The sequence below is a fragment of the Peromyscus eremicus genome, chromosome 2, assembly GCF_949786415.1.
Source record: "Peromyscus eremicus chromosome 2, PerEre_H2_v1, whole genome shotgun sequence".
Classification (NCBI taxonomy): domain Eukaryota; kingdom Metazoa; phylum Chordata; class Mammalia; order Rodentia; family Cricetidae; genus Peromyscus; species Peromyscus eremicus.
The window spans coordinates 155,225,170-155,288,002 of record NC_081417.1 but is presented as its reverse complement, the minus strand read 5'-3'; the positions used below and the strand labels follow the sequence as shown (position 1 = coordinate 155,288,002).

The 62,833-nt window shown below is 42.7% G+C and overlaps 2 protein-coding genes across 2 annotated transcripts; one reads left to right on the top strand and one right to left on the bottom strand.

Annotated features, from left to right (window-relative positions):
- Window positions 1-345: 345 nt before the first annotated feature.
- Window positions 346-11,983, top strand: LOC131905297 (arylacetamide deacetylase-like 4 family member 1). Its single transcript, XM_059256267.1, has 4 exons — window positions 346-510; window positions 5,536-5,752; window positions 7,744-7,807; window positions 11,209-11,983. Exons 1-4 carry the CDS (start codon window positions 346-348, stop codon window positions 11,981-11,983), a joined length of 1,221 nt encoding a protein of 406 aa, XP_059112250.1.
- Window positions 11,984-36,870: 24,887 nt separating this feature from the next.
- On the bottom strand, window positions 36,871-47,805 carry LOC131904928 (arylacetamide deacetylase-like 4 family member 1). Its single transcript, XM_059255919.1, has 4 exons — window positions 47,638-47,805; window positions 45,067-45,283; window positions 40,522-40,585; window positions 36,871-37,642 (listed from the first exon to the last, which is right to left on the bottom strand). Exons 1-4 carry the CDS (start codon window positions 47,803-47,805, stop codon window positions 36,871-36,873), a joined length of 1,221 nt encoding a protein of 406 aa, XP_059111902.1.
- Window positions 47,806-62,833: the final 15,028 nt, after the last annotated feature.

Genomic DNA, 62,833 nt, shown 5'->3' with positions numbered 1-62,833 from the left:
GCCATGCTTTGATGTCATACTCCAGTGATTTCTTCCTCACAGGTGTCACTCCTCTAATCAACTGGTGACTCTCCGGGTGGTATGATAAAAGCCAGGCTGCCCTGGGACAAGGTACCAGGGTTCTGCTTCTGCTGGGCAGGAACTTCTTCAGGTGGGGAGCTGATGTAATCCCTTGAGCATCACAGAAGGATGTTCCTAGAGTGCCATAGCTGCCTGTAGTGGGAGGAGGCAGGCCCTGGAGTCACCGTGTGTTATAAGGCACCTGGATCTGTGGAGGAGAGAGTTCCACAAGCTCTTTCCAGGTGACAAGTCTTCCTCAGCTTGTTCTGAAGGGACAAGACCACCATGATCTTGGGGATAATCCTCTTCACTGCTGCATGCCTCCTGGTCCTGGGGGTCAGTGTGTGGGTTCTCTTAGAGGAGATATTCATTGTCCGTGTTCCTCCTGCCATCACCCACCGAGTGAGATTTCACATTCTACACTACTTCTTTCAGCTGGTAATAACTTTGGTAAGTTTTGTTTTCACCAACCTTGTCCTGCCCGGGGTAGACAAAATCCCAGCCCTGGGAAAGAATTTGGCAAAGATCCGTGTAATTTAAGAGCACCTGGTAATATACACTGCTCAGTGGTAATGACAGACATTGTGATAAGGACTTCTTAAATACTGTGGCCCCCGTACAGTGTCCGTTAAATGAGCTCTGAGTGTCCTCTCAGCTCATGCACTAGCACGGGGACAGTTAGGGGGGGAAATTCATGGAGGTTTCTGATGAGGGAGGACTCTGGAGTCTGTGTAATGAAAATTGGGGAAGGAATTGTGTGCGGCGACTTTACCTTGGTAGGGTAGCATAAAACTATCAGCTCATAACCAGTTGGGAAGAAAATACAGTCTATTGTCCTCTTGGTAGAAACACAGAGCCTTCGGTTAGGTGTGGAAAGGTCTGACATGCTGTGATGTCCAGGTCCCCATGGCTCTCGATGATATAGTTTGAGTGTTTAGAACCAGCAGTCTCAAACCACAGCACAAGATTTTAGTACCTTCTTGGTTAGGGTTTCTCCCATTCAATGTTTAAAATATTTTCATTTCTTTGATAATTTCATACCATGTATTTAGATCACACTCACCCTTCTTCCCACTCTTGCTATTTCTGCCCTCTTCACTCTTACCTCCCTACCCACCCAGCTTCGATTTTTTTGTCTTTCTTTCTTTCTTTCTTTCTTTCTTTCTTTCTTTCTTTCTTTCTTTCTTTCTTCCTTCCTTCCTTCCTTCCTTCCTTTCTTTCTTTCTTTCTTTCTTTCTTTCTTTCTTTCTTTCTTTCTGTCTTTCTTTCTTTTTTTTTTAAATCAAATTAAGTTTCTGTATTCTTTGGAGTTGGGCCTGCCCTGGAGTGTTGTCCACCCACCAGGGCTACATCATTTAAGAAACTGACTTTTTCTCACACAGATGCTATCAATAGCCCCTCAGCTAATACTGGGGTTTTGTGCCCACCTTCCTCCCCTCCATGCTGAAATTTTGGTCTGGCTTGTGCTTGAGGAGGTCTCGCACATGCTGTCACATCGCCTTGAGTTTGTACATGCTACTGTCTTGGTATGTCCAGAGACATTGTTTCCTTGAAGTTTCTCCTTTCTCCAGCTTCTGTAATCTTTCTGTAGTCTCTTCTGTGAAGACCTCCGAGCCATAGGAGAGGAGTGTGATACAGATGTCCCATTTAGGACTGAGCACTCTGTAGTGTCTCTTAGTTCTCTGCATGTTGACCAGTTGAGGGTCTCTGTGTTGATTGTCATCTACTTCAAGGGGAAGCTTCTCTGATGAGGGCTGAGAGATGCCCTTACCTGTGAGTATAGCAACAGGCAGTTAGCAGTTAGGAGTCATTTTAACACTGTGTCCATAAAGCAAAATAACAGTCTTAGGATCTCTTCTGGGACCTATGACTTATCTAATCACTGGCTCTTGGCTCCATTAACAGTGCCATGTGTGGGTCCATCTCACGGAGTAGGTTTTAGATCCAATCAGAAAGTGGTTGATTACTACCACAAAATTCATGTCACTATTTCAAAGTTTTGGGAAGAGCAAAGAGTATTGTATTTTCCTTCCTAGGATCTGTTCTGGGGCTTTTGAAATTAAAAGAGATTAACTGGAGGTAGATGGTACATGATATTAGTCACTTTTAATATCTAATGTACACAAACTGAAAAGTGGTTAGACCTGAGGGCTTATATTCTATTTTGACAAAGAATCATAAGATCTTAGAGAAATGAGAAAGTAAATGTGTTCAAACTTTTACAGACCATACACTGTAAAAAAGTAAGTTTGTGGGGAAAAATTATGAACAATGGGAGTTGGGTTTTTTTTTAATTAGTGTTGGGAATTTAGATTTATTTTCTCTGTCCTTCTTGGTTTGAGACACATTTCTCAAAGGAGACTTACTTTTTTGCTTCAAGGCAAATAACAGGAAGGCAAAAAACCTTTTAATTTGATGGTTTTTGTTTATTGTCAACTCAAAGTATTCCTTATTCCGAAGAGGCATATTTGGGGTGGGGTATGATCCATTCTGCTAAGACATTAGACTTTTACAGGTGACATCTTTTCCTCTACTCAATCTGAAGGAACAAGAGCACCACAGATCTCTCAGTAGAGAGTTTTGCATGTTTTGTCCCCTTGAGTTTCCCCAAATTTGATACAATCTTATTGTCCACTACTGGCCAGTTTATTGACTTCTCTGGAGTCACTTGTATGGTAGAAACAGGCAGCCTGATCACAGAACATGAACTGTGTTCTTTAGGCTGAACTGTCCCTTTATGTCAAATTAGAAGCAAGAATATATCTATGTTTTAGGGTGATTCCACAAGTGAATTGCCACGGGGTCACAACTTATGCAGGAGGGTCAGAGGTACCAAGGTGCAGACCAATGATTACCAACAAAAGTCATTTGTGCCCCTTCCCCAGAGGATGTTTTGGCAATGTCTGAAGAGATACTGTGGTTGCCCCTACTGGGGGAAATTCTAGGAGGTTACAGATATCCACCACCACATTCTGCTTTTTTGAGGGTTTTTGATTCTGTGACAAAGGTAAGAGCCAGCTGATTGCTCTCAGCAGGAACAGGTTGTTTATAGTTGATTTTCTTAGCTGTTTGAAGCTCCTCTTTGGGTTCCTGGCTGTTTCATTTTGGGAGCCTAGGTTGACCACCTCAGTGTTTAGTCACTCTATTGGTCTTTTGTTCAGTAATCAAGGATTGGGCATTTGTGCAGTGCCAAGCTTGGTGAAAAGTATAAGCTGGGGAAGGACCTGGAGATGAATGTCAGGAGATAGACTCAGTCCTTGTCAGCCCACTCTGGGAAAATGTTCTTAGAACCCTCTATCCTCAGTGCATTTCAGAAAAGAAGAAGGAAAACTCCTCCTTCCTTATTTCCTATCAAACACGTGAGACTCATGCATGGAGCTAGTTCTGTGCTGTGTTTATCCTTCATGACACTCTCAGTCTGCATGTGTGTGCCCAATGGAACTCTGCACCCTGGCACACTGGGCTTTGAATACACCCTCTGGGCAGGTGCCAATCAAGATTTCCAGAACAGAGGTGAATGTAGAAGACAAACATCACTCATAGCTTCTCTTCTAGTAGCAAATGATGCACACTCATGAACATACTCAACATGCTCTCAAAACAGTGCCCTGAATGGTAGCTGACTATGGGGAAGAAAAGGCAGGAGGAGACCATAAATTCTGCTAGGGAAAGGAAAGGGAGACCTGCCTTGCTGAGAGGTGACACCTGAGCTAGCAGCTAAAAAGGGGATGAGGGAAGAGGCACGTGGATATCTTGTTGGCTGAGACATCCAGGGGCCTGGACTTTAGAGGGTCAGCATGGAGTTCAGTGTAGTGGAACAGGAGGGGAGAGGAAGGGAAGAGGATGTTATTAGGGGGTGTAGTTGTAGACTGTAAACTGCTAAAGATGTTCTGAGGTCATTGGTGTTTTTCCCAATGACACGAAAGGCCACATGGCATGTAAGCCCACAAATATCTCAACTTCCAGGTGGAGTCCACCATTAGGACATGTCTTGATGTCCATCAATCTGTTAAGGAGTAAAATGTTGATCTCACTAATCCAGACCCTATGTCAGCTGGTACAGAAGTTATAGTCCAAGGCTGACCTGTTGTGAGACATTTGTGGCTACCAGGTTCTAGTCCCATCTTTTGCCTTCTCAAAAACCTAAAGTACCTGTGGTGGTGTGGAAGAAAATGATTCCCAAAGTGAGTGACACTATTAGGAGGTGAGGTCTTGTTTGAGGAAGTATGTCACTGATGGGACAGGCTTTGAGGTCTCCTATGCTCAAGACACTGCCTAGTGTCTGAGTCTACTTCCTGTTGCCTGCACAGCAAGATGTAGCAGCTCTTTCTCCAGTACCATGTCTACCTACACACTGCCATGAGCCCCATCATCCTGATAATGGACTAAACCTCTAAAACTGTAAACTGCCACCTCAATTAAATGTTTTCCTTGATAAGGGTTGCCGTGGTCATGGTGTCTCTTCACAGCAACAGAAAGTCTAACTTGACTTTCAGGCTTACCAGTGGATTTTATCCCTGTCATTCACACTTAAAGAACACCACAGAGTTTCTGACAAGTACATCGTTGATGCACAGACTATCATGGAAAAGATAGTCACCATTGGCAAACTTCATTGTTTGGTAATTTTCATAACCCACCCACTTCATTCCACCCAGAAAGCCCTGGAGTGCATGGAAATTAATCCTGCTTTGTGGATTAGGGATTTATGAGAGAAGTTATCACTGAGTCACCTAGTTTGGAGCACATAGTTTGGAGCAGAAATTGAACTAAGCATGATCCTCATAGCTGCAAAGGCTGTATTGGAAACTCTGTGTCTGTGGTAGGCTTTGGGACAGCACTTTACTGTATACTGTGTGTGACAGAGGGCATCATGTGAGTCCTAAATGACTGTGGGACTAGAAATAGTCATTTCCCTCATATTTTTTGTTTGTGTTTTGTGATTGTTTTTGTTTTTGTTTATTCAAGAAAGGGTTTCACTATGTAGCTCTGGCTATCCTGGAATTCACTATGTAGACCAGGCTGGCCTCAAATTCACAGAGATCTGCCTGCCTCAGCCTCTCAAGTGCTGGGATTAAAGGCATGTACACTCAATCTCATGATGTATTTTTAAGGAATGGTTAAAGCAATGTGAAGAGGCACCTGTGTAACTAGAAAATGAGGTACCAGATGAGTGAAATAAACTGAGAGCTATCATAGAACTAAAACTGTGGGGCCACTGGTGCTTGTTGCAAAGGCTACTGGGAAATCCTCACAGCAAGCAAGAATAGCCTTTCTCTCCTAGTTTGTGTCCCTTGTTTCCTAGAGCTTCACAACTAGGCACTGCCTTGCTGACAGGAAACAATCCCATCCAATTAGGAGCCTTGGCAAAGTCCTGAGTTGAGCCATATAGTACATTAGGCAATAACAGTATAGAGGAAGGAATGGACAACTGTGGAAGGCAGCCAACTGGTTTTTCCTTCTATCTTTCTACAGGGGAATTTACTGGAGAAGATGAAAATTTGCTCCATGCCCCGCTTTTTTCGCTTTTTCCAAGACCTATTGGTGCCAAAGAATAACTATGGTGTGCTGGTAAAGAACCTGCACTTCGGAACAATCCCTGTGAGGCTGTTCCAACCCAAGGCAGCCTCCTCTGGGCCCCGGCGAGGCATCATCTTCTACCATGGAGGAGGTTGCGTGTTTGGCAGCCTGGGTAAGAAATGTCTCTGAAGCACAGGAAAGGAAGAAGGGGGTCTCATGACTGTAATAACTACATCTACGTTCCATCAGGAATTCTTGGGAGGGAGACAGAGAAAGTAACAGTCAGAAATCCTTCTGAAGAGGCCACATAGAGGCTGAGGGTTATGTCAGTCAATAAGGTTGCAGTTTCCATGGAAATATTGTCTATAATAAGTCTTAGTCCAGGAGGGGACACTGCCACAAGCAGCCAAGTACTTGGTGTGGTCCCTCCTCTCTATTGCTTCTCAAAGCCACTGGCTCATCTGAGATCCCCAAATCACACATGTCCCTCAGCTCTGTTGGATCACTTCAGTGCAACAAGTTTGTACCATCACACACCATCAGTTAGGCATCCTGATGTCAGCCTTCTTCTCCAGTTCTTAATTTGTAGGTTGTTCCTCGTTATGAACCATGGGGAGGGGTCTTAAAACACACCTCATAGAGCATTTCTGCAGTCTAGCCTCTTCTTTTCCCCCTGTGATACCCTCTCCCACGCGGACACTTTTTGTCCCCTCCTGCTCTTGCTGTGTTGCGGCACAGACTCTGTTATGTGCTGCAGACATGTTGAGCTCATCACTCTTGGTCTTCTGTGCATTGTGTTTTGTTCTCAAAATATGTTCCCCATGACTGGCTTGGAATGGGTGAATACCCCTTTGATCTTGGATACTTTCACAAATGGCCTTTCTAGAGGCCAACATCTATCTACAGAATTTTTCTGCCATTGTGAGGCTGAACACCTACCTTCCAGTTCCACCCATGACATCTTCCTTGTTGAATGTCTTTATGGCATTTGTCACCACCGGAGCTTGCTTTGGTTCCCCAACCCCCGTGTTCCTTTTTTTTTTCTTGCTGTCTTTCTACCCCTGGTAAAAATGGGAATGCTAAGAGGGAGAGAGACCTGTATTGTCTGTGTTGTTGGATCCCCACTGCTTGGTCTTATTGTTTGTATTTTTTGACTGACTTATAAACACATGGATATAATTATCTATTGATGGTTGAGGGAAAAGATAAATTTGCAAAGGAACAAATGGTTGAATGAGCGAGAAGCACAGATGTAGACAAAGACAGATGCATGTCCCTCTCCATTGGTAGAACAGGATGAGATGGGGGTAACTTGCTGCCACCTTGTGGTAGAAACATCCTTGGCTATTCTATACCTGAAGATGTTAAAAAACGATGCTCACAAATTAACTATGATTAGAACCCAGGTATGGGTCCCACCTCTGTCCAGGAGCATTTTTCAGTCTCAGAAACCCTTGGAAGCCTCCCCCTAGATTGTCAAGCTCTTCAGTGGTGAAAACATCCATAGAAATGCTACTTGTATGAGTTGCTGAAGTCCTGGTGTTCCTTTGGTTCAGTGTCCATAGAGATGTGTCACCCATCTCAACCCTGTCCTGTTCACTCCAAGCAGAGAGAGTGACAGGTACAAAACTCTGTATGCCAGCAGCCATGGCTGGACAAGGCTGAGTTTAAGATGCATTTCTCAGGTTCTGTGCCTGTCACTGGACCTGGATGTGCAACCCAGTAATCTTAGAGGCTTCATCTTCTGGAACTTCAGATGTACTACCCTCCTAACTGAAATATTCCATCCAGCCTTTGGGTATTTCCTATTCAATATGAAATATATAAAATTATTAATATTCCCAGTCTTTCATTCTAAACTCCACAATCTTGGCTTTGCCCATTTCAGAATCCCCAGGCCTTACAGTCCTCAGTTTCCTCACTATAAAGTTCAATGATACAGAAGATGAGCCACAAAGTCCCCTTGAGCCCTGACATTGAGATTGAAAGTGATGACTGGCTTTCCCTGGCAGATCTGGCCAGAGTCACTTCAGATGTGTCAAGAATCAGAACACAGGGAGGATGTTACCTCCTTACTCATGGCAGAAACTTCTGTCTTAGAGCTGTGGTAGAAAGTTCTAGATCCTCCTCATGGGCTGCATTGGACCTGTTCTTGTCTTACAGATTGTTTCCACAACATATGCAGCTACCTGGCCTGGGAGACAGATTCAGTACTGCTGTCAGTGGGGTGAGTAGCTTTCAATAGACATTGGCTTCATCAGGTACCTGGATAATCCATGATAGAGTGAACACAAGACTAGATGGCTCTGCTTTGCTCTGGACCCATGCATAGCCATTCAGTAAATGAAACAGAAAGGCACATCATGATGTGAAGGAATCTAGGTAGTGAAAAATTAAATAAAATTTTTCAACAACTTACATCAAACTCAATACTTTCTTTATCATAGTTTAAAATAACTAAAATCAATGGGATATGTTTTATGAATACCTAGAAACACAATAAATTGATGTTAAAAGAAAATGAGTGATAGATTCAGGAACCAGAGTGTTTTAGTTACTTTTCTGTTGCTGTGATAAAACACCACAACTGAGGCTGGGGAGATGGCTCAGGGGTGAAGAGCGTGTCCTGCTTTTGCAGAGGGCCTGAGTTCGGTTCCTAGCACCCACATCAATAGTTCAATGACCATTGGTAGCTCAAGTTCCAGGGCATCCAATGCCCTCTTCTGGTTACTGTGGGCATTGCACCATGTGCACAAACCCACACACAGACTCATACATATACACATAACTACAAACTAAAATAAAAATACTAAAAAAAAATCACCACAACCAAAGCAACTTAAGGAACAGAAACTCTATTTCAGTTCATGATTCTAGGAAGATAATAGTCCATCATGGCTAGGAGGCATGGCAGCATGCAGCAGCCAGGGCAGTAGGAGTAACAAGCTGAGAGCTCACATCCTCAACCACGAGCACAAAGCAGAGAATGAACAGGAGGTAGGACAAGGCTATAAACACCCAAAGCCCACTAGCTGTGACACACTTCCTCTGTCAAGACTCCGCCTCCCAAAGGTTCCACAATCTTGCTAAACAGTGCCACCAACTGGAAACCAAGTGTTCAAATATCTGAGCCTATTGGGGACAGTTCTCATTCAAACCACCACACAGAGTAACCTTCCTTCAACAGTCTGGCATTGGCCCGGGGAGGGTAATGGAGTAGTAAAAGATGGCTTAGATCAAGGACAAGATTTTTGTTGGAGTGATGATTCTGAAGGTTCTCTCTCAGTGTGCTGTCAAAAATCCATCTACTCAATGGCAGACACACAGGTACCAAGGGGGAGAGTGACTTAAAACCCAGCTCTAGTCTTCTGTAAACAAAAGGGGTTTTTGAGTGGATGGAAGGCAGAGGCAGACGCTCTAGTCAAATCTCCCTTGTTAGACTGTTTCTACAGTGGCTCTCTCACACCTTGGTGTCCCTCAGGCTGGGTAGACAATGCAGACATTGTGACTGGAGAAAGTTAGCAAGTGTATTAGTCAGGGTTCTCTAGAGCAAGAGAATGGATAGAATGGATATTTATTAAAAGGGGATTTATTAGAGTGGCTTATAGGCTATGGTCTAGCTGTCTCCCAATGGAAAGACCAAGAATCCAATAATTGTTCTGTCTACAAGACTGGATGTCTCAATCCCAATCTGGTGCTGAGGTCCTAAAGGATTCCTAGAAAGCTGCTGGTCTTTAGTCTATGTTGGGAACTTCAAAGAAGGAGGTTCTAATTCCAGTTAAGGAATGCCTAAGCAACTGGATAAATGAGCTTGCCATCAAAACTGAGGGAAAGCAGGCAAAATGCAAAAGTTCCTTCTTCACTACCCTTTTATGTGGGCTGCCACTGGAAGATATGGCCCAGATTTATGATGGGTCTTCTCAACTCAAACAATCCCATCAAAAAAAAAAAAAAAGAAAAGAAAAGAAAAAGAAGAAAGAAAGAAAGAAAGAAAGAAAGAAAGAAAGAAAGAAAGAAAGAAAGAAAGAAAGAAAGAAAAAACAACAACCCTCAGACATATTCTTAGATTTTTGTAGGGTCCAGATGTGGTCAAATTGATAACCAAGATTATCAGTCACATTAAACATCTATGATTCTCTCTGATGACAAGATAAGGGTAGCATCTTTGGAGCCTCCAGGGGCCTACCTGACTTTTATGGTAACTGAACTTCAATTATTGGAACCCAACTCTCAGAAGGCCTGTAGGCACTGAAGATCTCTTGTATTCAGAGCACAGAAATAGAAACACCTTTGCTGGCCTCTGCACGACATTGTGCTACATTTCCTCTTTGCTCCTTAGGTACATGCAACAAGCTTCCCAACTACCTGTAGTGATATTTTGTGGGGAATTGCAAAGTTTGGCCTGTAGGTCTGAGTGTTGTGAGGCAGTGGCTGAAGAGCTGCAGTGAGTCGGGCCTGGGAGGAGATGCCTGAGCGATGCTGGAACACAAGGAGACCACGGCTCTTCTCTTCTCGCTTGTCACTGCCCCCCCCACACACACACACACTTCCCATCCTCTCTCCTCTTCCCTGCTATGTCCAGCTGAACCACTTTCATCTTGACTTTAGCCTTAGCCTCCTCATCTTTTCTGACAGGAAGTAAGACACGTCATTGCCCTGTCCCTGTCATTGCTTGTCTTCCCACTTTCAGTGGGAACTACCTTTCAAGTTGCATAATTCTCCATGGGATCTGTTAATCTCTATGTGTTTGAATGGAGAATCCTTGCCACTCTGACTCCAGGCAGGTTCTTCAAAGTCAAATAGAAAAATAAACAAACAACAACAACAAAAAAACCCTGAGGATAGCCCTTCAGCCTAGTTTTCTTCCTGTTGCTGTGATAAAAACCCTGACCAAAATCAGGAGAAGAAATGTTTGTTTTAGCTTACAATTCTGGGTCATAGGGCATCATTAAGGAATGTCAAGGCAGGAACTTGAAGGCAGGCCTGCTTATTAATCTACAAAGCACTATATCTGACCAAGGAACTCACTTCACAGCCAAGTACAACAGGAACCATGATGAATGTTTCCTGCTTGCTGGCTTGTAGGCTCATACTTAATAGCCCAGGGTCACCTGCCCAGGAATGGTGCTGCCCATGATGATATTGCCCCTCCCGAACCAATTAACAGTCAAGACAATCATCCCATACAGACACGCCATGGGCCGATTTTTGGTTTGCTTGTTTGTTTGGGTTTTGGTTTTTCGAGACAGTTTCTCTGTGTAACAGCCCTGACTGTCCTGGAACTTGCTTTGTAGACCAGGCTGACCTTGAACTCACAGAGATATGCCTGCTTCTGCCTCCCAAGTACTGGGATTAAAAGCATGTGCCACCATGCCTGGCTCATCCCACACACCAATTTGATCTAGGAAATTCCTCAACTGAGGCTCTCTTCTCAGATATTTATAGACTCTGTTAGATTGACAATTAAAGATAACTAGGACATCATCTTTATTTTTGGAGGTCATTCTTAAGGTTTAATCAGGCTCTGTCTCCTCTGGGCATAGATATCACTAGTTGATAGCCTCCACTAAACCCTGTATGTGTTAGTGTGCTATGTTTTTTGGTGTTTGTTTTTTTTTTCCTCCTTAGGTACCGCCAGCTTCCTGACCACCATCACCCGTCTGCTTTCCAGGATTGCCTGAATGCCACCATCCACTTCTTGAAAGACCTGAAAACCTATGGGGTAGACCCTGCCCGGGTGGTGGTTAGTGGAGAAAGCATTGGAGCTGGGGCTGTAGCTATTATTACCCAGGTGTTATTGGGCAGACAAGATCTTCCCCAGTTTCGGGCTCAGGTGCTGATTTATCCAATCACCCAGGCAGTCAATTTTCAGTTACCATCTTACCAGCAGAATCATAATGCCCCATTCCTATCTAGGAAATTTTTGATGACCTGTGTGTGTAAGTATTTGGCCATTGACCTGTCCTGGATGGATTCCATGTTGAAAGGTACTTTTATACCCCCAGACTACTGGAAGAAGTATGAGAAATGGGTCAGCTCTGATAATATCCCCCAAAGATTCAAGATCAAAGGCCCACAATCCGAGTTTCCCGGACTTTTTAATGAGACTGCCTATTTGGAAACCAAGAGTGTTTTTAATTTAGAAGCTTCACCTCTACTGGCAGATGATAAGATTATTGCTCAGCTTCCTGAAGCATTCCTGGTGAGCTGTGAATATGATGTTCTCCGTGATGACACCTTGCTCTACAAGAAACGCTTGGAGGACCAGGGAGTCCCTGTAACCTGGTGCCATTTGGAAGATGGCTTTCATGGATGCATACTTTTATTTGATAAGAACATTTTCTCTTTTCCTTGTTCACATAAGGTTATGAATTCTACAGTCAGTTATATAAAGGGCATATGAGATCTTCAGGGTGAAGCCAGTAGTTAAATAATTGCTTAGTTTACACAATTAAAACTCTAGCACTGCAAACAAACAACACTAAAGAAACAAGTAAACAAGCAGACTGAAAACAAGCAGAATGAAAAACAAAAACAAAACCTATAAAGGAAAAGAAAGGGGGGAAAAGTACATGATATACGCATAAGTAGGATAAGTGAAGGATAGCTTCTGACATCAGCAAAGGACTTTGCTGAATGCCTCAGGTCATAGGGAAGAGACAGAGCTGAGGACATGTTGGGTGCACAAATTCTCACCCTGTCTGTTTTCTTCCTTCAAGGGCAATGTTCAGTGTTGCATCAAGCAGAACTCTACCACTATCCCTTAGAGAATGAATATCATGGGATTTTCTAGAAGCATTACTCTACAGATCTGTGCAGAATAGATACCACCAACCTGTCACATGGCCATTGATGGATGAATCTGTGTCCATGATGATAAAGTATTGCAGGAGCCATACACCGGATGGATGAAATCAAGGTTACTGCTTACAGTCCAATTCATATTTTTCTTTTTCTGGCCTGAAAATATTTGCAGAGAAACTCTTTATAGCCCCATCTACCCTTAGGCTGAATTACAGGAAAATTTTGTGGGAAAGAAATTTCATTTGTAGGAAAGAGAGGCACTGAATGAGTAAGAAGAGAGGAATGGAAGGAAAGAGTGAGCTCTGAGGAGTGTTGAGCCTTGTCTGGACTCAAATCTTTAATTGGAATTTCTAGAGCAGACTCTCATCTACCAGGAGACAGGGTCTCAAGTCAAGGCTCTTTTATGAGTATCTGAGACTAGCTGGAACATAGAAGGGACTAAGGTACTGAGTTGCATCTGTTGTTTTTCATTAGAGAAAAGTACCTTACTCTTTTCCAGAAAAATACCATTGTTTCAGCTCAGATGGAAAGGAAAAGGATTGCCTACTGGTGACGGTCCATGGCATAGGCCTTTGTAGGAATAAGAACTTGCTGATGATTAGCTGCTGTTCAGATCCACTTGAGTTGATTCATCTTATTGTCTCTTCCAATTGGTTTAAAAGTGTTTAGATTAGTAATTCAGAGACAATTAGATTGCAAGGGCTCTGACTTTATTGAGTGGTTTAGTCTCTGATCGATACAAAATTTGAGGGTGGAAAGAGAAAGGTTGCTGAAGAGGAGAAGTGGGCCACTTCTTCAGGATTATACCTGCCTTTGGCTCCGTGCTTTGACTCCGTCTTTTGACAATGGATATTAGTCACTTTTGTTGCCATGGCCAAATATCTGACAAGAAGCAACTTAAGGAAGGAAAAGTTTTCTTTGTTCATGCTTTTAAAGAGGAGCCCACCATGGAAGCCATGGCAACAGGAGCATGAGGTGGCTGCTCACATTGCATTAGTGGCTAGAAAGCAGAGAGCAGATAGGAAGGGGGCTGGGCAGCAAGACGTCAAGGCTCAAATCTAATGGCCTACTCCCCCCAGTAAGACTCCACCCCTGGGCTGGAGAGATTGCTCAGTGGTTAAGAGCACTGACTGCTCTTCCAGAGGTCCTGAGTTCAATTCCCAGCAACCACATGGTGGCTCACAACCACCTGCAATTAGATCTAGTGCCCTCTTCTGGCCTGTAAGGACACATGCAGGCAGAGCACTGTATACATAATAAATTAAAAAAAAAAAAGACTCCACCCCCTAAAAGTTCCACAACTATCTAAGACAGCACCACCAGCTAGGGACTGAAGATTCAAAAGATTCAAATACATTTCGTATTCATGACTTCTGTATGCACTTGGGACACCTTAAAATATAAAACTCATTGATTTCAACTTTGAAGGTTCCTATTAACCTTTTGTTCAAAAGCCAAAAGTCTCTTGATATCAAGGCAATTACTTAATTTTGAAGCTCTGTATAGAAAAGGAAAAAGAGAAACAAACAAACAAAACAACCTATGCTTCCACTGTCCAATAGAACAAGCATTTCTGTTCTGAAACTGTGAACAGGAGAATAGCAAGTAAAGTAAAGACCAAAATTCAACAGTGAAAACATCAAATCCTATATCTCTATGCCTGGCATTTGGGGCTTGTGTAGCTTTACCTTCCTATGCTGTTTAGCTTTAATTTTCAAAGTGACATAATCTAGACTCACCCGGGAAGAGTCTCAATGAGGGATTGTCTACATTGGGTTGGACTGTGGCTGTGTCTAGGGAGGGGAGTGTCTTAAGTCGATGGATGTAGGAAAACCTAGCCCACCATAGGAGCTACCATTCCCTAGAGAGAGGGTTCCCAACTGTATGAAAGTGGAGAACTCAGTCAGAGCACAAGCAAGCGAGCACGTGCACATTCATTTCTCCTCTTTACTGTGAGTGTGATGGGACTGTTTGAAGTTCCAGCCTTGGCTTTCTAAGAATGATGAACTGTAACCTGGAGTTGTAAACTGTCATAAGACCCTTCTCCCCTCAATTGCTTTTTGTCAGGATATTTTGATATAGCATCAGAAAAGAAACTAGGGCAGAAACTGGTACTTCCAAGTGGAGTCATTGCTGTAATAAACCTGACCATGTGGCTTTTAATGTGAAAATGTTTGAGATGTTGCTAGAAATGCCATTGACTAATAAAAGTAGAGTTTAGCCAGGAAGATTTGGGGTGCACACCTTTAATTCCAGCACTCGGGAAGCAGAGGCAGGTGGATCTCTGTGAATTCGAGGCCAGCCTGGTCTACAGAGTGAGTTCCAGGACAGCCAAAATGGCCACACAGAGAAACCCTGTCTTGAAAAAACAACAACAACAACAAAAACAACCAATCAACCAAACAAACAAACAAAAAACAAAACAAAAAAAAATGAAGTAGAGCTTAATGGGCCTTTCTAGTGGGAGCTTAGAAGAAAACTCCAGGAGTAAGAAAAATAGTAAAGACCCAGAGCATGTTTCCCAGGGGAATGAGGACTTCATTGGAATGAAGATAAGGGCTATTATTGTGACATTTTGAGTAAGAATATGGGAATCTGGCTTCCTTCTTATGAGAACCTGAGAACCTGACACAAGCTGAATTTGACAGAAGAAATTTCAGAGCAGGAGAGCATTCAGGGTGGTGCTGAGAAAGGAGCTCTCTTTGATACAGAGGTAAACACCCTCAAAGTACTGCATTGGGACAATAAAAAGGACATCCTAAGGTCAAGATCTCACCCATTGGAGGCACCATCTTGTGGGGATCCTAATTCATTTAAAGGAGGAAAGACTAAACTTAGCAGATTCCCTGTTTTTGAAAGCAAATGCCCAGGAAAATGTTTTCTTGAGGTTCACACACACAAGCTGACGCAGCTGTGAAACAAGGGGACTTGGCTACATCTCAAGCTGCCAAACATGTCATCCCTATACTGGATTTGAAGGCATGAAAGATGAAATATTGGAGGAGTTGTGGAGAGCAGCTCCAGCTTATACACTGTGGCAGGATCAGAGTCCCTGTAAGAGAGGCTATGAGAGGCCACTGAATGAAGCTGTGAAGATGAAGCCTCAATTGCAATAGAGACCCCATGGTGTTGGAGATGCCAGGACTGTGAGATGTCCACCAAGCATAGCTGCAGCTGTGGAGTGGAGCTGGACTAAGCCCGAGAGAGAGCTGTATGTGGTACAGGCAGCAGAGCTGGAGAAGTGGAGCTACTGAAGCCCTTAGGAATCAAGACTCCATCATGAGACCCAAATGCTGGACGTTGGAGCTGTGTGATTTGGTATTATTCCTGCTAGAGTTTAGTTTTGCTTCCTGGGTGACCAGCCTCTAGCAGCTCAGGGTTCAAAGAGAATCCATGGAGTCAGCATATTATGACTTTTTTATCTGAGGGAGTAAGGGAAGAGACACTCACACCCTCTCTTGATGGTTTCCTTCTTTATTCTTCTTCTGTATTCTTCTGATTCTTTATTTTTCCTCTAAAGCTTATATATCCCAACAAAATCTTTCAGACTATATAGAAATTACAATGTAGTTACACCTATTTTTCAAGTGAATGATTATAATGAATACAGAAACATGTTTTTCATCTCCCTTACATGATTAAAACGAAGTTGTCCCAAGAACCCACATACATTTACATCTAAGTAATTTGTTATAGATTAACAAAGTATGAGCAAGCAAGATATTCTTCTCAGCTATTTCTTTTACTGGCATGCTGCATATTGTGGTTACAAAGAAAGAATCAATCACTTTATTACCTACCTTAAAAGGTAATCTTAAAGGAATTACAAACCTAAACTTTTATACATGAAAAACATCAGTTAGCTCTACTTTAAATCTTTAGGATGCATACCCACTCATAAATAGTATTTTTTATCAGGATATTGAGGGTAGAAATGGGTACAAGGAATTAATCATCTTCTTTGAACACCAACCAATCCTAGCAAGGAAAGTTCATCAGCTAATAATAATTGGGCTGTTTTGTATTTTTTACCCTAACCTAATTATTGAGAGCCACTGGTAGCAAAAGACCATGGAGTATATACAGCAGTGACAACTAGAGTTCAGAAGATCAACCTATCAGAACTAAGGGTTCTCTTAGAGGAAACCATCATGCAAGGCATTATGGAATTACTGCCTTTTGAATGAACTGGCTGTCTCTTGTTGTAAACTTCTTGTGCAATAACAGCTATGATTCTCCCCTTTTACCGTGAATTTCCATGTTACGTGTACATGTAATCTCACAATTGCATCTCAATCTTGGGCACAACTTTCCCTATACATTTGGGATAATTGGACAACTGTCCCCAGCTGTGTTTATTTTTTATTAACATATATCTGGCCAGGGCCATTCTCCGGATAAAAGTATTTCAGCAAAGATACCTTTTTCCAAGGACAAATGCAGAGAAATAAACATTAGCTCATCTCACCCACAGTTAGAGAAAAGAACCACTAACTATTAAATCCTCAACCCCTTACCTTCACCCTGGGCTATTTACACAAGACCCTAATTTAAGAGATTTACTGCTCACATTCCTGGGATGATGTTTTAGCCATTTGCTAATTACTGAGTTAAGGCAGTTGCTTCCCACTGACCCAAGGAGATTGCCTATAAGGCCAGACAAGTGATAGGTGCCAAGCTTCTTTCTCATGCAAATTAAGTTTTTATTCCTCCCCAGCCAGGTGCTATTCCTAGATTTTTCTCCTCAGCAATTACTCTGAGTGAAAGTGCTTTTACTAACCAAATACTACATGCTCTGACAGAGGTTGCTTAGCCACCTAGCATGTGTCCCCCTCCCTATCAGAAAGCAGCTGCAGCCGGGATGAGCGGGAAAAGCAGCGCCAAAGACAGTTTACATTTTTTGTGATTTATTGACCCCTAACATTCTACCTAGCCCTTTCTAGATTATAGTTTGAGCACATAAATTCCCTAATTGATCGTAGCCTTTAGTTGACCCTACCAGAGTACTCCCCTTTAGTCGCTTCCCTTTTGGGTTGTAATTGGAAGCTGACAATTAATTGCTTTATATGTGGGTCCTTATCACCTTTCTCTGCGACCCTAAAAACTTCAAGCCTCACATTGCTTTACCAAAGAATTCCTGTATGGATATACATACTGGTTCTCTGAGAGCACTGGGAGAATTGATGGAGAAGAACAAAGATGAGGACGGAGATGGAAAGAACTAGGTAGAATGATAAGAGAACAGCAGAAGGGACTGAGAGCAGGAGGGACCGAGAGGAACTAAGTAAGAGAGCAGAAAAGAAACTGTGAAGATAGATCGCCATAGAAGAATAAAGTGAATGGACTAAAGAACTCAGTGTGATTAGATTCACTGAATAACCCTCAGACTAGAATCCTCAACTGGTTGTTAGACTCTTCCGCGGACCCTGGGAGCAAACAATACAGGCTGGACCTATTATTGTTTGTGTTACCTAATGAATCTATAAGTCAGCTATGTGTCTAACCTGAAATTTTTTAAGGCTTTGTTTCAGCTATGATGCACACCGAAACCTATGAATACATCCTTTAACATTAAGATTAAAAGAATTCAAGCCAGAGCAGCTCCTGGGGGACTCAATTGTTTTCCTTAATCATTATCCTGAACTGCAATCTGTGCAACTCTTTAGGTGAAACTCATAGGCCCTAGATGTGTGACATTTCCTTGTATATATTTTTAATCATTAAAACCTTATTTAAACTAACATTATTATTATCAATTAGATAGTACAGTTTAAGAAGAAATCATCTTCATAATCAATCACAGGCAAAAAAAACCCAAAAAACAAACAAACAAACAAACAAAAAACCCCCGCTCAGTAGAACAGGATGTTTCCATGAGATAAACACAATACATTACAGGCAGTAGGGATCTCCCATTTAGACCAGGCCATATACTAGAGAAATATGGCAGTGGCAAACATGTAAAGGCAGAGCAGAAGCAATAGACATTCTGAAATCTGTGGTCTCGTGGGCCTTGCCTATCTGAGATTCACCCATCAGGGATTCACCTCCTGGTGGGCTGACACCTCAAACTTCAATTGCCACCTGCTGCTCCTCTGACATGGCCACTGGTTGTAGCATGAGTCTTAAAAGTTCTTATTAATAAAATCAAACCTGAGGCCAGTTATTGGGGTCAATGCTGGTAGATCAGAGAGACGGAACAAGCCACAGCTATCTCACCTTGCCAGTTCCTCAGCTGGTCCTGTTTCCTCAGACTGGAAGCTTCTGTGTCCTCATCCCAGTGACTCTCAGCTGAACTGCTGCTAGAAGCCTGAATGCTTAACCAGCCAAATGTTTAACCAGGCAAATGCTCAACCAGCCTAATGCTCCTAGTTTCTGGTCCTCAATGCCTTATAAACCTTTCTGCTTTCTACCACCACTCCCTGGGATTAAAGGCTGCTTTCTGGGATTAAAGGCATGAGTCACCATGCCTGGCTGTTTCCAATGTGGCCTTGAGCTCACAGAGATCCAGAGGAATTTCTGTCTCTGGAATGCTAGGATTAAAGGCATGTGCTACCACTGCCTAACCTCTATGTTTCATATTGTGGCTTTTCTGTTCTCTGACCCCAGATAAGTTTATTAAGGTACACAATATTTTGGGGAACACAATACCACCACAACTGGTATCTTCTCCCCTTCTGTTTATTATATAAAGAGTGTGAATCTCTCTTTGAGCAGAGTGTACTGTGGATCTTAAATGTCTGAAGATGACACTTCTGTAGAGGACACTGCTGAACCAAAGCTGTAGCTGAAGCTGACATAGATCTCAAAATTGTAATCAAAGTAATTAATTTTGGCTATAAGAAGGCAGTAGCAAACTGTATCAATGTATACATAGTAAGATCCTCATATCAGATTAACTGGCCAAAGTACTGGGAAGAATTTGTACAATTAATAATAGAACATTTTTTTAAGGGTAGTCCAGCCCCTGGGCTGGAGAGTTCAGAGTAGAGGATGGGTTATGTGAAGCCATACCCTGTAGCAGGTAGGGACTGACTGAGGGAAGTTGGGGTAACCTAGCAGCCAGGTCCAGCTTTGATGTGATGAATAGGTACCTCAGTTATATGTTCTGGGTATGGAACTTAATATCCCAGACTATTTGTTGATAATAAATGAATGACAAGGTGTGCTGAAATTGTCCATGACTACTTCCTTCTGACATTAGGGCACTGTTGGGGACCCAAAAGGCTGGAATGTTGACCATGCTTGGGAAGAGCAGGCTGTTTTATTTGTTGTCCCGGCTCTGTAGGACCATCTGGAGCTAGGAACTTGCAGGCAGTAGATGGAACAGTCTGTAACCTTTAATTGATTAGAAATCTGCTGGAACAAATGTACATTAATGGGCAGAAAATGAAGTTAAGAAATCTTAGGGTGGAATTTTTTCTCTTAGGTGTACATTTGAAATTTCCAGGTCCATGGTCCTGGCAGATGGGAGAGGGGTGTCCCAAACCAGGAAAAGGAAAAGAGAAAGTGGTCTCACCCCCTGAGGAATAGGCAGGTGGGGAAACAGGCTGTTGATTGGTAGTACTTATCTGGAGTCTATTTGACCTGTGGGAGGTGATAGATCCACGTTGATTTTCTGAAGCTTATAAGAACCTTTTTTTTTTTTTTTTTTTTTTTTTCCTTTTTTCTTCTTCTTTACATTCTGGACTAGGAAACTAGGTCTATCAGATTTTTTTTTCATTTATCTTTATTAAGAAATTTTCTACTCACTCTACATACCACCCACAGATCCCATCTCCTCCCTTCTCCCACCCCCCAGCCCTCCCTCCCAAGCCACTCTACATCCCCATATCCCCCAAATCAAGGTCTCCCATGGGGAGTCAGCAGAGCCCGGCACATTGAGCCTAGGCAGGTCCAAGCCCCTCCCCACTGCACCAAGGCTGCACAAGGCATCACACCACCAACACTGGGATCCCAAAAGCTTGCCCAGGCACCAGGGATGGATCCCGATCCTCTTGTCTGGGTACCCCCCAAACAGTTCTAGCCAAACAACCATCTTCCATATCCAGAGGACCTAGACCAGTCCCATGGGGGCTCCACAGCCACTAGTCTACAGTTCATGGGCTTCCACCAGTGTGGCCTGTCATCTCTGCACGTCTTCCCATCATGATTTCGACGCCCCCCGCCTGCAGAATCCCTCCTCTCTCTCATCAATTGGATTCCTGGAGCTCAGCCTGGCACCTGGCTGTGGATCTCTGCATCTGCCTCCATCAGTCACTGGACAAAGGCTCTATGATGGTGGTTAGGGTATTCACTAGACCGGTCACCAGAATAGACCAGTCCAGGCACCCTATAAGAACTTTTTTTTAAGAGGCAAAAGTTCCAGATTTGTTAGTATTATTATTATTTATAGTCTGTATTGGAATCCATATTGTAGAAGAGGCAGTAAACTCATGCCTTTGAGTCATAGTAAAATTTTAGAAGCCTAAAAATGATTTTAGTTAAAAACATTAACATTCTTTCCTTTATCTGGAAGATTGAGTGTATATAGATTAGGCAGATGTTTTTAGTACAATAGGAAACATTTTTAATTCTATACTTAGAAAACAACTAAAGGGAATTTAAAATCTTGAGCTTTTTACTATGAGAATAATAGCTGGTGTTTACCAGACTATATTAATATTTTGAAAAAAGAGCCTTGAGAACAGTGAGTAGAAGCTAGAAGTTAAAAGTGTGTTTGTGTGTCACGTTGTCAAGGAGTGGAGTACAGTAGTTAGCTGTAGTTATCAACTTGGCATAATCTAGAATCATCTGGCAAGAAATCTCAGTGAAACTGCTTAAATTGGGTTGACCTGTGAGCATGTCTGTGGGAGATTATCCTAAGTTAATTGATGTGAGAAGACTCAGCCTACTGTGGGCAACATCATTCCCTAGGTAAGGAGTCTTGAAATCGAGCTGAACACAAGTAAACAAGCAAATATGTATTTATTCGTTTCTTTCTGCTCTTGACTACAGATGCGATGTGGCTAACTGTTTGAAGTTCATGATTTCCCACAATGATAAACACTAACCCAGAATTCTAGCTGAAATAAATGTAATTTTACCTTAAGGGTTTTTTTTGTTTGTTTGGTTGGTTGGTTTTTGTTGTTGTTGTTGTTTGGTCAGGATATCACAGCAACAAAAATGACAGCAGAGCATCTCATCTCTGTTGCCAACAACACATGTGGCTTCTCTCTTGAGTTGGCATCACTCCACGTCTGCAACTTTTCTGGGCAGATATCTCATGTATTGGCATCACTGACATCCTGAAATTTTCTTCAGTAGATGAACAGTCAATGGAGTATAATTGTCATCACAGCTCACTTCATTTTGAGATGGTTGCCTAAACCTCAAATTCCATTATTCCTTTCTCCTTTAAGTTTTGAACCATCCAGTCAGCCCATTAGAAACTTGACCATGAACCTGTAGAACCTCATTCTGACCATTATCAAAATGCTATATATAAAATGGAAAATTCAGTGTCCCACTGAATTTCTGACCACTGACAATTATTCATGGTCAGGTCTGGGTTGTAAGGATCTACCCATGAGGCTGCAGGGGTGAACTGGGAGAGGGGTCAATACCCTACACTGTCATCCTTCCCTCTTCTTGAACAGCCAGTTCGTGATGGGAAACTCGGGCTCTGCTAAATTCTGGGGTTGATATTAAAGTTCAGACTATTAGCCATAGAGCCTACATGTGCTCTCATCAGATACTGCTGTCTTAATTTTCAGCTTGCTAGGTTCCAAAACATATAGAAAGATATACATAAATGCACTTTCTTTATAACTTACTATGACTATTTTAGTCTATATGGCAAGACAGAAAAAAAAGAAAAATAAATAAAGAAAAATGAGAAAACCCTCATACATGCTGAGGCATTCAGTCTCTGCCAAAACCCAGTAGCTACCTCAAAGCTGTTTTTCAAAAGGAGAGTATTCACTCTGTGGAGACAGCCAGGTCACTGACAGTTAAACCCTGGAGGTCTGTACTGTAACTCTTTGTATGCATCACTGCACCTGCTAGATCATAAGTGGGCAGGAGCTCTCACTGCAGTTCAGGCTACCCTTAGAGCTTTCTCTGCTTGGCCCACACTTTAAAATGGTAACTTTCTACATGACCCTATAGATGGGTTCAAATGCCTTGAGTGTAAGGATTCATTCTCAAAATCTGTTAGATCCACAATTGAAAATTCTCCTACTCATAAAAGTTTAATTGAAATCTCAAAATTAATAATTGTGAGGCCAGGGAAGTGGCTCAGACACAAGCCTAGTGACCTGAGTTGGATCTGTATAAAAAGCCAGATGTGGTGCACATCTGTAATCCCTGAACACTTAAAGCAATGTGAGAGGCAGAGACAGGAGAACCAGTTGTAGACCTTTGAGTAAGCTAGTCTGGAACATTTAGCACAGTGAGAAAGGTGGCAAGAGAGATCCACTTCTAAAACAATGTGGGAAAAGAAAAGTAAATCCTAAAAAATATGTCCTCTTAACCACCTACACACACGTGCACATGCACACACATGCGCACATGCATTAACAGTTGTGGTATTTCAGAGATAGGTCCAGATATGAATACACTAAGCAGAATATATTTGGGTCTCAGAATTCTAATGTCCCAGTTGAGGGTAAATGAAGCCATTGCTGCTTTGCCTCTTTGTATCAGCATCAATGGTGTGAAGGACTGATCTGTGGTCTACTTAATGCAACAGCTGTTTCAATTGTGTGTGTGTGTGTGTGTGTGTGTGTGTGTGTGTGTGTGTGTGCGTGTTCGCATGTGTGTGTTTGTCTTAGTTAGGATTTCTATTGCTGTGAAGAGACACCATGACCACGGCAATTCTTACAAAGGAAAACATTTGATTGGGGCTGGTTTACAGTTCAGAGGTGTAGTCCATTATCATCATGCAAGAAACATGGCAGTGTGCAGACAGACAGGGTGCTGGGGAAGAGCTGAGAGTTCTACATTTGGATCAGCAGCCAGCAGGAGGAGAACTGGCTTGAGCTTCTGAGACTGCAAAGCCTGCCTGCACAGTGACACACTTCCTCCAACAAGGCCACACCTCTGAAGAGTGCCACTCTCTATGGGCCAAACATTCAAACACATGAGTCTGTGGGGCCATTTCTATTCAAAGCACCACAGCGCTTAATAGATAATTTGGCTTTTGAGGATGAGTATTTTTTATTTACTATTACTGAGGTGGGGTCTTGTTATGTTCTCCTAGCAGGCCTAGAATTGACTACATAGATCAAGCACACCTTTAATTCAGTGATCCTCCAGCCTCTGCCTCCTCTGAGCTGGAATTGCTGGCATGCACCACCTTAAGCGAAGTACTGAAGTGTGCTCTGATATTACTAAGTTTGAGAAGGTTGTGATGTGGTTATAGAGCAGTGGTTCCCAACCTTCTTAATGGTGCAAGCCTTTAGTAGAGTTTCTCATATTGTGGTGACCCCGAGCCATAAAATTATTTTCATTGTTACTTCATAACTGTAATTTTGCTACTGTTGTGAATCATAATGTAAATATGTTTTCTGATGATCTTAGGCAACCCAAAGGGAAACTTTATAAGAAAACTTTCACTGTAGATGTGTTCCTATAGGAACATTTTGTTTATTCATGCATTATAGTGCTATATGAGTTAGTATAATAAGCCCACAATATAAAGTCAATTAATAAATAGAAGCTGAAGAAGATGAGACTAAAAGACATGCTAATATGGAAGGAAGAAATCTCATGATGCCCCAACCCTATACAAGGAACTACAGGTGACCAAGGAATGCTGAGAGCGGGAGAAAGAAGCTTCCCCAGGAGAGAGTGTTAACGTCCTGATCCACCCCTTGAAATCCCACCCCTTGGTGCTGCCCTGCATCTTGACCTAAAAGCCTCATTCTAAGGAAAAACTCCTCCTCTTTTTCTCTCTCTTTCTCTTCCACTTTTCCTCCCACAAAGTGTACACCTCTCTCTCTCTCTCTCTCTCTCTCACTCTCTCTCCTATCTGTGTCTTCATCTCTCTATTATAATCAAATTCTCCATGCGGATGCAGCTTCTGGGTTGTGAATTACTGGCTGTTGCCTCTGCCATACCCGAATGGTGTGCATCTGCCCAGCCCACCTCTGCATCTGCCCAGCATGTTTCCCTGAACTTGCGGGATATCCTCGGAGGTCTCCCCACCCCATGCAATAATTCATAACAAAGAGCACACCAACTGGTTATTCAATGCCAAATGGTCAGTTTCAAAACCATATACATATAGGTAACATATGCACTGAGGAGGTTGTATTTATATATTTAGGTATATATATATGTATAATTTTATATATATACATAATTAAGGAAAAAGAGAACATGAATTTGAATGAGAGAAAAGAGGGGATATATGGGAAGGGTTGAAGGAAGGAAAAGGAAGGGGAAAATGATGTAATTATATTATAATCTCGGAAAAATTTAAACTCTGAAACTCAAAAAAAAGGATAAATAGAAGCATATGCAAAACTAAATTATGGGGCCTGTAGAGATGGCTAAGTGGTTAAGAGTACCAGGTGCTCTTATGGAGGACTAGATTTCAGTACCCAGCACCCAAAAGGTATCTTACAACCATTTGTAATTCCACTTCCAAGGGATCTGACATCTTCTGCTGGCCTCCCTGTGAAGGACTCTCTGCAGGTGTCAGGCAGGGAAATGAACCATGATGAAGTGAAATTGAAAACTCAGTTCAGATTGACTTTGTCAACCTGGATTAAAAAAAAAACTTTTAGAGTCTGACACCAGGTGATTTACTGCAGGCATATTTAAACGCAATAGAATTTGTAAAAGGGTTTCCAGGTAACAATCATTCCAATTCCAGGTGCTCAATAAGCTTAACGTATGACTACTTAGAAACTCATTTACAAAGTACATATGACTGACCATGAGGGTGGGTTCTATAGTTAAAAGGCCTAGAATCTAATGTGGTCTCTGATTGAGATAGCATAGGGGTCAACATTTCATGTGACATCTTCCCTAAAGATAGATTTTATCAACTGAGAGCTAAAGATATTGGACTAGAGAGGGAAGAGTCTTGGATAAACATTCTGGGTGAGGTCTGCCTCTATAGCAAAAGGTGGGTGAAGTCTGTCTCCATAGACAGCAAAAGGTCACCAGGTTATTAACAACATCCACTCCCAGCCTTCTGGGTGGAAAACAGGTTTTATTCTTCTTTGAAGAAACACCCCTGTATGATTAACATTCCTGGTTTCCCTAGTTATCTGTGGGCAAAAAGACCATTGTGCCCCCGACATCCCTGGACTCCAGGTATTCACATAGTGCACAGACATGCATTCAGCTAAAACATCCACACACATTAAATTAAATTAAATTAGAATTACATATTGGCTGCTTGATAGACATGAATGGCATAAACTTAAGGGAAGCAGTGGTTTAAGATTCACTACTTCAGGGTTGCTGGGATCTCATGGAACATAAGTAATTCTGAGTAATAAGAACAGACTATGTATTATATTGAATATAAAGGAGGGCTAGTGAGATATCTCAGTGGGTAAAGATACTAGCTGTCGGGCTCTGTTGACTCCCCATGGGAGACCTCGATTTAGGGGATTTGGGGATGCGGGGTGGCTTGGGAAAGAGGGCTGGGAGGGTGGGAGGAGGGAGGAGGGGGGATCTGTGGGTAGTATGTGGAGTGAGTAGAAAATTTCTTAATAAAGAAAAATGAAAGAAAAAAGAAATAAACAAATCCATGATTAGATATATAAATAAATTATATAAAGATATAAAATGTAAACACTGCACTATGCCAGGCATTGAATAATAACTACCATCCTGAGAACAAGTTGTCATATGCGTCTGGATTCATACAAAAAATGGCTTACGGTTTTAATGAGTAAAAATGATTGTAAAGGATAACTCTGTTCTGTCACAGTTTATCAATGATGACTAAAAGATATGCAATGGGAAGTGAAAGAAATGTCCCCAAATAAAAAATTATATGATCTATGTTTTAGAACAACAACAACAAAAAAAAAGATGCTAGCTATAAGTCCAAGGACCCGAGTTCAATCCCTTAGACCTACATGGTGGAAGAATAAAACTGATTGCCACAAAGTTATCCTCTGACCTTCACACATACGCAATGGTATGCATACACCCCTCTCTGAAACTAAAAATTAATTAATTAGTTGATAAATAAACAACATAAAGAATGCTCATCAAATTCTGTGTTCAATGGTGTGAGGTTCAGCAAATTCTCTTTAACTGGGGCCAGTGAGATGGCTCAGAGGGTAAAGGTACTTGCTGCCAAGACTGAAGTTCTGAGTTCAATCCCTGAGACCCATACGGTGGAAGGAGAGAACCAACTAGCACAAGTTGTCCTCTGATCTCTACATACATGCCATAGCACATACATCCATGCCCCTCTGACTACAGAAAGAAAATGGATGTTTTGTGGAAGCTATCTCTCTATTTCTAGTTTGCATATATCTTTTGAGGCATACATATTAGTTGTTCACATATAGACTATTCTGCAAATCTACTCTTTGTCATCCACCTTGTATATGGAAAGAGAGTTGGTCCTTTTACTTCTCCATAGCAAGGTATCTTTGTAACAAGGTTTGCCAGTAGGGGTTGCTGGAGAGACACGACAAGTTGAAGGTCTTACCTTGATTCCATTGTTCTCTGATTAAGATAATAGTGTCTGTTTCCAGTAACTAGTAACTTAGGCTGATTTCAACAGGGCCTCATTTGAACACTTATCTCCCTAGGGAGGACTTCCTTAGCACCCATTGTACAGTTAGCACAGGCTACTGTCCTTGCAAATAGAGTCTGACTCAAACCCAGAAGACACAGGAGAGCTCCCAGGAGGATGGTCTCTTGAGGGTGCTCACCCCTCACAGTTTTACATTATTGTCTTTTGGCAAATTTTCTCTTGAGTATGCCTCTCATAGCCATGGTAGACTGGGGAAAACCTTCAGCTGGTCATCTGTAACATTTACTCAAAGATTCTGTCTACAAAACTGCAAGCAGCAAGTGATGAGCCATGGGTGACCTGATCAAGTATTGTAAACTATCATTAAAAAGCATTTATTATAATTATTAATGCATGTTGATTGTACAAATAAAAGGATTTTACTGTTGACATAGCCATACTTACATGCATTGTCCTTAAATCATTTTTACCTTCTCTGCATCTCCCTCACAGTCCCTTCTTATATCCCGCATAGTCTCTCTGATTTCCCTTTATTTTACATCCACATATGACAGAAAACATGCACCCCTTCTCTGTGTCAGACTTACTTCTTTACCGTGATTCTGTCTATTTTCATTCACTTTTCTTCATTATTGACTAACTCTCCACTGCCTTTGTCTTAATTGAATTTTCTATTGCTGTGACCAAAACATCGTGACCCCCCCCCCAAATATATATGTGTGTGTGTGTGTGTGTGTGTGTGTGTGTGTGTGTGTGTGTGTGTGTGTGTGTGTAGGAAATGACTTATTTCAGCTTACAACACTCAGGTCATACTCAGTCACTGGCAGGAACTCAAGGTAGGAACATGGAGGCAAGAACTGAACCAGAGGTCATGGAGAAATGCTGTTTACTGGCTTGCTACCTATGGCTTGTTCAGCCCGCTGTCTTTCACCACCGTGATCACTGGCCTAGGGATGGCATTATCCATAGTAAGGGGTGCTCTCCCACAACAATTGTCATCAAGAGAATGTACCACAGACTCGCCCACAGTCCAATCTGATGGAAGAATTTTCTCAGTTGAGAGTCCCTCTTTCTGAATGACTCTAGCTAGTGCCAAGTGACATAGAACTGACCTTTGTTATTTCTTCTGGTATGTTTTGCATTGGTGACTCTTGATACGTCAGTGAATGTTATAGCTGTTCTCTGTCCCTTGGAACTCACATGCACTCAGAAAAGCTTTCCTTCTCAGAGAAACTTTATTTGTAGTCAAATAAAAGACAACTTTGAAACTCTTGAAGGTTAGTTAGTATAAGGTTGCCCCCTACCCTTGTCATTGGTCTCTGACAAATATCTTGTTAAAAAACTTCTCCCCCTTGAAATATTTTATTCCCCATTCTTGGGGAAATTTGTGGCTATAAATGATTGTTCTAAAACTATTTTAAGGTAGAATAGGGTCTCCCATTAGAGGAATGAAATTTTCTCTCCTTGGGTGATGTGGGTTATGCAATCATAGCAGTGTGTGGTACCATCTTTGGAGTTCCTTTGGTGATTATTTTGTTGCAAAGCTTTAGGCCATATCTATTATAACTTAAACAATGAATACAATCAGTAAAATTGACATCACTGATTCTAGGAGTCCAGAAAAATGAATATAGACTTAATGTTCTGGGGAAACCAGAACATTCCTTAAAACAAGTCATTTAACCCCAGGGCTACGGGGAGTAATTGCTGAGGCCAGGCTGCCTATCCTTGAGTCTTTTCAAGGTAGATTTTTTATCTTCATATAAATGCAAACAGTACAAAAGGCATTTGTAGTAACTCAAACTTCTCCCTTTTCAATCAGAATACAGTCTATGGCAACTTAATTATCAAGAGCAATTCAGCAAGAGAAGATAAAGAGAAAGAATAAAAACTTAAAAGAACCATTTTAGCTAAGGAAACCATCCCTCTCTTGAGCAGAAATGGTCCAGGGAGATTCATCAACTATGTATGACAGCCCATGATTAGCAAGTTTCCAGTCATGTGTTTGTGAGTTCATGTTGCCTGCCATGGCAGACATATCCTGACAGAGGCAGAATAGCCTCCACCTTCTAGAGACTCTCTTCTCTAACTCTTCAGAATTATTTTAATGAAATGGCCTGTTGGTTAGCTTTTAGGAGTCAATAGGTAGAAAAGAATTATAACCAAGTGCTACAAAAGACAAATTTCCTCAATTTGCCAGCTTTCTAGACATGCAAAAAGCCTAGGGTGTCTCTTTCAGAGTTCTTCCCTTAGAAAACAAAGATACCTCCACAATAGACTACTGGCAATGGTGGAGAGAAAGCCAGAGCTGACCTACTCTGGTGATCTGATGGCCAAACACCCTGACTGTCATGCTAGAACTCTCATTCAGTGACTGATGGAAGTGAATGCAGAGATCCACAGCCAAGCCCCAGGTGGAGCTCCAGGAGTCCAATCGGTGAGAGAGAGAGGAGGAATTGTATGAACAAGAGATATTGAGACGATGATTGGAAAAAGCACAGAGACAAATAGCCAAACTAGTGGAAACATGAACTATGAACCATAGCTGAGGAGCCCCCATGGAACTGGATCAGGCCCTCTGGATAAGTGAGACAGTTGATTAGCTTGAACTATTTAGGAGGCCCCCAGGCAGTGGGACCGGGACCTGTCCCTAGTACATGAACTGGCTTTCTGGAACTTAGGACCTATGGTGAGACATTTTGCTCAGCTTTGGTGCAGGTAGGAGGGGACTGGACCTGCCTCAACTGAATCTACCAGGCTGAGCTGAATCCCCAGGGGAGATCTTGCCTTGGAGGAGGTGAGAATGGGGCAAAAATTGGGGGGAAATGCTAGGGGGTGGGAGGAGGGAGGACAGGGGAATCCGTGGCTGATATGTAAAATTAAATTAATTATTAAAAAAAACAAAACATAGAGGTATCCTGTGGAGTACATAAGACATTCTAAGACCTCCCCCACTAAAATTATGAAGCTCGAAGTCTGAACCTGGGGCAAAGCTTCCCAGATGGACCAGCACTCAATAACCAGTGGGGTCTGTATTTTTGGTCTGTGTCTAAAGGATCGAGAATTACTTTACAGAGTTTTAGAGATTCACATTGAAGGAGCATGAGCCGTGAATCCTAAGTATTGAGGTTTTCATAAGCCAAATGCAAATGGAGATTGAAGTTACTCCCCTGACAAACTTGATTCATATATTACCAGGAGACAGGAATCTTGTAATGTTGCTCAATACAGAACCCAGCTGAGTTGTTGCTTGTGGGCAGTGGTGGCCCAAACAGTCTGCCGACTCTAGTAACACCAAGAGGCTCTGGGGATACTATTCAGCTATAAAACATCAAATTTGCAGAAAAATGGAAGGACTAAAAATGTATATTAATCATGGTCACACAATCCCATGTTCTTTCTCATATGTGGACTCTAGCTTATCATGTGTGTGTGTGATATATACACACACACATATATATATGTATATATATACAGACAAATGTACATGTAAGTACAATATAGTATGTAGAAAGTAGAGCAAGAAAGGGTAAATATTGAGGGAGAACTGAGTGCAGTCCTCAAGGGCATGTGAGTTATAAAAAAGGATATAAAGTTAATTGCTTTTCAAGTTTCAACTCTGTCATGGATTTTTGATTGGTTTTTTTTTTTTTGGTAATAGGTAAATACATAAAGTATTTTATAGTGAAAGTATGAAGTCCATTGTGAAGCACCACAGCTTCCAAATGGCTGTTCTAGCTCTATAGAAGTTGATGGAGATGTACAGACTTCTGGTCCGGTTAATTTTGTTGTGTGATTTTGCAAATTCTAGTAGTTTTACTTTTACAAAAGAGGCTCTGGACAGTTTGTAACCTTAGAAGACACAGGGATAAAACAAGGGCAAAGGTGCAGGATCCCAGGCGATAGCTTATTCGGTAAATTACCCCAGAGATAAGAGACAGATAGTCGCTTATCATACCTGACAGTAAAGTTAAGCCATGGAAATGTTAGTCAGTTGCAAAACTAAGAGGTAAATGGGTCAGGGGTTGAAAGGAACCATTTCTATAATCCGTGATGTTTCCTGCCCCAGCCAGGGTTTGGAAAATTCTGACTGTGAGATTCTCTTTCCATGCCAAACTAAGGGTGGATGTCTTAGTTACTTTTCTATTGCTGTTATAAGACAACATGACCAAGGCAACTTATAGAACAAGGACTTTATTTGGGACTTAGAGTTTCAGAGGGTGAGTCCATGAGTATCATGGCAGGGAGCATGGCAGTAGGCAGGCAGGCAGGCATGGTGCCAGAGCAGTATCTGAGAGCTACATCTTGAGATATCATGCATTATTACAGGAATTTGGGGGAGTCCTTTTGTGGTCATCAGATAATGCAAGAGAAGTTAGGTTCCCTTCTTGGGGTTCCTAGTCTCATTAATAAAAATTTAAAACTGGGTGTAGTGGGGGAAGCAGAGGCAGGTGGAACTCTGTGAGTTTCAGGCCAGCCTAGTGTACATAATGTGTTCCAGAACAGTCAGAACTACATAGTGAGATCCTGTCTTGGAAATAACTAATATAAACTTAGTAATGGACCTACACAAAGGCTCAAAGACAATTTTTTCTTTTTTTCCAGCATAATATTTTTATTGATAATTTGGGAATTTTGCATCATGCACTGCATCACACTCACTTCCCAATCCTTCCAGGTCTGCCCCCACCTTTGCGGCATCCCTGCCCCCCCCCCCCAAAGAAAAGAAGGAGAGGAAATAAAACCTCACAAGTCCCATTTGTGTTGCCCATACACTCACTGGAGCATGGTCAGACTCTCAGTAGACAGCCCCTTAAAGAAAACTGAGTCCTTCCCCACCCCACCCCCACCAGAAACCCTCCGTTGTGGAGAGCTACACTTCAGCATTCTTGTTACAATTTTTTCCCAAGACAGAGTTTCTGTTGTGTAACCCTAGCTGTCCTGGAACTTGCTTTGTAGATCCTGCTGGCCTCGGACTCTCAGAGATCTGCTTGGCTCTACCTCCTGAGTGTGGACTAATGGTGTGTGCCGCCACACTCGGCTACATCTTTCTTTGTTGTGCAATGAGATGTTTAATCTCTTGATTCCCCACAACCACCACCGTTCTTGTTCTTATATTTCTTTGTCCTTTCTTCATTTCGCTTCTTCATACTTTTTCCTCTATCCTCTTTCCCCCACCCCTTTCCTTTGTTTCATCCATTCACTCATTTATTACTTTTATCACAGTTAATTGTTTTGTCCCACAGTTGACATTATCCATTTGTATTTCTGTAGCCATTGGTGTTGTAGTAGTTGGCCTTAGTCAGTTTTAAGTCTATTTCTACATCTAATTTGGTAGTGTTGTTATTACAGTGGGTTCTTTTCTGTACTCTGACTAGTTGATTGGAGACTGAGACTTCGAGAGAATGCTGCTGACCAGATCAAACCAGAAGATGCAGCCACTCCAAGAGGCTGAAAAAGTTGCAGCAAAGAAAAAAGAAACGGGAAAAAGTGGCAGCACGGCTGCTAAAAGCGTGGCAGCTCTCCAAGGAGCAGCTCCACGTAAGGGGTTGGAGCGCCAGAGAACCAATCAAAAGCCAACTGTACGAGAGATGAAGGGCAGGGCGGTGGTGGCGCACCCCTTTAAACCCAGCACTCGGGAGGCAGAGCCAGGTGGATCTCTGTGAGTTTGAAGACAGCCTGGGCTACCAAGGGAGTTCCAGGACAGCCAGTGTTATACAGAGAAACCCTGTCTCAAAAAAAAAAAGGAAGGAAGGAAGGAAGAAAGAAAGGAAGAAAGGAAGGAAGAAAGGAAGGAAGGAACAAAGGAAGAAAGAAAGAAAGAAAGAAAGAAAGAAAGAAAGAAAGAAAGAAAGAAAGAAAGAAAGAAAGAAAGATTAATGACATCAATGATGACATAAACAAGCAGATAGAATGAGGAAGTGAATTCAAGGTCTAGATAAGGAAGTCACCAATATCTCTGAGTTTCAGCCCTGTATCTGAGAACTTCAGCAAGGAAGTTGAAATTTGGGGGGAAAATGTATATTGGGAGTGAAAAACTCAGTAAATCCAACTACAGTGCTGAGCATTCTTAAGAAACCAGATCCAACAGAGGGAAGAATAGCAAGCATGAGAGGTAAGGCCAAGGAAACAGAACCTCTGTCTAGAAATTAAAAAAATAAATAAACATCCACAAAGGTCAAAAACCCTGGCATGTGATCAAGAGATCAAACCTAGCGATTTATGGGTAGAAGGAGCTGAGATCAAACTAAAGGCATGCAAGAGGTGGTGGCACATAGCAGGGCAGTGGTGGAGCACCCCTTTAAACCCCGCACTTGGGAGGCAGAGGCAGGCAGATCTCTAAGTTTGAGGCCAGCCTGGTCTACAGAATGTGTTCCAGGACAGCTAGGACTACCCTGGGCTACACACACCCTGTTTCAGATAAAAATAAAAAACACAAAGCAACAAAAAAATTAAAGGCATAAAAATCTATCTAATCAAAATATAACAGAAGTACTCCAAATCTAGGAAAAGTAGTAGTTATCCCAGTACAGGAGGCATGTAAAATCCCAAGGGGACACAATCAGAAGAGAACTTCTCTAGACTTAAAATAGTCACTGCAGAAACAGTATTGAAGCTGAGAGAAAAACTGCCACCTCAGTTCCTAAAGGAAAACCATCAGAACAATAGAAAGCTTCTCAACAGAAGCCCTAAAAGCCAGCAAATCCTGGCATGATGCATTTCAAGCTCTAATGAAAAAAAAAAAATCAACTGTCAACCACAAGCACTGTCTCCAGAAAGGTTCCGTTAGTACTAGCTGAAACAGTAAGGAAGACAAACACATGTCCAGAACACATCACTACTAAGCCAGTGTTATGAAAAACAAAAAACAAAAACAAAACAAAACAAAACAAAAAAAAACACCTAAAGGAATATCACACACACAGGAAGGAAAAGTGTGGCCTTCATCACAAGAGCACAAGAGAAAATACTGTTCGTAAAAGAAAGAAAGGTTCTTAGAAAAGTAAGAATGAGCCAAACCCCAAAACAACTAGATGGAAAGAAAGAATAAAAATAATAATAAAATTCTGGTAGATGATAATGAAGTGGAGATAAAGAACAAGTCAGAGAATGAACAAAAGAAACAGCTGGATTTGTTTTTCAAAACAAGATCAACAAAAACCTAGTCAAACTAATAAAAATGTAATAATTCAATAAAACCAGAGATGGAAAAAGAGGCATTAAATGGATGACAATGAAATCCAGATGATTATTAGAAAGATCTTTGAAATCCTGGAAAATCTAGAAGCAATGGGCAAATTCCTAAGACACATATAAACTAGCAAAATTAAATCAAGATGATATGGCCAATTTATACAGATCTATAAATGAACAATGCTACTGAAGTGTTATATAGCGAACAACTGATGTGGTAATCTCCCAGTTAATATAAGAAGTGCTTTAGAGAAGACCTAAGACCAATGCTCCTCAAACTGCACCATAAAACAGAAAAGGAAGGAACCATGTCAAATCATGTCAAATTATTATCCTCATGTCCAAAGCAGATAAACACGCAACAAAAACAGAGTATTATAGAAAAGTTTCCCCAGTAAACATGTTTGTGAAACTTCTCGAAATATTTGCAGACTGAGTTAACAAATCAAAAAGGTCCTATGATGATCAAGTTGGTTTCAACCCAGGAGTGCAAAGATGGTTAAACATACACCAATCAATAAAAGCAACACAGCACATAAATAGACTCAGAGATCCTAGCACATTAAGAATAAATATTTCAGGAATACATTAAAAAATAAAGTCAGGGCAGAAATCACATAATCACCTCAATATATTCAGAGAAGACCTTTGACAAAGTCTACCATCCATTCATGATGAATCCCTCAAGAAATTATAAATACAAAGAATATGCTTCAATATAATAAAGTCTACATATGACAAAACTACAGCCAGAATTACACTACATGGGGCAAAGATTGAATGCATTTCTTTTTAAATCAGGAATGATAGAAGTGTGCCCACCTTCTCCATTCTGTTCAATGTGCTGCTTGAAGTCTTATCGAGAGCACCAAGGCAAGAGGAACAACAAAAAAAGAAAGATAAACTGGAAAGAAGTTAAATCATCCCTACTTGAAAAACCAAGCTGAGTGTAGAGGTGCAGGCCTGTAATCTCAGTACTGGGGAGCTGAGGCAGGAGAGCTGCTGTGAGTTTGAGGTCAATCTTGACTACACTGTAAGTTACAGGCCAGCGAGGGCTACATAGTAAGCCCTTGTCTGAACAAACCAAGTAAACAAACAAACAAAAACCACAAACCCCAAATCAACCCACCTGATTTTTCCACTAAGGTGCAAAGGCACATAGCCACTTCATGGAAGTGGGGAAATTGGATAGTCACATGTATGAGAAGGAAATTGGATCCCCACGACTCCTAAACAATTATCACTTCAGTACAGGTCCAAGACTTTAAGATCTCCAGCATCAAAACTACTTGAGCAAACAGAGATAACACAAGATACAGACACAGCCAAGGCATTTGAGAGGGACTCCAGTACCCTAAGGGGAACAACAGCAGCTGGTCAAATGGGATTACACAATGCTGAAAAGCTTCACACAGCACAAGAAGAAATCAACAGCGTCATTAGGCAGTGTACATGATTAGAGGCAATCTTTGTCCACTATGTATTCAATAGGGGATTAAAATAAATACCTAAGAAACTCAAAAGATAAATGGCCAAAATCCAAATCATCAAATCAATAAAGGGGAAGATGAATTAAACAATCTTTTTTTCAAAGAGCATAAGTGTCCAATAAGTATTTGAAAACAAATCAACATTTTGGTCATCAGCAAGCCACGAATCAAAATTACATGAGACTGTATCCCACCCTAGTCAGAACCATTAGGAAATAAATGATATGTTGGGCATCATGGTGCACACCTAAAGGCAGAGGCAGGGATAGGCAAAACTCTGTAAGTTTGAGGTCAGCCTAGTCTACACAGAAAATTCCAAGTCAGTCGGTGCTACATAGTAAGAAACACACACACACACACACATACACACACACACACACACACACACACACACACACACACACACAAATGGATACATACATGCATGTAAAATGACAAATGCTGATGCAGATGGGGAGATGTAGAAAAAAAACTCATGTATTGTTGGTGGTAAGGTTAAATTAGTGCAGCCACTATAGAAATCAATATGGAGATTTCACAAGAAGCTAAGAAATAGGTCTTCCATGTAATGCAAATATACCACCCCAGGTTATAAACCCAAGGGAGTCTAAGTCAGCATACTATAGACACAACAGCTCATGCATGTTAACTGTAGCAGTATGTACAAGAGCTATGATTCTTATCAACAAACAAATGCATAGAGAAAAAAGTCACATACACACACACATGACATACCTATATGGCTTGAAAATAGGAGGGAATAGGGGGATTAATTTGGGGATTTGGAGTGGGGAACAAGACATGGTATGTATATCAAAGAAAAGCAAAGTTTAGAATATGTGTGTATGAAATGTAACAAAATTCACTATCTTATACATTAAAAGAATAAAGGAAAGGATTAAAAAAAAGACTCAGCCCTAGCCTCAGCTGTGGCAAAATTCTCCTTGGCCCTTCTCATTCAAGGCACCAGGGATGATGTGATATCTCCTATCTTCTGTTCCTTGATTTTTTTCACCTTTCTTCCCTGCTGTGGATTAGAGTGGGGTCTTGTGCATGCCAGACAATTGTTCTCCCATCATGCTGCAGTCATAAGCCCTTTATATAACTGACCACAGCATTTACGACATCCAAGGAACAGGGGAAAGAGAAAAACTTTTTATCAAAAAGAGCAGCACAGCCATGGAAGCCATCTACATGGTACCAGGTCACAGGGACCCCTTGGTCTTCTAAGCGCTTCTTGTAAAGCAAAGCATCATCACGGATAAAGTCCCACTGAAGGGTCACTATGAATGCCTCAGGAACCTGAGCAATGATTTTGTCGTCTGCTATGAGGGGAGAAATATCTGTATTCAGAGTATGCTTGGTTTCTAGGTAGGCAGCCTCATTAAAAGGTGCCGGTGACTTGGGTCGCTGGTATTCGCTTCTGAACATTTTAGGGATGTTGTCAGGGCTTAGCCATTTCTCATACTTCTGCCAAACACTTGGGGGCATACAGGCCCCTGCCAACATGGCATCTTTCCAGGAGGGGTCAATGGCCAGATATCTACAAATACAGTTCATCATGAAATCTTTGGTGAGGAATGGAATATTTGCATTCTGCAGCTTTGATGGGGACTGGAAATACAATGCCTGGAGGACTGGATACATCAGGATCTGAGCCCGGATCTTGGGAAGATCTGCTCTGCCCACCAAGTTCTGGGTGATAATAACTGCAGCCCCACCTCCAATGCTTTCTCCACAGAGCACAACCTGGGAGGGATCCACCCCATAGTCTTTCGTAGACTTCAGGAAGTGAATGGAGGCATTCAGGCAATCCAATAGAGAGAAAGGATGATGGTAGTGAGGAAGCTTTCGGTACCTACAGAATGAAGACAGAGGACAGCATATCAGTATTGTGTAACATGAATCTTAAAAGGTCCTACAAATAGAAAAAAAAAACTGGAGCCAGATATTGGGGTAAATTCTGAAAGATCAGAGAGGCAGAAAAAGCCACACAGCCAACCTCACCTTGCCAACTCCTCAGCTGATCTTTTTCCTCAGACTGAAAGTCTCTGAATCCTCACTGGAGTGGATCTCAGCTGAACTGCTCAAAAGTCTCTGGTTCCTGGTCCTCATGCCTTGTGTACCTTTCTGCTTCCTGCCATCACTTCCTGGGATTGAAGGTGTGTGTCCTTCCCAAGCAAAGACGTGAGATCTCAAATGCTGGGATTAAAGGTGTGTGTGTCACCATACCTGGCTCTGTTTCCAGTGTGGCCTTGAACTCACAGAGATCCAGAGGGATCTCTGCCTCCCAAGTGATAGGATTAAGGGTGTGTGCCACCACTGCCTGGCCCCTAGTCTAATCTAGTGGCTGGCTCTGTCCTCTGATCCCCAGATAAGTTTTATTTGTTAGAGCACAAATAAAATATTACCACAGCACTGCAGGAATTTCTGTGAATTGCATCCTCTACTCACCCAAGAGTCTACTTGATTAAATCTTCCACATGACCCTACAACTGAAGACACTCATTCCTATTTTCCCCCGTGTGAGTTTGAAGAAGCTGCCAAAATTCAGTTACTGAATTTTATCCTGTTAAGATTCCCTTATCTTGGCATACCCTTGTGGTTCTAAATGGTTATGTAATATTGCCTAATATCACATGGTTCAGATGATCACTTAAAAGACTTCTTTGTTCAAATCTTAGTGCCCAAGTGGTTGATTCAGTTGTCATTGAGAGATTATCATACCATGAAGTTTCAAACATTATTAATGGTTCAGTTACTGGTGGATTCATAATTTAATTCATTTTCCAGTAGTTATCAGAAGTGGTACTTCTTTGGAAGTAAGCACTTTTACACTCTGGGATATCTTGCCAGCACACTTAGCCAGTGAGAACTATAGGTGAAAAATAGAACAGAAAGAAAACGTATAGTTTGGCAGAAAAGCTGTAGACTTGGAGAACATTGTAAAAAGGGTTTAGCACATTGAAAAACAAATCAATGGGCTATGGAGACAGCTTAGTGGGTAAGAGTGAATGCTGCTCCATCATAATGACCAGAGTTCGGATCCCAGCACCAACAGTGGGTGTCCTGCAAATGCCTATAGCCCCAAGGGATCTGATGGCCTCTCCTGGCCTCTTTGCACAACCACAACCACATGTGTGCATGCACACACAGACATACACACACATTAAAATCTAAATAAGTTTAAAAAATCAATCAAATGCTTTTTACTGGAGTCCTCCAGGGCTTCTTAGATATTAGATCTACCTCACCCATGACAGACTCCAGGATAAAAATTGTAAACTCATTTGAAAGACTTTTGCTTGAAAATATAGTACTGCCAGGGTACCCAGCTTGTACTAGTCCACCTAGAAAATTGTCTTCCTGGGACTCATTTCCTATTGTTCGTTGCCCAGACACTCAAAGTCCAACGTGGCCATGTTCTAAGGGAGCCCAGGTAGTGTTGCAGCTGATGGCAACCAAGGCATCATCCACACAATACTGGGCATGCAAGCATGTGAAATGTAGTCACTGGGTTGTGGAGGCTTCCACCCAGGTTCAAAGCTAAGCCTGGGAGGCCAAGAAAAGCATGAGATAGTTGGTGTCCCTGCACCATGCCAATGAGAAGGAATATGTAAACCTGCGAGGTAATGACTAAGCTCCAGTGGAGACCTGAGGAAATAGGAGATGCCATGTCTTTGAGCAATATGCGGAAGAACGCCATAGACAAAGGGCAGATGGAGGCTAAGACGGAGGCCAAGTAGACTTCAGCCAGCAGGACTATAGAACTATGACTGCCCAAGTCATTTGGAAATGAAACTGAAATTATAAGACTTAATGTTTGCCCTGCTGTGTTTTCGTCTTTCTTGGTCCCAGCTTTTCCCTCTATGACACTAATTATTCCTTTTGTGAATGAGGATGTTTGCTCTATGCTGTTGTATGTTGGAAGAATGCAATTTGCTGTTTTAATTTGTGACAATTCACAGCTGAGAATTGGGCCAACGTTCAGAAGACTATAGACCTGAACCTTTTAACAGGGCTGAAACTATTAAACTTTGGGGACTCTTGCACTAGATAAATTTTATATGATGGGTTGACCATGACCTTTGGATGTGCAGGGGTGGGATACTATTATGTAGATATATAAAGTACCCCTCAAAAAGTTTATGCTGGCAACTTATTCCCTGGATATGGATCAAATCATTGAGATGTAACTAGACTGTGGAACACAGACATCATTGATAGGATAATTCATTTAAGGGTTTATAATTTGATGGCATTATTGGAATGTGGGCCTAATTGTAATATATAGATCTCTGGGGGTGGGCTGTCTTTGAATGGTACCTTGTCTCTGGCCCTTTCTCTCTTTGCTTCCTGGCTACCACAAGGTGAGCATATTTTATGTATTATGCTCTCTTGCTTTGAGAATATTCTGTCTTACAGAATAGCAGTGAAGCAAGTTGGTCATAGACTGAATGAAGTTTCTAGAATTTGTTGTAAAAATAAATTCTTCCCCTTTTAAGTTATTTCTTTGGTATTTGCAATAGCATGAAAAAAGTGAATAAGAGTAATTAATTGTCACCATGGCTACCTCACTCAATCCTCAATGATGAGTGGTTTTCCAGACTTTTTCTCATTTGTATGATGCTACGGTCACACGTGAGAGCTTCTCTAGGGGCAAAGACATCTAGGACTGCCACTCCTTGTATTTTCCCCTGCTCTGTGGGTAAGCCACCCACCGTAAAGACCACTCACCCCACCGACAGCAGCACTGAGTCTGTCTCTCGAGCCAGGAACGTACACAGGTTATGGTAACAGTCTGCAAGAGAATACCAGGTATAGTGCACTGTATGAAGAGTGCCCAGAATATCCCACCACAGTCCCAGGGAGCAGCTGATATGAAGATCACGGAAATGGTACTTCTGTTCCTAGACGTGCCCCCTCTGAAGTGACTCAGGCCACCAGGACAAGGCAAAGCCAGACATCTGACTTAATTTCCTGAATGTTGGGGGAATAAGTGGACTTAGAGGCTCATAGTTTAATTTTACAGTGGGAAAACTGAAGACCAGGAAGTTTTGAGGTTCTAAATCAACAAAAACAAGGATAAAGCACTTTTGGAGGATTAGCCTGGGAATAATAAGAATTTCATATATTGAGCTGAGTATGGCAGCACATGCTTGTGATCCCAGCTCTTGGAATATATAGAGTCAAGATGATCAGGAGTTCAAGTCATTCTCAACTACATAGCAAATTGGATGACAGCCTGGGCTACAAGAGACCCTGCCTCAAAAGAGATTCATGTATATATTTGATTAGGAAACAAATGATGGGTAGATGGGCAATTTGGATTAGTATGGTGCTACATTTGAAGTTCTAGGAGGTAGGTCCCCTGGCATTAGTATGTAGCGTATCTTTACACAGGTCCCCAAACAGAACTCCCTTTGATTTAGCCCATTCCCTTGGTATACATGACCCTTATCAGTCTGTGTTCATCTTCTGTCCAGGCTGCCACAACTCATTGGACAACAATCTCTGAGCTGTGCCAGGTAGGCATCATGAATCTCTAAATGACACCAGACAATTCTAACATTTATGGGTGCTTACTAGGTGAGTACACACCAGCTACACTGTTGGGCAGAGGATCAAAGTAGACTTGGAGGCTAACACTCCTGAGGGGAGAGGGTCTGATCTGAGCTATCTAGTCAGCTTCTCTGTCAGTGACTCTACTCCACAAGGTCTGAAGACTGCACATCAGCTTTATCTGAGGACTTTTAAAGTAGGGACGGCTGGATCCACCTAGGAGAGGAGCTGTGTCAGGCTAGGGAGAGGGTCTGTGATGTGAGTGCCCTTAAAGGCCTCAAGAGGAGTTTACACAGACAATATGGAGACTCTGCTAACTCTGTCCCGACCCCCAGGACCTGCCTAGACATCTTTCTCTTCAAGTCCTTCAAGTAATTCCTGTTTCAGAGCTTTGCATATGTTGCTTGCTTTTTTTAGACTTATTAGGACAAGAGTGAGAGAGACGAGACATCACAGTGGGTGACGCTAAATCGTGGGGCCAGGTAAACAACATTGGATGAGGCATTTTACAAAGTCAAAATTAGTGCCAAAATATGTCACGATGAGCAAACTTTCAGAATTTTGTTTTGTTGCACCAGGTGTCTCTGGTGAGGTCAGTGGAAATAGCTTACATCTTCTCCTCCTCCACTTGCCCACACTTCATTTACAACTCATAGAGAAAAATGCAGGGAAACTCTTTAAAATATCCACACAGACAAGACATTTGGAGCAAGGCCCAGGTGCTCAGGAAATAATGTCAAAAATTGACAAATGGAATTTCATAAAATTAAAATTTAAAAAGTTTCTGCACAGTGAACAAGATGAATGTAGAGACAGCTTACAGAATAGGAGATCTTTCCTTTTTTTTTTTTTTTTTTTGGTTTTTCGAGACAGGGTTTCTCTGTGTAGCTTTGCGCCTTTTTCTGGAACTCACTTGGTAGCCCAGGCTGGCCTCGAACTCACAGAGATCCGCCTGGCTCTGCCTCCCGAGTGCTGGGATTAAAGGCGTGCGCCACCACCGCCCGGCTAGGAGATCTTTCCTAACTGTGCATCTACTGGAGAATTACTACTTAAAATATACAAAGAAATTTTTAAAAACTGAATGAGAAATCAGCCAATCCAGCCAATCCATGGGGCTAATGAGACAGACAGTTCAGAAGGTGAAATACAAATGGCCAATAAACTTGAAAAAGTGTCCAACTTCACCAGACGTCGGAGAAAAGCAAATTCAGACTTCACTTGAAGTACCTCCTCACCTCAGTCGGAATGTCCATCATTAAGACAATAAACATAGAACTAGGTGTGGTGGTGCATGCCTTGAAACCCAGCACTCAGCCAAGGCAGAGGCAGAGGATCTCTGTGACTTCAAAGGCAGCCTGAGCCACATAGTGAGATCCAGGATAGCCAGGGCTACACAGTAAGATCCTGTCTCAAAAAAGAGAGGAAGAAAGGAGGGTAGCAATGAAGGAAGGGGGAAATGACAACAAATACTAGAGAGGGTGCATGCAGACAAGGGACCCTCGAACATCGTTGGTGGGAATGTGAACTAATCTGCCTAGTATGGAAATTACTCAAAACATTAAAAGTAGATCTTCTATACGGTCCACTTGTACCACTCCTGGGTATTTAGCAGAGATGCTTGCACACCACTGTTTACTGCAGCATTATGTATGATACCTAAACTAGGAAGCCAATCTGGGTGTCTGACAGCAGAGGAATGAATAAGGAAAATGAGCTACATATACACAGTGGGATTTGAAGTTATGCTGATTTCAGGAAAATGAGTACAACTGGAGATAATTATATTAAGTGAATTAAGTCAGTCTCAGAAAGGCAGATGTCACCCATTGTCTTTCATTTGTGAGTACAAAGTTTTATATGGATTTATAATATATATCTATAAAATTGAAAATTAAGTTAAATTTAATTAAAGTAGCCTAGGGAGCAAATGAGACTAATGAGAGGGGCCAGAGGACAGAAGATAGTGGTATATGGAGGGGGTTCGTTCAAAGGATATTATATAGTTGTATAAAAATGGCCTTATGCAATCCAGTATAATTAAATAAAAACTAAAAATATTTAGAATAAGCTCCTACTTTGTGTTTGTCCAAGGCACTCGGCTATGTTAGTTTCTGTTTTCATCTGAACTCTTGGCTCTTTGTAGAATTTCCCCCCCTAGTCTTTTCAAATGAGTTTGTTGTTTTAATTATGTGGATTGTGTGGAGGGCGTATCTGAACATGGGGAGTGCAGTGGTCAGAAGAAGGAGTCAGGTCCCGTGGAGCTGGCGTTGCAGGTACTTGTGAGCAGCCTGATGTACTCACTGGGAGCCGAACCAGACTCCACTGTAAGAGCAGTGAGTACTCCAAACCTCTGAATCATCTTTCTCTTAATAGTGTTTTGAAATGTAATATTGTTGGTCCTAGTGACTGACTTTCTGGAGTCCTTTGTTTTGCAGTCTAGGGCCCAGGCCTTCCTCACCTCACTCAGATCTCCAGTTATGTAGCACTGGCTCCTTCCATCCCTTGGTCTTGGCCTCAAGTCTCACTTTATTGGAGAAACTGTTTGATTAGAAATAATGAGGTGCTGTGACTCAGTCAGTTCCTGTTCTGGGCCTATGTTGTCCAATCTGAAACCACCACCCTCCCATTGGTGTTCTGCAAGGTCCAGCCTCCTACTTTGGCAAGCCAATGAGGGGAGGGACTAAGTCTTGTTCTCTAGACTCCGAAAATCCACTGATAGCTACAACACAGGTTTCCCTTACACTCTTGATGTTTCCACTCTGGGTGGGAGAAGACAGAGAGCAAGCAAGGAAACATTTTGGGGACCAAAATCAACATGGACAATGTAAGCTTTGTGACAAGATAGGAGGAATGGATCCATTGGTCCAGGGTCTGACTTCAGAGTGCCAGGGAGAATCTCTAGATAAAATGTTCCCTTTCCTCTTCCCAACACCCGCCCCCATCTACCCCTTCTTGCTCTTTAAAATATGTGGCCTCTTTTTCCATGAATTGTTGTTACATACATGTATGTATATGCATATATATTCCTAAATATTAATACAGCCTGCTCAGTCTGTATAATGCTACTTGTACATATGTTTTCAGGGCTGTCCATTTGGTATTGGATGACGAGAGACATGCTAACCTAGATTGAGGAAGGCCCACAAGGCCTCAACCCTACACAAAACACTACAGGCAGTTAAGGAATGCTGAGATCAAGAGAAACAGTCCTCTCCAGGGAAGAGAACATCAATTGGTTGTCCAACGCCAAATGGCCAGCCCTGAATTATATTTGTAAAGATCTGTTTGGTGTGGAAAGATGACCAGCCAGACTGCTGACAATGGAGCAGTGGGACCACTCTTAGATGCAGGGCTGGAGGGGGTGAGCAAGTGAAGATGGGTTTGGACCAAGATGATCCAGAAGATCTGAGAACAATAATGGATTTGGGACTGTTGTGGGACAAAGGGGATGGGAGGTTGGCATCATACCTAATTCCCTGGAAGTCCCACTAGGCAATCACTGCCCCTACCTCGACAGAGATATCAAATTGTAGAAAACATTGTCATGGAGGCAACAGTCCCTTTGACTGACATGACCTTCAGTTTTAATCTGCCTCCCACAAAAGGAGCTCCAATGGCTGCTTCCTTTGACTCCCTCCAAAAAGATACTCATGGAAAAGTGAACGGGGTTGTGGAGGTTGTGAGGCCCCTCTCTTTCTGTACTACAGGGGTGTTTCTCACCTAGGCCGCCCAACACTGCACCCCCTCCATGGAAGAAGACGATGCCTCTCCGGGGCTTGGAGGAGGCTGCTTTGGGCTGAAAGAGCCTCACAGGGATTGTGCCGAAACGCAGGTCCTTCACAAACACACCAAGGCTCTTCTTTGTCACGAAGATGTCTTGTACAAAGCGTAAAAAGTAGGGCATGGAGCAAATGTTCATCTTCTCAAGTATAGTCCCCTGGGGGAAAGAGAGAGCAGTTGGGGGCTTTCCTGACTCCTCTGTCCTTTCCACCGTTCAGACACTGCCCATGCTGCTGTCTATCTCAACTGTGGACTTTCCATAAAACTCCCATTTGAATGTGGTAAAACTGGTTTCTCCCAAGATTCATAAATATCCAAAGCTGTTCATGAAGATCTAGGGCATGGGAGACTTAGTAGTAAGGAAAGAAGAACCACGCCTCCTTGCAGACAGAATTTCCTGGTTGCCTTTCTAGAAAAGACCTGTGGCCCAATAGCTTGGTTCTATTCTAGTCTCAGCTCATTTCTACCATGCTGCATCTGATTTCCATGCAACAGTGGAGCCTTTGATAATAGCTTTGCCCATTCCTTCAAAGAGTATGAGCAAAGCCACTCTTTCTGGTCCTAGTTCCATATGACTCTGCTAGTCTCTTCTTCAGAGTCCACAGCAAAGCCTAGGCTTGGTCCAGAACTTGTCACAGCGCCCTCTTCACAATCTTTGCAGCTATAAAGCCTGTGTCCAGCCCTCACTGCTTCCCCAAACTTTGTATTTCAGGGAAATTGGTTATACCCTTCCTTATAGTTCCCTCACTCTTGAAGTAGAGAGCAATTATCATCTGTTTTAGGCTTGTCTGATTGGAATAAAGGGAGCAAGTTTTAGAAATCATCACAGAATAAACCTGGCAAAGGTTGGCTGCCTTTCCCTTCATTTCTTGACCATTAACCATGTCCTTGGCAGTGACATCATGATATTCTTTAAATGTGACGAACACAGTTGATGGGGATGGGGCTACCAATAAGCCTGAGGTCATGACCACTGTAATTCCTAAGGGGACAAAAAGTGAGCCTGGAACCTAAGAGCTATGTATGTCTTTCCATAATAAATAGATCAGCTTTGTGACCACTGTAGGGCTGAGGTTGTCACTGAATTAATGAGTTAGCTGTCACTTCTTAACATATTCATGGTCACTGAAGCAAGGCATAGCAGTAGACTTCTTTTGCCATATTTGATCCATACTGTACTGTCCCATGCACTCTTCCCTCTGTAGGAGAAGCACTAATAACTTTAGAAGAGAGTTGGGGCTTTGAATGGTCCCTACACAAAGCCTCCACAATCTCTACTGGAAAAATGGCATTTGTCATCTTTCCTCGGATGTACCAAGGGCAGCAGAGTTCATGAGCCTGGTCCTCTGGGAAGTTATCTCAACATATTCTTATACAAGGAACAGAATGACCTAGATTTACATCCATCTGCACTGATGGGAAGCTGCATGAACTCAACAAACACTTCCAGAGTTCTGCTTAATAAACGATTGGAGTTTATTTGCCACACCCAAATCTTAAACTCCTTTGCCTTTTTAAATTCAACTTTCTTTGTTTAAATATCTTTTTAAGTTAGAAAAAAATTTATTTATGTGAATGAGTGTTTTGCCTATATGCATGTATGTGTACTGTGTGCATGCTTGGTTCCCATGGAAGCCAGAAGATACCCTGGAATTGGAATTAAAGATGATCGTGAGCCACTATGTGAGTGCTAGAAACTGAATCCAGGTCCTCTGCAAGAGCAGCATCTGCTTCTAACCACCGAGTCACCTCTCCAGTTTGGTGCAAAGGTCTTCTAAGCCCTCAGGCTAACCACTTCTTAATAGTTTACACGGTAGAAAGCCCCCACTCCTTGTCTCAGGTCACATAAAGATATTAATATATCAAGTTATTTTTAAGTTAAATTTTCTTTTGTCTATTTAGTTTCCTGTAACACAGGACTGAACTTAAGACAAGATAAGACTTTTCTTCTGCCCTCCCCAACTGTATAACAAACTAAGTTTAACTAGCAGCAACCCTTGCTTGGGAGATATTAAAAACCCAGGCTCTAGCTCCTGACGGTTGTCCCTAACCATTCCAAACTGATCAACAACCATAGACTTTAACACACCTCATGGGCTCACAAATCCCTAACTGAAAGCTCTTGTTTTACTGATGAGGAATCAGAAGTATTTTAGCCAGCCAGGTAAGGACTTACTGACCCATGCTGCTTGACCCAGACGGTCACCAAAGACTCCACCTTCCCAATCTAATATCTGGCATTTGTAAGGGTCTCAGACTGTTTCTCATTAGAAATCAACTCCCCGGTTTCTTCCCTGCTGCTTATTCTTGTTGGAAGTAAAGGAAAGAGGGTGCATACAGCTCACTTAATAGCCATGTTGTCCTTAGCAAGCCTTCAATACCACGCCTGGCGTATCATTACTGACTAACACACACTGGTTGTTAAACTATGTGGATCTTGGTGAAATTCTTTCCTCAGGCTGAAGTTCTGTCTACCCTGGCAGGAAATGGTTATTAAGAAACAAAATTTACCCATGTTATTGTCAGATGGAAGAAATAGTGCAGAATCCGAAACTTCAGGGGGTGCGTGATGGTGGGAGGTACATCAATAGTAAGGAGATGGTCGACGAGAACCCACACGTTGACTCCCAGGACCAGAAGACACACAGTAGCGAGGAGAAGTTCCACCCAGGGAAGCATGGTGCTCTTGTTCCTTCAGAGTGAGCCAAGGAAAGCCTGTGCCCTAGGAGGACTTCATGGAACTTCTCACCCACAAACTCAGGCACCTTATAACCGTCAGAGAAGCACCATGGCCTAATCTTACCCCTTTTCAAACCCCTATGGATATTGGAAGCATCCCCATATGAACTGATTGCAACAGATCCCAGCCCAGAGAGGTTCCTGCCCAGCAGCAGTGGAGCCCTTGTACCTTGTCCCTAGGTCACATCTATCCTTCATCACACCACCCAGGGAGTCACCAACCTGGTTAGGAAAGGAACACTATTGGAGAAGGGGTTGTCTGGAAAGTGATGCCAAGTGGCAATCAAGGAAGCAAGGACAATTGAGAAAACTTACTGAAGTCATGTAAAGTACTCTGTGACTCTCCTCTCAGGTGTGAAATCAGAGATTAGAGAGGTGGTATATGTGCCAAGGTGAACCACAATGAGGAAGGGCAGAATGAGGTGTCGAGAACAACCTATCATATCCCACCCTCACCTCTCCTCTGTACTCACTAGCCTTATTTACTTAATATCAGAAATGGGTTTCACAATTGCTCCTTGTATTAGCCCTGACCTTATGTCCTGCAGTCACATATTGTGAGGTCTAAGGTCATGCAGATATAAACATATCACCCTAACCTGGATAAGCCAATTCTGAGAGATGTTAAACAATGTTCATGTGAGCACATTTTTGTATGTCTGTTCATACACAAGCATGTATTCATACTTGTCATATATATGTGAGTATGTGTTTGTAGAAGTTGAAATCAGGTGCTGTCCTCAGTTGCTCTCTACTTTATTTATCAAGACCTGGTCTTTTCCTGAATCTGGAGCTCACTAATTCTAGCCAGCTTGACCTGGGGATCCCTTGAGTCTACTTCTCTATCATCATACCTGTACAAATGTTAAGTGATCCGAGCTCCAATTCTCACATCATGCCTTAATGAGCTGACCATCTTCCCAGCACTGAGCACACTTTTTACAAGATAAAATGAGAAATCCAAACCCTGAATCCACAGCTACTGCCTTTGTTGGGTTTTCAATGTTGCACACCTTCTACCTGCCATGCCCTGGTACAGGTTTTCCCCTCCTCTTGGGACTATTTTTTCACTGCAAAAATCTTTTGGTCTAAGTAAGCTCACAAAGCTTAAAATATTCATAATATGCTACATTTTAAAGCATGCAGAGAATAATGGTCTTTGTAAGGTGTATGACAACATGCCAAAGACTATGGATTTCCCTCCAGTATCAACAATCAGACAGGTTTTTCCTCTTCTGATGTTAGTATTCCTTGCTGGTGGGTTAGAGAAAGGAGTAGAGGGCAAGGTACTATGTGATTACCTTCTTGCTGAGACATGGGTAAAAAAGGACCTATGTTACACTAAGCATATTTCTAGGTACCAAGTACACATGAATGGACATAGAGGTTGCCACTGGCAGGGTGCTGATGCTGGCCTTCAAAAGATGTATCACCTAGAATATCAGGTGAGCATCATTCAGGTGATGGTCATTGTGCATGTCATCAAGCTAAGTTAATGTAAGGATCTTGAGGTAGGATTGTTCTGGTGGGGGATGGAGAGGAATACACACAAGGATGGGTTCCTTTATAAGAGAGGGAAAGAGACTACACAGAGATAAGGAAGGAATGGGAATGCAGGTAAGAGCCGAAATGGGAAGAGGTGCTATGGCTATGAGGCAAACTGCACTGTGTCCTGCAAGAAGCACGAGGAAGAACAGGAAGGAGGGCACCGGATCCTACACACCAGTGCTGTGCTTGCATCTCTCCTGCACCTCCCTCTTTTTCCCTGCACCGGCACCTTGAATGTGCATGACAACATCCTAGAAGTCGTAATGGAAGTGGAAGAGGAGAAGGCCCGCGTTGGGCATTTTCTCTCGCTGCTTCTCCCATGTGATTAGCTCTGTTCTGCCACAGCCTCCTAGCCATGATGAATGGAAAAGCCTCATTCTAAAATACATCTCTACTTCTTTAAGTTGTTTTCTTGAGTATTTTGTCACAGAAGCAACAACAGCGACTATTGGAGTGTTGGTCTCAGAAAAGCTGTGGTTGTGCAAAAGGGACAGCTATGTGGCTCCCGTGTCATCAGTTGGTTACATCTGGAGAGCAATGGGGCTTGGAGTTTCCATAGGTGCACAGAAAAAACAGGTCATACGTAAACTACTGGGCCCCCTCCACCATGGAGTGCAGGAGTCATTCCCTTTCCTGGTGATGAGAGAGAGCTGTGTTGACCATGCAAGGGCAAAGATTTTTCTAGTAATCAGGAGGCTCTGTGTGCTCACTAGTGAAAGAAAGCTAACATGTTACTTCATTTTCAGCCTGTTGTCATGGTGCACACCATTATTCCTGACACTCAGGAGGCAAAGGGAGGAGAATCTTTGCAATTTTGAGGTCAGCCAGAGCTAAACAGTGAGACTCTGTCTCAAAAAAGGAAAAAGATTTCCTTTTGAGACAAGGGTTCACATAGTGCAGGCTGGCCTCCAACTCAATATGTAGCCGAGGATGACACTGAAAATGCATTTCTTGAAATGGTCTGGAGACCATCTGGGAATATGAATCCCTTTTCCTTTTAAAGAAAGAAGCAGGCTGGCTCAGCAGTTAAGAGCATTTGCTACTTTGGCGTATGACTGGAGTTCAGTTCCCAGCACCCATGTAGCAGTTCATAGCTATCCTTACCTACACGGGATAGGGAATTCAGTTCACACATAGACATACAAGCAAACACGCATGTATATAAAATAAAAAAATAAATCTGAATTGACAGAAGAAAAAAATCGCAATCAAAAGTCCTGCTGTTCTGCCTGTCTGCAGAGATGGGGAGTCAAGGTTAATGGCAGGGTTAAGTTGTTTCTGTTCAGAGAAGAGAGAGAAAAGGGAAAAAGAGGGAAGCGATGAGGAGAGGAGAGGAAAGGGGAAGGGAAGGGAGGAGGGAGGAGTGGAAGAGAAGAGAGAAGAGGGAAGGAGAGAGGGAGGGAGGAGATAGGATGAGAGGGGAGGAAAGAGGAGGTGAGGGGAGGAGGGGAAGGAGAGGAGAATATCTCCCCATGTTCAGATTCTCTCAGGCATCTCCTCCCAGGCACTGCCCACTGATGTCCTTTGGTAGTACAGATCCCCTCCTCTGGCTGAGTCATTTCACTAGCCACTGTATCACAATCCAGGTCCATGGGCCAGATCTATTCAAACATCAGGCAAAATGATATACTGAGCAGTATCAGAACAGGTATTCATTGTTTAGGAGGCTTTTGGAGACATGGATTCTAACTGCGATGTTCAGATCCTGTGGAGATTCACTGTGGGTAGGTTACTGGATATCAAAAATGCTGCCTTTCTCAAAATCATCAGAAAGGTTGAGTATTAGCCCAGTGATACAGCTGCCCTGTGCACCAGCCTGTGGATGTCAAAGCTGAATGTGTTTCTCAAGAATCAGATGTGAAAATTGAGAATTTAAATTCTCCTTCCTCTCTTCTCTAATCTGTGTCCTGCTGAGTGGTTTTGGTTTCTTAGAGAAGGATCCTAGACTGTAAAGAGATGCTATGCTGGCTAGCTGTATGTCAACCTGAAATAGCTAATGTTCTTTTGAAGGTGAAAACCTCAAGTGAGAAGATATCCCCACTAGATCAGCTTGAGAGCAAGGCTCCAGTTCATTTTCCTGAATGAGGTTTGATGTTGGAGGGCCCTGACTATTGTGGATGGTACAACTCCAGGCTAGTGGTTCTCTGAAGGAGGGGACTGTGGGAGTCCAGCTCCAGCCTATTTCTACCTTTTATAGGGTTCTTAGGAGGAAGAGAGAGATGGATAAGTGATGTCAGGTAGAAAGAGAGACCTAGCTGACGTAAAGAAAGACAGAAACACAGGATAGCTTGGGGAGGGCCTGGGTCAATACCCAACAGCCTCATCATTTATTGAAAAGGGCTTTTTATAATGTGCCAAGGGGAGAAGCAAAAGACCTCCCCCTTGCAAGAGTAAAGAATACCATACACCCAAGTGTAGACCCTTCCAAACACCTGGAAAACATGCCTGTGGCCAAATCATCTCCTTATGCAGCCCTGCTGGGTAAAGCAAGCTCAAATTTTCTGACCCTGAGTAATTTCTCACTAGGAAGCCTCTGTGAGTTCCCACATGTGTGCTATAAGAAAATAGGCTGAGAAAGACAGCAAGAGGCACCCCTCATGGCTTCTGAATCAGCTCCTGCCTCCAGGTTCCTGCCCTGTTTGAGTTTCTGCCATGACTGTCATTGATGATGAATTGTGACATGGAAGTGTGAGTGAAATAAACCTTTTCCTCCCCAAATTGCTTTTGGTCAGGGTGTTTCACTCACTTAACTAAGACACACCCTGGTGGCCCTTCTATCCACTCAAAGGCCTACTGAGTTGTTTGTTTGTTTGTCTTTTTACAGCACCCTCATAATTGGTCCCCACACAGTGGGCTTTCAGTGAGTAGATTTTTTTTTTTTTTACCATGCAACGAACTCCTGAAAAGCCATTGCCACAGAAAAACCGGGATCTTAATCATGACCTTCAGCCAGTTTGGGCTGCCTTTATCATCTTTGCTCCCAACTCTAACTGACTGAAGAGATACCTTGAGTCCTGGACTCTTTATACCTTCTACATCCTTTATACACAGCTTTATTTGTGCCTATATGTTTTTAGAAAACCCTCCTGAGGGGTTGGGGGTGTAGCTCAATTGGTAGAATGCTTGCCTAGTACACAACACTGCATAAACAGAGTGTGGTGGTGTAGACCTGTAATCCCAGAACTCAGGAGCTGGATGGGGAGTACAAGGGACAGAAGTTCAGTGTTACATAGTTATGCAGCTGTCTGTGGAGTTTGAGGCAAGCCTAGGCAAATAACAAGACGAAGGAAGGGAGGGAGGGAGGGAGGGAGGGAAGGAGGAAGGGAAGGGGAGAGTAGGAAGGAAGGGAGGGAGGGAGGGAGGAAAGAAAGGAGGAGAAGGAAGGAGAAGGAAGGAGTGGGAGAGGAAGGAAAGAAGGAAGGAAAGAAGGAAGGAAGGAAGGAAGAGAAGGAAGGGAGAGAAGGAAGGGAGAGAAGAAAGGGAAAAAGAAATCTCCTGATTACAACTGTTTTTTAAAGAAATTATAAAGCTTTAGGGGGAATGAAGAGGAGGATATAGAAGAACAAATGTAATTACATATCTATGTGAAAGCACCACGATGAAACCCATCAATTTGTGTGTTACCTTATAAAGGGAGCTTAAGAGCTAGAGAGATGATTTAAGTTAAGAGTAGTTAAGAGCACTTACTGGTCTTGCAGAGGAGTAGAGTTCAGGTCCCAGCACCCACAAGGTAGTTCACAAACCACATTTAACTCCAGTTCCAGGGTGCTCTGATACCTACTTCTGGTCTCTATGGGATCCTGAGTCTGCATATGGTTCACATTAACTCATACAGGCACACACATATACAAATAAATTGTTTTAATATATAATTTATTTTTATTTTATGTTCATTGGTGTTTGTCCGCATGTATGTCTATGTGGTGATATTTTATTTGTGCACCCCAATAAAGCTTATCTGGGGATCAGGGGAAAAAGTCAGCCACTATGTTAAACATAGAGGTCAGGCAGTGGTAGCACACGCCCTTAATCCTAGCATTCGGGAGGCAGAGATCCATCTGGATCTCTGTGAGTTCAAGGCCGTACTGGAACGGAGCTGGCATGGTGGCACATGCCTTTAATCCCAGTACTAGTTAACCATAGAGGTCTGGAGGTCTATACAAACAGACAGGAAGTGATAGAGCTGGGAGGAAAGAAGAAGTGATGTAGCTGGGCAGAGAGAGGAAGTAAGATGCCGAGGACAGAAAGATACATAGGAGTGAGTATATGGGAAGTGGCTCTCTCTTTTGGGCTGAGGTTTCCTAGTGGTAAGAACTTGTGGCTTGGCTTGTTCTATTCCTCTGATCTCTCAGTTTTCACCCCAATATCTGGCTCCAAGGGTTTTTTTTTTTATTAATAAAACCGTTATCAATTCATCTTACATGTCTGTGTGAGGATGTCAGAAGTCCTGGAACTGTCCAGCTCTGTAGGTAACTGAGAGTATGCCTCTGAAAGCGTCTTGTCCCTGGACACTTTCAGACTCTCTTCCTCCTGGCTGGCATGGGAGGAGCAAGTTTCCACTATTACCCTCTCCTACCAGCGAGTCTTCAACATCACTGTGGTCCACAGCAAGAGGACAGAGCTGACACATACTAAAGCCTCTGAATCCAGGAACCGAAACATACCCACGTCCCTTAAGGCACTTCTCTCATTTATTTATCACGTCGATGAAAAAATTCTAACACAAAATAATAGTAGAGAGGCAGAGTGGTTGCTTTGACTACCTGATGGTAGGCATGGCTATAAAACCTTAGGAAATGGTGTGGGGAGGGATTTGGAAAAGTTTAGAGATGTGATTGAGAAAGCCCCCCAAAATGCTGCAAGTAGCGCTAAGCTGGAGATTATAGGGCAAATTCCAGAGACCAGACTGTTTATAGCAATAGAGACAGGAAAGAAAGTTCTCGTGAGGTTTTCAGTGGAGATAAGAACTGTTTGGGGTTAGACTGGAGGCTCCTTGTGTGATATTGTGGCAAAGAGATTGTTTCTATCTTGCCCATATTCTGGAACTTTGTTGGAGGTTAAATTTAAAGATGGTCACCTTATCTGATGGAAAAACTTTTAAACCAGGCCAAGCACTCAGGCTGTTATAACTGGATTACTGCTAGCTTCTGTTAGCTACACTTTTTTATTTATTTGTCTGTTTGTTTATTTTAGTTTTTTGAGACAGAGTTCATCTGTGTAACAATCCTGGAACTTGCTTTGTAGACCAGCTTGGCCTCAAACTCACTGAGATCCACCTGCCATTGCCTCCCAAGTGCTGGGATTAAAGGTGTGCACAACCACCACCCGGCCTTTTAGCTACATTTATAGTGAGAATTTGGAACAAAAAAAAAAGATAAAAACAGGATTTGAAGATAAAATGTGCAGATTGGTCAAAAAGTAGCTTATTGAAAATTGTGAACATAGAGAGTGTGGTTGTTAAAGAGAGTGGCATCATTAAAAATAAATTCAGTGTGGACAATGAGAATTGGTCAAATCCACATCACATGCTCCAGGGTGTAAACTCAAAACTCATCTGAAAGACTCACTCTTTAGAAGAGAGCATCACCAAGTGCCCTTCTCAGAACAGGCCACATAAAGTTTTCTCAGGGACAGGTAGCCATTTTCACCCACCAAGATGCTCAGACAACTACATTCATGGTCTCAGCCACTGTTGGTTCTGACAGCAGGCCTTGGCACCTTCCATAACTCATGCTTGTATACTTCAGTAGTTTCAGGGTTTGGGAGGCTTCATAGAAATTTCAAAGGGAATTCTGGGAGACTAGGTGATGTATGAGAGAATCGGACTCCCTGCGGGAAGCCCCCGAAAGGGTAATATCTGAAGGTATAATAGTAGAGCCTAGGCTGTAATGGAGGTCCAGAGAAGGTGGTGATGGCAGGGATGTGGAATGGTGACAGAAGAAAGGTCCAGCTGAAAACCAAAGCCACCCCAACAGAGGGCCTGGGAGAGCAGCTGCCAGCAAGGAGACAGAAACAGAGCTGCAGAAATCCATCAGAGTTCACATCACACCACCAGATGGCATAGATGCTGGACATGGAGCTACAGGATTTATCATTTGCCTGTGTTTCAGTCTTATTTTAAACCCATTTCTCCTTTCTTTACCTTCACTTCCTCCCTTTTGGAGTGAGAATGTTTGCATTATGCCATTGTATATCAGAATCGTAAATACTGATTTTAAAATCTTGTAGAAACTCAAGGCTAAGGATTTGGCCTGCATTTCAGAGATGGCTTTGTACATGAACTTTTGAATAGCTCTGGGACTACTAGGAAATTGGCCACTTTTGGAGGTTGTCTTGACGTATTTTACATTTTGAGATTACCACCATAAGCCTTTGGTACCTGAAGGGGAAAGGTTGTCTTTTTCATATGAAGTGTTCCCTCCACAAAAGTCATTGGGAAGGCTCAGTGCCCTGCTGGCAGATCTAGTCACTGAGAAGTGATTGGATCACAAGGGCTTTGATGGATGAATTCACCGATGGATTTAGAGTTTGATGACTTTACTGGGAGATGGTTGGAGGTGGCTCACTGAGCTTGTACCTTGAAGAGAACCCCGTTCTTAACCATCCAGTCCCTGTCTGCTTCCTGACCATCATGGGGTGAGCAGCTATACTCTGGCAAGTGTTCTTGCTGCTGTGATGCTTCGTTGCACCAAAGACCCACAACAATGGAGCAAGCAGACCATAGACTGAAACCTTTGAATCCAGGAGTCAGTCAAATAAATCCTTTCTCCCTTCACTTTCATCTTTCAGGTAGAAATCATTGCAATGAAAAAAATGAATAACTAACTAAGTGTCCTAGGCCACTCACCCCGCTGCCAGAAGCACTGAGTCTGTCTCCCGGGCTAAGGAACTGCACAGGCCATGGTAGCAATTTGAAAGAGAAGACCAAGTGAAAGTCAGCTCACAAGGAGCATCCACCACAACCCCAGGATGTCTCCTGCTATGTGGCCATGAAGTTGAGGTCCTCTGTCTGTCCCTGTTCTTACCTCCTCTGAAATGACCTCACCAGCTCTCCCTTGGCAAAGCCAGACATTCACCTTAAGATTCTGAGTATCTGAGCTTGAGTGGACATGGGTCCTCAGCTTATGCAGGATGGGTAAACTGAGGGCCAGGAAGGGTCAAGCATCTGAAACTGACAATGCCAAGACTGGGAAAATGGGATTGACTACTTGGGAGTATCAATATTTTCCCATATTAGTATTAATTAGATAAACAATGGTTGGATAGTGCATTTTAAAATCTATTTTTATTTTTATTATTTATTTATTTATTTATTTATTTATTTATTTATTTATTGTTTTTTTGAAATAGAGTTTCTCTGTGAAACTGCCCTGACTGTCCTAGGACTCTCTCTATATACCAGACTGGCCTCGAACTCACAGAGGTCTGCCTGCCTCTGCCTTCCAAGTGCTGGGATCGAAGGCATACACCACTACCAACAGGCTAAATTTTTATTTATATACATGAATTATTTGTATATCTTCTTGAGTTACGTGTGTGTCATATGAGTGTCAACAAAGGCCAAGCTGGAGTTACAGGAGGTTGTGAGTCACTCTTGTGGATTCTGGGAACCAAACCTGGGTCCTCTGCAGGAAGTGCTCTTTACCACTCTCCAGACCCCATGAATGGTACCTTCTAATCAGTAGGTTGGTGGAGCTGAAGTTTTAGAAGGTTTGTATTTTAGCATTAGTGCGTAGTGCTTTCTGGCCCCGTGTATCAAACACTCCTCTGACTCAGTCTCTTTGGGCCCAGCCATCAGTATGCAAAGACTGGGCAGTCAGTACACATCTTCTGCCCTGCTTGCCTTGGCCCACTGGATCAGCATGATTGCAATGGGAAGCCTCAAAACAGGATTTTAAAAATGATACCAGACAATTCCAGTATTAAGGGGGCTTTGGAGTGGGCATAGGTGCGATTAGCAGAATGGAGAAGCAGATGAAAGAGCAGACACAGGGGCTTAGGTGACACAATCTCAGCTCTCTGGGCATTCAGCTTCTGTGTCCAAGGTTCTTCGTAAAGAGTCTCAGTCTTCTGGCAACTAGCTACAATAAAGATGCCCGGTTCCAAACCAGAGGGGACTGAAATGGCCCAGGGGTGGCCCTGGGTATGGCTTGAAAAGTTTGAATTTCTAAAAATTAAACTCCAGGACAGTTTAACTCTAGCCAAAGGAAAGACCCCTACTCACCCTGACCTGGGCTCTGGGCCTGTGAACGGTCCAGCTTCACTCCCTGCTGGGTCACCCTGACATCTTTCATTCTCTCCAGAGCCTCAAGTTGGTCCTGGTTGGGAGTGTTCCACACAAGCCCCTCCTTTGTAGACTTCACAGGAACGGAGCAAGGGTGAGGCAGGTGAGGGATCCCTGAGTGCTGAAGCGAGGGTCCACTAGGACCCTCAGTCTTCAAGATAGGTGTTATTTTTAAATTTATTTTTCTGTAGATAAATAGTTTTGCCTGCATGTTTTCCACATCTGAAACCACTTCTTCTTTCGTGTTCTCCTGCGTGGTCCATCCTTCTCCGTACTCACAGGTTCAAAGGTCAGGGACTGGGTCTTCTTGTTTTCCAGTGTGTTCCCGGAGCCTGGAGAGGGTCTGAAGCTAAGCATGTGGTCAGTAAACATCTGCTGAGCCATCATTGGTTTTTTATCCTCTACAGTTTGCCCTCTACTGGCAACTCGGAATGCAGTGGGATTCCTAGTGGCTTTTGATGCGGGAGAATACACTTGAACACATTCATAGTTTGTGACTAAGAGAGAGCATCATGGCAACACTTCCAGCTGTAGAACGACTATGGATATTTCCACCACCAGGTGGCAGTAAGTGAACCTTGTGAGTCAGGGAGAAGGGAGGGGGGAAATTGCTCTCTAACGGGAAAATTTGGACATGTGTGTGCATGCAAGCAGTCATTCATCCAACCCACCCAACTACACATCTACTAGTTCATTTACCAATGTCTTCTTTTATGCAGTAATGTAGCTAGAGTTTTCCTGCCTGGCCCACAGTCAGGGCAAATCTCTTTCACCTGCCAGTCCCACAGCCTCTCAGACCCGACCAAGTAAACACAGAGACTTATGTTGCTTTCAAACTGTATGGCCATGGCAGGCTTCTTGCTAACTGTTCTTATAGCTTAAATTAATCCATTTCCTTTAATCTATACCTTGCCACATGGCTCGTGGCTTACCGGCATCTTCACAAGCTGTTTCTCATCGTGGCGGCTGGCAGTGTCTCTCTGACTCAGCCTTCCACTTCCCAGCTTTATTCTCCCCCTTGCCCCGCCTATACTTCCTGCCTAGCCAACGGCCAATCAGTGTTTTATTGATTAATTAGCAACACATTTGCCATACATCCCACAGCACAGTAACTTGTCTAAACTTCCATTTCCTCATGCATCAGTTTTTAAAAAGTAAAAATGATAGTTAAGATGATAGGGGTCTCTCCCAAACCACAGATGTGTCTGTAACAAGGACAGTGAAGGAAATTTAACAAAGCAGCCTCAGGGTGAGACACAGGTGACCAGTTCAGAGAGGTCACTGGGGGACATAGGAGAGGCTGAAGATAAGCAATGATAGGTTTCAAGCTGTATCTTCAAAGATCCCTCTGGTTCATGGAGAGGTGTAAAGTAGAGCTGTAACACCATTACTGGGATATAGAATGGAAAGGCCAGGCATAGTGGTCCCAGCAGAGTTAAATAAAATGCATGGGACTGGGATCCTTGTGGGACAGACTGGATAAGATGATGGCTGCAAGTGGGAAGGGGAGGAAAGGGGTGTGGAGGAAAGGGAGGGGAGGGGAAGGGGAGGGGAGGGGAAGTAGAGGGATGGGAAGGAAGGGCAGGGGAAGGAAGGGAAGGGAGGGGAGGAGAGAGGAGGGGAGGGGAGGGGAAGGAGAGAGGAGGGGAAAGAGATGGGAGGGAAGAGGTGGAAGAGGAAGGAGAGGGGAGGGAGGAGAGGGGAAGGGGAAGGAGGGGAATATGGGGAAATGAATAATTCATACCCACTACCCTGGAAGCTTTGCTTGGACATTGCTGTTCACTGTTAAACTGAGACTATGACATAGATGTGACTTTCAATTTTAATCTATTCACTATGGAAGGGTCTTCAACTATTGAGTGCTTTGACTCCATCCTGAAAGGACCTTGTGAGGGTGTAGTTGAGGTTATGCAGGTCTTGAGGTACCTCTTGCCCCATGCCCCCGGGATGCTTCTTACATAGACTGCCAAGCGCTGCACCTCCTCCATGGTAGATGATGCCTCTTTTAAAAGAAAAGAAAAAAGAAAATCTCATCACAGAAGTTGTAGTGTGACAGTGAGTCATATGGTAATTCCTTTAGTTCACACATCTTTACTTGCAAGTGCTCACTGCAATGAGTCATTGATCTGGTTTGAGGCCTCTGGTTTCTGCTACACTATGGATACTGGGCCCTCAATGGGACTCTTGGATATCCTATTGTTGTCCTGTGTCATGCAGATCCTGCAGCTTTGGGTCTGCAGGACCGGCCCCTACATATGCTCCAACAGATGTAGATGGGATGGATGTTGTGATGGACCAACTCATAGTCCCAGTTCTGGGCCTAGGTGGTTGCTGGGTTAGTCAACCAGTCAGCTCTCCCTCATCCTTACCACCAGGGTGAACTCTCCAGCACTGCCTCAGCTAGTTAATTAACTTTATGCAGCAATGAGCAAGGGGCAGGGCTGGTTCTCCTGCTCTCACATACTCTGGGCTGGCTTACTCACACTATACCACCAGGGCCAGCTCTACTGTACTGCCCAGACAGAGTGCAGGGCCCACTTCCCCAAGTCCTGCAGCTGGTGAGGGGCAGGGTCAGCTCTCTTGCCCATCATAGGTAGCGAGGGGTGAGGAGGGTGAGCATCTTTCCCTTGCCCTTGCCACCACACAATAGATGAGGGTGTGGGACCAGCTCTCCCTCTCTTGTGATCTCAGGGCAGGCTCACCCGAGCTCCTGCCAGCAGGGTCAGCTCTACTGTGCTGCCCAGGCAATGGTGAGGTGCTGGGCCAGCTCTTCTGTTCTCATGACCTCAGGGCCACCTTTCCCAACTGTCACAGGCCGTGAGGGGTGGGGGTTGGAGAGAGAATTTGGCTTTCTTAATGGTTCTTGCCACTTTCAAAATAATCCAGCATGTATTATTTCTGTGAATCATCAATTATGAAATTTTTGCCTGTTTTTTAATTACACTGGTCATTAGTGCAGTAGGAACTAGAAATGACTAATAGAGTCACCAAATATGTTGGTTTGGTTGAATTGACCTATTTGGGAAAAAATCATTTTTAGATTGTGTTGGGGAGATTCTGTAATTTGAAAATTTTCTTCTTCTTCTGTTTAAAACTATAAGAAGGGCTGAAGATAGGGTTCAGTGCCTGAAAGATTAACATACTCTTGTAGAGGACCCGTTTGGTTCCCAGCACCCCCATCAGGCAACTCCAACTTCAGCTCCACTGATGCAGGTATTATGCATGAACACACACACACACACACACACACACACACACACACACACAAAACACACACACACACACACACACACACACACACACACAAACGTGCATGCACCCAAACCCTTGAAAAATTAAATTTATAAAAAGGAAAGGAGAGAGAAAAACATCTATATCAGGTCATTCTACTATAATGTCAATATGTAATTGTATTGTTATACATAAAACAAAATGATTTTTAAAATAATAAAGAAAAGAAGAAACATATCAGCACAGTTTACTAATCCTTAGGTGTAGATCATACCTTTGAATATTCACAGCCACAGTAGGATATTGAAATGTGTCTCTTTTTCTTAATGCCCACTCTTAATTCTGACTATATACCTGTTGTTTAATAAACTCTGACTATATTTCATACTGACTCATCCTGAAATTTGTTTCTGTGATCTGAGGTAAGATCCTACTACATGTCAGTGGAATCTCTGGCAGGAACTCCTTAGGCTGCATAGATCACAACAACCAGCTTTATTTTATACCACCCCTGATATCCTTCTAGGGAGAGGGCTTCATCTGAGATCATTTGAAGCACTGCATTTTTCCTTGATCACCACTTTCCCTAAAGCATTTTCTATATTGCATTCTTATGTCAAATGGAATCATCATGGCTACTTAAGGAAACATCATGGTAAGGAATGATACACCAAGGCTTTAAGTCACTCTGATGTGACCATATGGAGTGATAATGCTCCCCTTGAGAGTCATGCATTATCTAACACAAACCCAAGAACAGGCATGGGGAATCTCCCTTTAAGTTGTAGTCCAAGAGACTTCCCAAACAATATTAGCTATTGCCAATACAAATATAAACAATATAACAGTATTTCCATTGTCTTTGGTTGTCGCCCAGAACTTGAAGGTAAGACCCTATTGCTGAAGACACCACAGGACTTGGAGAAATTGAGTTGGAAGTGACCTAGGAGCTTTCTCCCTGAGAATTAGCTCTCATGGTATCAGAACATGTTATGTCAACGGATGAAGGAGAAAAGCAATCAGTAGTCCTATCCAACTGTTAAAGCCTATGAATTGCAGCAATGACTGGACTGGCAAAATCTCTCCAATGGTGCAGTAGTGGTTCTTTTTTATTGTGGATAACCAACAACTGTCTAATTGGACTTAAGGCCCACTCAATAGGAGGGACTTCATGCTTGATGTAAACCTAGCCAGATCTCCATGGTTGGAGAGGTCATAGACCCTAGTGGAGAACCTACTACTGCTGCTTTCCTAAAAAAAAAAAAAAAAAAAAAAAAAAAAAAAAAAAAAAAAAAAAATGTAATTTCTCACTGTATTCTAAATACTTATCCTTCTACCTACAGTTAAATGTAGCTCTCATCCATCATTAAAAAAAAAACTTCTTGTAACGCACAGAGACCATTACAGGAAGCCACAACTGGTCAAAATTCCAAGCATAGGTGATTGTTGAATGTCCAGACCAAGTTGATACATCTACAACACAACCCCTAAATCTAAGATGCAGGGGAAATGTGGAAGGGTGGTGGTGGAAAGATTGTAAGAGACAGAGGATCAGGGTGTGTGCTAGACATGGTCTTCTAGGCACGACAGGGAAGCTGTACCCATGAAATCTCAACAATATGATAGCCTAAACAAGATCTACAACAGCAATTGACATGCCGATATGGGTGGGGTGGATTTCACAAGGCTCCACCTAGATAAAGAGCTACAGGCAATCAATGGCGGCTGAGAGGGAGGATCAGTTTTCTCTAGGGGCGAGACCTCTGACAGGTTACATGATCCCAAGTGGTCAGCCCTAAACACACGTACATGTGAGCAACACCAAAGGGACTCAGTAGAATGCATACACACACACACACACACACACACACACACACGCACACGCACACGCACACGCACACACAC

Bases quoted from the DNA above. Each gene is read 5' to 3' on its own strand.
- LOC131905297 (XM_059256267.1), top strand. From the start codon at position 346: ATGATCTTGGGGATAATCCTCTTCACTGCTGCATGCCTCCTGGTCCTG. The intron at 5,753-7,743 runs GTAAGAAATGTC...CTTGTCTTACAG, and splicing joins TTGCGTGTTTGGCAGCCTGG to ATTGTTTCCACAACATATGC. The intron at 7,808-11,208 runs GTGAGTAGCTTT...TTTCCTCCTTAG, and splicing joins TCAGTACTGCTGTCAGTGGG to GTACCGCCAGCTTCCTGACC.
- LOC131904928 (XM_059255919.1), bottom strand. From the start codon at position 47,805: ATGCTTCCCTGGGTGGAACTTCTCCTCGCTACTGTGTGTCTTCTGGTC. The intron at 40,586-45,066 runs GTGAGAAACACC...ATTCTCTTGCAG, and splicing joins TGCAGTGTTGGGCGGCCTAG to ACTGTTACCATAACCTGTGT. The intron at 37,643-40,521 runs GTGAGTGGTCTT...TTCATTCTGTAG, and splicing joins TCAGTGCTGCTGTCGGTGGG to GTACCGAAAGCTTCCTCACT.